This window comes from Lemur catta, chromosome 4 (genome assembly GCF_020740605.2).
Source record: "Lemur catta isolate mLemCat1 chromosome 4, mLemCat1.pri, whole genome shotgun sequence".
NCBI classification, from domain to species: domain Eukaryota; kingdom Metazoa; phylum Chordata; class Mammalia; order Primates; family Lemuridae; genus Lemur; species Lemur catta.
The window spans coordinates 35,458,092-35,529,471 of record NC_059131.1 but is presented as its reverse complement, the minus strand read 5'-3'; the positions used below and the strand labels follow the sequence as shown (position 1 = coordinate 35,529,471).

Sequence of the window (71,380 nt, the reverse complement as noted above, 5' to 3'; positions counted from 1 at the left end):
AACAATTGAATCTCAATTAGGTCACACTAGGATAAGGGGACAAGGGGGCAAATATACCAGTAGCTTATCCAGGCCTAGGAAAGCTAAGGAACAAGCAAGGGGGCATGGGTGCCCTCAAGCCAATGCTGCCCCTGGGGTGTGTACCCCACACAGCTCCTTACACCCATGCTGACCACAGTGAGGCATGGTCTGAAAGCTGCCTGGGTGGGCTGAAGTCTGCACTTTACATGTGCACAGAGTCATGTGGGTATGGATACGAGCTTCAGATGCAGAAACTCTGCAACTAGATCAGGCCTGCAAGCTGTGTCTCCCACATGGGAAAAGGCCTGCATAAACCCATTCCTACCAAGGGGCAGTGGTGGCGCTGGAGTGTCTATCTAGAAAGGATTTAGGGACGGTCATTGGTTGGAAGGAGGAAGCTGGAAGACTTGGGTAGACACTGTGCTAGCATATCAAGTACAGTGTTTTTATTCTGACGTGGAGATTATAGCTGACCCCCCCCTCCTAGCTACCCCTTGGCGCTGCCTCTAGTAGGCAAGAGAGGCACACAGAGAGGGCAGAGCTGTGCTCCCCAAAAAGGACTCTCTAATGGTGGGTTTCAGGCACCAGAGCCAGGAACAGGAAATTAGTCTTGATGGGGGAGGCCCTTGAGAGCAGAAGACAGTGTGCAAATCCCTCGCAACAAAGGGTGTTCTCTGGCTTAGTGAGACAGGCAGGTTGGCAAGAGTGGTTGGGAATTGCTTTCCAGGTAGGAAAGCTGAGAAGACAATGATGCCTGGGCAGGCAGTGCTTTCTAGAAGGCCTGAGGGCTTGTCCTCTGCTCCTCCAGTTGCTGAGTCAGCAGAGCACCCAGGTGGTCATTTCATTCTGTCCCTAGCCAGCCATGTCTATAACAGTACCTGCACCAGACTTAGAATCATCAGCCTTCACATCTATGTGTAATGCTTATTGCTGGGAAGTTGAGAGCAAACGAGAGAACAGGAGGAAAATTCAAGAACCTAGACACAAAAGGCCACATATCATATGATTTCACTTCTTTGAAATGCCCAGAATAGGCAAAGCCATAGAGACAGAAAGCAGATTAGCAGTTATAGAGGCTGGGGGAGGAGGTAATGGGGAGTGACTTCTTCCTGGGTACAAGGTTTCCTACTGGAGTGATGAAAATGTTTTGGAACTAGATAGTGGTGATGGTTGTATAACATTAGGAGTATACTTAATTTAATGCCACCGAATTGTCCTCTTTGAAATGGTTAAAATAATAAATTTTATGTTATGTGCTGCTTTTCCACAATTTTTTAGAAATGGAAAGGTCTACTTGTTTTCCTGTGTGACCTTGAAGGCAGCAACCGCTCTGTGTTTCAGTCCCCTGTGACACAAGGCTCTCAGCCCTGCCGTGTGTGAGAGCAGGCAGGGTGCAGGCGTGAGCTCAGAGCCCACCCACAACACTCGCTCACCGTGGGACTTGGGCAAGTGACTTAGGCTCTCTGAATCTCCACATCAGCATCTACACACACAGCTGCTGGGAGTCCAGACTTTTGCTGTTTGAGTTAGAAACAATTTTTATAAGGAAATACACATTTATAAACCAAGCAAAAAATATACAAGTGTTTGTGTGTGTGTGTAGTGTCTGGCACGGATAGACTCACTAAAAGGGAACTAATAGAACTAATAAATACAACCAATAAAGAACTAATATAACTAAGAAAGGTGAAAGCAAGTTGTAAAATAAAATCTCTGATTAAACTTAAGGAACAGAAGATAGCCAAGTGGTCCATAATTGTCAGTAACGTTTCATAGGAAAATAGGATTTGAACTAACCTTTAAGGAGAGGTGAGATTTGGGCAGATGGGTATGGGAAGAGGCAGGACAGGGCATGCATGAGCAAAGGCTTAGAGGCGGGAGCATGCTGGGTCCAGTGAGAAGACTGGTCTGGCTGGAGTAGAGTATTTGGGGACACACAGGGAAGGACCAGATGTTGAGATTTCTTGAATGCAAGACAAAGGAGTTTGGACATCATCCTGAGGGCAGTGGAGAGTCATGGGTGGTTCTTGAGCAGGAGAGCAATATGATGAATATTGTGACATAAGAGAATAAATCTAGCCCACCCTATGCAGAAATGGTTTGGGGATAAGAGTCTAGAGTCAAGAAGACTGGTCTGGCATCGATGGCCGGAACCCAGCATGAGATAATGGGCCATGGTTGAAGGGAATAGACCAATCTTAGAAACACCCAGTGGAAGAATTCACAGAAGTTCTTTTGGGCTCCAGACTCACCCTGCCACCACTGCTTCTTGGCTTTTGGCATCAATAACACTGGTCTAGCTATTTCTCATCTGTGGGTGTTTTCCTGGAAAAAATTAGAGTAGTGGCCAAGAAAGTGATTCAGGGGACAGAAGCAGAGCTCAAGTGACAAGACTGTGTCAGGAAGGGTGTGCACAAAGCTGAGTGGGAGGAAGGAGCTGGCTTTCTGCAGGACAGACTTGATGGGTTTTAGGACACGTAACCCCCAAAAATGGCACTTTGGCATTTGAGAAAACAGCAGAAGCAGGAAGGTCACTCTCACCTTCCCCACTTTTCCCCTGAATCAGCTCATAAGGCTTAGGAAGGATTTTCTGACCTTACCCTAAAGCAAGTCATGCAAGAGCTGCCCTCCCTATGCCTGGAAGAAAGGAACATCCTTGTGTCTGAAGACACAGGGTGCCAGAGAGGAATCTGAACAAACAGGCCTTGCTAAGTTCCCCCAGTTTGCTACCATTAGATCATACTTTTTTGTACAATCATATTTCTCCATTGCTATTTACTTCTTCATCAAATCTAGCATAAAAATACATAGGTTTAACTGTTTCTTTGGATCTTCATTTCCCGATGAAGGCGCCCATATCATGTAAAACTTATGTTAAATAAATTTGTATGCCTTTCTTTTGTTAATCTGTCTTTTGTTATAGGGACCTCAGCTGTGAATCTAGCAACTAGCCAGTAAAAGGTATTTTTCCTTCCCTAGGCTCAACCTTGCTCTGTGGGTTTCGATGGTAGGCATGGGTTGAGCATGAAGCGCCAAGGTATTTGGGCTACTCTTGCAGATCTGTGGAATGGCAGCCAGAAAGCCTCATCAATTCCCAAGCGGCAGCCACAGGGTACTCTCTGGCAGGGAAAGTAGGCAGCTGCCGGTACCATGTGCTGATAACTGTCTCCACGTTCCCAGCAAGTGGCCCCAGGAGGGGATCCTCGCTCTATCAATCAGAATAACGATTGCAATGAGCTTCAAGCCCACCCAGTAGGTGGCTACTCCACGCTAGGATATGTGGGAGTGCAGATATCCCACGGAGAGATGCATGCTGCAAACTACAAAACGTTGTTGAAAGCACTCTTAAAAATGAACTCTCAAAACTCAATAAGAAAACAAGAAATCAAATTTTTTTAAATAGGCAGAAGATTGAAACAGCCTCTTCTTTAAAGAAGATATACAGATGGCAAATAAACATATGAAAAGATGCTCAACATCACTAGACATTGAGAAATGCAAATTAAAATTATGATGAGATATTACTACATATCTATTAGAATGGTTACAATTGAAAAGATCGACCATCCAAATGTGGAAAGGATGTGGAGCAATTGGAACTCTTATACACTGCTGGTAGGGGTGTAAAATGATAAAATCACTTTGGAAAACAGTCTGTTGGTTTCTTACAAAGTTAAACATACATTTATCATAAGGTCCAGCATGGAAATAACCCTAAAGTCCATCAACTGGGGAGTGACTAAACAAATTGTGGTGCATCCATACAATGGACTACAACTCAACAAGGAAAAGGAATGAACTATTTCATATTAATACAAGCAACAATATAGATGAACCTCAAAATAATTATGCCAAATTAAAGAAGTTACACTAAAAAGAGCACATAGCGTTCCATTCTAGAAAATGCAACTAATCTGGCCAGGCGCGGTGGCTCATGCCTGTAATCCTAGCACTCTGGGAGGCCGAAGCAGGAGGATTTCTCGAGGTCAGGAGTTCAAGACCAGCCTGAGCAAGAGCGAGACCCCATCTCTACTAAAAATAGAAAGAAATTAGCTGGACAACTAAAAATATACATAGAAAAAATTAGCTGGGCATGGTGGTGCATGCCTGTAGTTCCAGCTACTCGGGAGGCTGAGGCAGGAGAACTGCCTGAGCCTGGGGAGTTTGAGGTTGCTGTGAGCTAGGCTGACGCCACAGCACTCTAGCCCGGGCAACAGAGTGAGATTCTGTCTCAAAAAAAAAAAAAAAGAAAAGAAAGAAAGAAAGAAAATGCAGCTAATCTGTGGTTTGATCAGTGGTTGGCTGAGGATAGGTGGGGAGGGAGGAATTACAAAGGGGAACAAGAAACTTTGGGGAAGATGTTCACTGTCTTGATTGTGGTGATAGCTTCACAGATATGTACACACACATGTCAAAACTCATAAAATTGTACACGTTATACATGCACAGTTTGTTGGTTTTGTTTGTCAATTATACTTCAATAAACCTGTAGGGAAAAAACAAACCTCCAAGTTCTCTGCATTCTATTCAGGGTAAAAGCCAAAAGTCCGTGGCCAAACCACATAGCCGACTCCCCTCTGTTCACAGTGCTGTTTCTCCAGCTTCCAGAGCAGTGCCTGGATCACAAAAAGAGCTAAGCATTTGCTGAATGATTACCTAGCAGGCCCCCAGTTAATAGCGGTAGTAGTTTGCTGACTGTTGTTAAGAACAAAAATGAACCCCTCAAATGATTATACATACAGTTACCACAGGATCCAACAATTCTACTCCTATGTATGTTCCCAAGGAAAATGAAAACACGTGTCCACACAAAAACTTGTTCACAACAGCCGAAAGGTGAGAACAACCCAAATGTCCACCCACGGATGACTGGATAAACAAAATGCAGTACATCCATACCGTGGAGAAAGGAGCAGAGTACCAATGATACAGGCCAAAACATGAACCTTGAACACATTATGCTAAGTGAAAGAAGCCAGTCACAAAAGACCACGTATGATTCTATTTACATGAAATGTCCAGAACAAGTCTCTATATGGACAGAAAGTAGATTCGTTATTGTGCAGGACTGGGGGTGGCAATGGGGAGATAGAGTGGTGAGAGCTATAGGGTATAGGGTTTCTTTTTGGGGTGATGAAAATATTCTAAAATTGCGGTGATGGTGGCATATATCTGTGACTTTACTGAACACCAATTGAATCATATACTTTAAACAGGTGAATTGTATGGTGGATAAATTATATCTCAATAAAGCTGTTTAAAAATACAGAGCAAGATGGTGTGTCAGCGAAGGCACAGCTGTCGCCCAGAGTGTGAGTGGAGGGTGGTGACCCCTTTTGACTGTCAGTTCACTGGCATGGGTAGAATCCTACCGAGTGCCCCCTGAGAATGGGGGTGGCCCAATTTCTCCAGCAGAGGAGGGGCTCAGGGCCCAGAGAGGGCGCTGAGATGGAGGCAGGGCTCTTTCTCCCGGGACAAGCAGATGAAAGCAGTTGCTCTAGCTGTGCAGCCCACGGCTGGGGCCCTGGCTGCTGCCATGAGCTGTATTGAGCGACATGACGTCCATCCCCCAATTGCCTCACAATGATAATACCTTCTATTTATACCAAACACCTCTCCTCCCAGGAGAGTGCTGTGTTTTCCCAACATTGATTCAGTAAGCCAGCCAGACTGAGTTGAATTAAAATTCACAGCAGCCACTCACACAAGCCTACCCCTTCCCCTGCCTGCCCGCTCCTGCCCGCACTGCTGAGATGCTCACAGAAAAGTGGGGGAGTCAGGAACGCTGGACTTCCTGCCCCACCGGGGGACCCCACCCCACCCTGCTCCAGGCTGATGGGATGGGGGTTGTGCCACCCAGGGGGCCCTCCCCTCATGGGAGAAATATAATGCAGAAGAGAGGGTCTTCAAGTGCGGCTCCCTCCCCTTTCCAGACAGATCCACATAAAACCACAACTCAAAGTGAGAACTGCTGAGCAGTGAGTGGCTATCAGACACAAAAAAGGGCTATGTTGAGGGCAGCATTGGAGTCTTTTCTAATTGTTAATAGATACCACATAGGCAGCTCTGTCTATTTTGCCTAAACAAAAGGGCAACGTTGGCTCCAGGTGGGCAGGAACGGAGGCTTCTCCCCCGGGCAGCCCTGGCTTAGTGGAGAAGTGGTGGACTCTGCTCGTCCTCCCCTGGTATAGCCCACGACGCTCTCTGTGCCTCTGCCCTGCCCCAGCCGCCTGGCAGAATGCCTAGGGGCTGAGGGATAAGCACAGTGCCGGGGCAGGGGTCTCCTGCACACATCCCCACTCCTCACACGCCCCACAGGGTCAGCGAATCAGTTAAGAGAGAGCCCTTTTTGCGGACGCTGCACGCCTGCCTCGGGCCACCTTCAGTGGAGAAGACCGCGTCCTCCGGCCCTGGCTGGGGAAATGCAGACGGCTTGAGAGATGAGGGCCCAAGGGTGCCTCCTGGGGCAGGGTGAACCCACATGGCACAAAATCTCTGGGGTGCTGTAGTCCCAGAGCTTTACTCACAGACCCAGGATTTCGGGATGGGAACTGCTTAGGGGTCATTTAACGGTCCCCTGGCCCCTACCCATCCTCATCCATCACCTGCCTCCCCTTGCCAACATGGCCACACTGAAAGAGCAGGAGCGCCCCTGCCCGAGCCTTCTCCACCCAAGCCTTGGCCCCTCACTGCCCTGATTACCAAGGCTCCCTTGTGCTACCTGTGGTCAAGGGCCCTCACCCCCCAGTAACCATGGAAAGCCCAGCTCCTTGAGAGGACATCAAGGGCAGGGGCAGGGTGCCCCAGGGGTCACATAAAACCCATCCTTCAATAAGGAATTTACTGGCCCCACTCCCACAGACGGGGCACCCAAGCATTAGCCTCCATCATCATATTTAAAATGCCAGTTCAAAAGCATTAGATTTCCCATGTGGAAACATCTTGAAACTGCAGCTAGGAAGTTGTCATTTGTATCTCTTGGATTTATAAGAATTGACAGTAATAATAATAGCAATAGTAACAAATCACCTTACTCTATTATAGCAATTTTGGGCATACTGAGTACATTTATGTATCTTGTAAAATAGAGTAAACATTTGCTTAGAACAGTGGAACATCAGGGAGAGGCAATCTCAGTGGGTACTTAGCATGTGGAGGGCAGGCCCCTGATAAATGGTGGGGGGGGGATTGCACACGTGTGTTTAAGAAAGAGAGAGATACCCCAAAGCTGCTCAGCCCCCCAAGGCCCCTAGGAACGGGCATGGGGGGCACTTACAGGGCTGCTGGTGGTGTGGATGAAACTGGCGTCTCCAGGCTCGGCGTTTAAACAGGAAGCTGCCTCGTCCATGCAGTCCCGGGGAGCCCCAACACCACTACGGGCCAGTTGTGGGGAGTACACCTCATCGTGCGTGTCAGTAACAACTTCGCAGGAGGACGCCAGCGCTAAAGCTAATGCCCTCCAGGCGCCGCCCCCACACGCCGCGGTCAGCCCGTGAGAGCAGCACGCAGGCTCCGAGAGCAACGACCAGCACCGGAGCAGGTGGTCGGGATTATCTCTGCGGCTCCTGCCAGCTGCAAAATCCTAAACTTTTATGGAAAGCTTGGGAGCAGGGTAGGGTGACAAGGGCCCAGGAATTGAGACTGTCGGCGCAATCATTTAATAGGCCTTCTCATTTGTCACTTGAGAAACTGAGACCGGAGAGAGAAAGGGACTTGCTTAAGGTCACATACTGGGTAGGTGGCAGAGAAAGGCCAAGTGTCTTGGCCCTGGTTCATCTCTCTCCAGGGCCACCCCATGTCTCAGTCTGGGCTGCTATAACACAATACTGTAAAACAGCAGAAATTTATTGCTCACAATTCTGGAGTCTGAGAAGTTCAAGATCAAGGCACTGGCAGATTCTGTGTGAGGGGGTCACTGTCTCATAATGGCACCTTTTCTCTGTGTCTTCACATGGGGGGAAGAGGTGAGGCAGCTCTCTGGGGTCTCTTAAAGGGCACTAATCCCATTCAGGAGGGCTCCACCCTCCTAATCTCCACCCAAAGACCCCACCTTCTAATACCATCACCTTGCGGGTGAGGATTTCAACACATGAATTCTGAGGGGACCCAAACACTCAGACCATAGCACCTATTATGGTCATTCCCATGCCTGATGATGAGTGGGGTGGCTGTGACCTTAACCAACTTGGCCCCAAAGGCCTGGATCTATAGAGAAACAGACCAACCCACAGCCTTGAATCTACCGGAAATTCTGCCCAAACCAGCTGTGACCTCTCAGCAATCCTCTGGGGTGGGCTACCAAGGCAGAAGGCCCAGACAAAATGACCAGCAGACACTGGCCAGACGTGCCTCCCCCAGCAGCTGAGCAGGGGCTGTTCTAGGGCAAAGCTCCTTGGCTGGATCACTCCTGGGTTATGGATTGCACTGTCATAGTCGCCAGCCCAGGAACGACTCCAGACTAGTGAGGGACATTCTGCTGGAGGTCCTGGGTGCAGTCTTGGCATGTAGCAGATCTTGTTCAGTAAAATGAGACAATAAAAAAGGAATCTGTGTTCAGCTGCTGTGGGAAAGAGTCTTGCAGTTCTTCAAAAAGTCAAACGTAGAATTACCACGTGATCCAGCAATTCCCCTCTTAGGTATATTCCCAAAAGAATTTAAAATAGGTGTTCAGGCTGGGCATGGTGGCTCACGCCTGTAATCCTAGCGCTCTGGGAGGCTGAGGCGGGAGGATCACTTGAGGTCAAGAGTTCGAGACCAGCCTGAACAAGAGCGAGACCCTGTCTCTACTAAAAATAGAAAAAATTAGCAGGGCGTGGTGGTGTGAGTCCCAGCTACTCGGGAGGCTGAAGCAGGAGGATCACCTAAGCCCAGGAGTTTGAGGTTGCTGTGAGCTAGGCTGACACCACAGCACTCTAGTGCGGGCAGCAGAGAGACTCTGTCTCAAAAAAAAAAAAAAAAAAAAAAATTTGTTCATTTTAAAATGATTAATTTAAAATAAAAAAGGAATTTGTGGGTTTCTATACCAAAAAAATCACGGATCTCCTCAGGACCCAGTCGCTCTCTCCCTCCATCCCTCAGTCCTGCTTCCCCCTTGGCAGGCTTGGCCACATGCTGGCTTCTGGGCCCTCTGCTCAAACATTATCCCTAGAGCTAGTGGTCCCCATTGAACGAGAGCTTCATGTCACCCAGTGGAGCCATCAAAAGTCCCTGGTCTGGGTCTCCTTTGCCTAAGCCAATCCCCGAGGCCAGGCAGATGGACCACGCTTACTGGCCGGGCTGGGTCTTGATCCTCCCTGTGGCAGGGGGCGAGGCGGGGGTGAAGTGAGCATAACAGGGCCTGTCCCCCAAAGCTGAGAATGGTTTCTCTGGTTTGGGGAGGCAAGTCCTATGGAAATGCCTGTTGGAGGTGCTCCCCAAAGGCAGTGGAGTCTGGGTGGGCAGAAGTAGCCAATGTCTACTCTAGAACATGTAGCTTTTCTTTCTCCCTCCTCCTCCTCACGCTGAGACATTTCCAAAGGATACAGCACGAGGGGAACGTGGGCCTGACCACAGGTCTTGGCTTGGCCGGCACCGCTCCGATTTCCAGTCTTCTGTCCCAGTGCCATGTGTGGGTCAGACGTGTGTCCTGTTTCAGATGAGAAAACATGGTCCGACCTCTAACAGCCCCACTAACCACAGGGACCTTCCCCTCATGGAGTCCCTTCTGATCTCTAACAGCCTTTGCCACTTCTAGAGCAAGCTGATGCTCTGGAATTTTATTTTGATGATGAACAACAGATTTTGGACCAGGAGGATAGAGCTGGTGAGAGAGAGAAGACCTGCCCCTTCCCTCGTAAGGGACTCTCATTCCTCTCACTCACAGATCCTAGTCCTCCTTCCAAGACCTCCTTCTGCAACCACTGTGCCCAGCCCAGGGTCTCCCTGCCCAGCGCTCTTCCAGCACATGTGGTTAGGACCACTATGGCGCCGGTTACAGACTTGGTGATGGACTGACCAAGGGGCAGGCTCAGCTGATGGCACTCATACAGAAGGCTCTGTCCTCCAGAGTCAGGAGTGACCCAGCTCAGGGACCCCCCCCCCACATCCCCATCAGGTCCTGGCCCTGGAAGAAAGACCACTGATGTCCCCAGCTTCCCAGGAAGTGACAAGTGGGAGTGGGGGTGGGGCAGGGAGGCTGTGAGTACCAGGCCCTGGTCCAGGCCCAGGTCAGGAAAGCAACTTACATTCAGAATCTGCTGAGTCTCTCCAGTGCTCTTTTTAAAGGATTTGGGCTGACCCCCGTATCGGGAATGAAGGAAGCCCTTGCCTACTGGCTTGAAAATTTAATTAACCATCCCTGTCAAGCGCTTTGCTTAAAAAACAGGGCACTTCTCTCTGGAGGACAGGGAGGTGATGTGAGGTCTGTGTGAATGTGGAAAGGACCCACTGTGCTGAGGAAGGGGACAGAAGGCAAAGGAAGCCTCGAGAGTGCTCCGTAGGAGGTAGGGCTGGGGGCCAACTGGCCTCCTCTCTGCTCCCCCTAGCTGCACCCCCTCCGCCACCAGCCCCGGAACCCTCCTTCTGGCCCAACTGGCCTAAAGATGGTCCATGGAGACTGTTTTCTCTCTGGGGGAAAAACCCCAACTGCACAACAGAAAGCTTTTACAATCACAACTTACCCTTCTGTGGAATCCCACTAAGTACGGATTTACTCCTGTGTGCTGTGTCCTCCCCTGGGAGCACTTCAGCCCAGGTGGCACATTCACACCGACGCCTGTCTCACCACACAGCCCGGGGACTCCACTTGTTGAGTCAACTCTGGAGCCAGGCTGCCCAAGTTCAAACCTCGGCTCTGACATTTGCTAGTTGTGTAATCTCGGGCAAATGACCCAAACTCTCTGTGCCTCAATTTCCTCATACGTAAAATGGTGAGGATGGTAATCGACTTAAAGGGCTGTTGTGAGGACTAAATGGGTTAATTCATCTAAAGCACTTCCAATAGTGCTTGCAACATAGTATGTGCTATGACAAACCTTAGCTTACCACAAATACTTACATTATTTGTCTCATCTGTGGTTGAAATTCTCTTTGTGTAATACAAGCACAGGTATTCTTTATCATTCAATGGAAAATATTTACAAAAGCTTTCATAGAATAACTGATTCCCCAATTCCATGCCTGAAAAATCAGGTCTTGAGTTTCTCAGTTGAGAATTCTCTGGTCACAAGAGTGTTTGGGACATTTGGGGCAAAAGGAAGGCACTTTAATTTATATTCCACTGTGTGTGTGTGTGTGTGTGTGTGTGTGTGTGTGTGTGTGTGTGTGTGTGTGTGTGTGTGTCTTGGATCTCTGGGGGCTGAAGATGAGAACTTGAGTCAGCTGTCTGAAGTGGAGCTGCCGTAACCAATTTCATTAATCAGGGCTTGTGGTTGCCATTCTCTCCTGAAGTGGCCACAGTGGTGTCTTCAAAGCCTGCACCTTCTAGTGCTTTCCAGTGTTCCAGGGAGGCTGGGCTCTGCTCAGGAAATACGACAGTAGCAAGTACAATCCACAGGCAGAGAACGTCCAGCACATTCTCTCTCCTTCACCAGCAGAGGTGACCAACACGTTGGAGGAGCCAAGCTCGCCCCTTCAGGCCACTCATGAGTAAGGACAGGTCAGAAGTTTTTGTCTCCATCAAAAGGCTCCCACCGCCAACCCAGGGTTTTCATGATGAACAAATAAGCCTGTGTGTGAAGGGCTTTGAAAAGTTATTTTTGCTGCAGTCTAACTGCAATCCTAATAATGCTTTTTCTCCCAGCTGGTTTCTGTTTTGCAGCTATTTGTCCTAGCTTGGTCCCTAGCAAGGTAGATAGATGGATGCATTAGAGTTGACAAATACCAGGTCTAGAAGCTTCTCCTTCTTAAGCCTCTGCTTGAGCAAGAAAAAGACAAACAGCAAAAGAAACAAATCTCATCAATCCAAGACTACTAATTGGTGCTTGGTTATAATTCAGATGTGGTCTGTAGTTATAAATACTGCCATTTAAATTATAATGGTTGCCAATGGGGGAGTGGCTGAACAAGAGGAAGAGAATTTGGGATAAAAGCAAATTAGAAAATAAGAAAAAGGGGGCCGAGTGCGGTAATCACACCTGTAATCCCAGAACTTTGGGAGGCTGAGGTGGGAGGCTCTCTTGAGACTAGGAGTTCAAGACCGGACTAGGAAACAGCAAGAGACCCCATCTCTACAAAAAGTTTTTTTATAGTATTTTATTATTCCTTCATAGTTTCATCATTTCTGTCAAAAGGGGAAATTATAACAAATTTAGTTAAATGATCTCATTGGCTTTTATCTGCAATTCATGAATTGGAGTAACATCTCTAAAAATGCTCCAATTGATACAGGAAAGTGGACCCTAAAATGGGGATCCAGGCTGAAGACCAAGTGGATTCTTGGTCTCCCACGGGAAAGAATTCAAGAGCAGATAGAGTAAGGCAAAAGCAAGTTCATTGAGGTAAGAAAAGAAAAAAAGGGAGGTGGCTGCCCCACAGACAGAGCAGCAGCTAACAAAGAATAGCACCTTGTGGGGTTCTGGGGTCCTATTTTATTTTATTTTTTTATTTTTATTTATTTATTTATTTTTGAGACAGAGTGTCACTTTGTTGCCTGGGCTGGAGTGAGTGCTGTGGCGTCAGCCTAGCTCACAGCAACCTCAAACTCCTGGGCTTAAGCGATCCTACTGCCTCAGCCTCCCGAGTAGCTGGGACTACAGGCATGCGCCACCATGCCCGGCTAATTTTTTCTATATAGATTTTTTTTTTTAGCTGTCCAAATCATTTCTCTCTATTTTTGGTAGAGACGGGGGTCTCACTCTTGCTCAGGCTGGTCTCGAACTCATGACCTCAAGCGATCCACCCGCCTCGGCCTCCCGGAGTGCTAGGATTACTGGCGTGAGCCACCACGCCCGGCCTGGGGTCCTATTTTATAATTTTTTATTTAATTTTATGTTAAGCAGAGGGAGGATTATTCATTAGATTCTGGGAAAGGGGTGGGGAGTTTCCGGAACTAAGGGTTCCTCCTCTTTTTAAACCGTACAGGGTAACTTCCAGGAGTTGCTATGGCATTTGTAACTGTCATGGCACGGGGGTTATTTCATTTAGTAAGCTGACACATTACAGCCGGATGTCACGAGCGGTGAGGGTAGCTGACGTCCTTTTTTGCAGCCATCTTGGTTCGAGCTGGTTTCAGCCTGCTCTCCACCACCTCCTGAATTATCAGAGACCCTGGGTCAGGTCTTATGACCCCTTATGGAACAGGGCCCGCTGGTTCCCTGTCTCAGGATGAGCTGAGCAGAGGAGGTTGGCTTTATAGGCAGAAAGACTGAAGAAAGCAGAAACAGGAAACAAAAAGAGGATTGGTCAGCATCAGATTACTTCAGTTCCTTTCCTTATAAGGGTTAAAGCAGAGGGGACTTCCTCATCTTGAGGGCCAAAACCGACCTGTTGGGGATTTGCTTACTCTCTCTCTCTCTCTCTCTCTCTCTGTCTCTCTCTTTCTCCTGATTCCTTATAAGGTCAAACAACTTAGTTTCTGTTTGATGATGTGGAACTTCAGCACGAGTGACTCTGTGTTGGTTTGGTCGGTTGGGCCTAGAGCGGGGGCTCAGTCCAAACCAATGGCCTCCTATCAATTGTATTCAATGGTTCTTTTATAAAAATATCAAGATAAATTTATACAACATAAAATTCACCGTTTTAACCATTTTAAAGTGTACAATTCAGTGGGTTTTAGTATATTCACAATATTGTGTAACCATTACCACTATCTAATTCCAGAACATTTCCATAACCCCAGAAAGAAATCTTGTGCCTTCCAGTTCCCTCCTCCCCCCAGCCACTGGCAAATACGAATCTATTTTCTGTCTCTATGGATTTGCCTGCTCTGGAAATTTCATATAAATAGGAGCATATGATATGTGACCTTTCCTTTCATCTTCTCTTGAGCACCCACCCACCATGCGCCAGGCACTCTGTGAATGTCTGTCCTCCAGGGGTTCCAGCCAGCCAGGGAGAAGGAACTGCAGAGTCAATGGTGTCCTGGCATTTCTTTTGCTACGTTGACAAAGAAAAAGGAGTTTTCCAGTAAAGAAGAGGGAACAATCTTCCAGGAAGAGAGAACAGCAAAGAGGTGTTGTGCTGTTTGGGGAAGGCTGACAAGTTCCTTGGGGCTGTTGCATCAGATGTATGGAGGGTGGGGACAGATTGAGGAGGAAGGAGATAAGGCAGCAGGTAAGTCAGGTCAGCAGGAGCCTCTGGGGCTCCTCTAGGCTCTGGGGAGCCACCAGAGGCCAAGTGTGTGTTTTAGGAAGGAAAGCAGCCATGGAGGGTGGATCACAAAGAGAAGAAGCTCAAATGGAACAGGAGGATGCAACACTCCCACTCTGGCAGTGGCTCTGGGCTCAGGCAGCAGGCAAAGTCCATCTCAAAGGAATTTCTAAGGCCAAATGAATGGTAGCTGGGTGTCTACCTAGGAAGGGGCAGGTGCAAGAGAGAGGGAGATAGGGCTCTGGACCAGGCTACTCCAGATGCACAATGAGACTTTGGGAGAGGCAGAGGCAGCCTGTGAATCTAGTACCCTCTGCTGAGAACACCACAGCTTCCCCTTCTTCTTAGGAATTTGTATGGGGCTTCCAAAGCCCTGCAGGGTCAGGCCTCTGCCCGGCCCCTCACACTCCCACAGTGGTCTTCTGCAGTTCCCTCCTCCCGCCGACAGCCTAGGTACGCCGTCCCCTGTGTGGGGCTGCCCTTCGGCATTCACACACCCTCCCCCTGGTCAGTGCCTGCCCGTCTCAGCCCTGTCTAGGTCAGACCCTCCTATGTGCATCTTCCAGAAGCAGGCAGTCTTCCTCCACAGCTATTGTCACCATGGTCACTTTTCATTTACTTGTGTAATTTTTGAACCTGAAGTTCCATGAAGGCGGGAACCAAGCCAATTTTGGCCCTTATATCCAGCACCTAGGCACATATCTGGCAGATAGTTGGTGTCCCATAATACTGGTTGGAAAAGGCAATGAGCAAACCAAACTGGGATCTTTCCAATGAACCTGGGGCCCTTTGAGGTGTAGTTTCCGTTAAGGGTAGTGGGAAGAGAGGAGAAAGTCACTGCAATCCTGGCATTTTCACTAGGGGCCTCCTCCACCCTAGCCTGGGCCTTTCTCCTGATAAAGTCTGCTTACCAGGAATGCCGGGGGCAGTGATAGCTCCCAGGGCGATCCAGCTGGTGCTTCAGCTGGTTTATTACCCTCAGGTTAAAGTATATTTTGCTTTTTACATATAACATAATGAGGACTCATATAATGACCCAACCCCTCCCAGACTGTAACCAATGTCCAAGAGTGCATTGATTCAGCACTTTCCCTCCTGCTCAATACGCTTGGAGAGACTTGAACTTCCCCAGCAAACCTTTCCCGAGCAGGTCCCTCCTGTCTCCTTTTTCATTCTCCCTCATCTCTCCACCTGGCAATTCTCCTCCAGTCATTCTACTACGCGGTGTGAGTTGCTGAGTGTACTGAATGGAAGGATCTGCGTGTTCACTGAGAGTCCAAGGGAACATGGATGCAGCAGGGTCAGGACCACAGGGAGGGAGAACACAGCCAATTTCACGCCCAGCCAGTCCAGGGGACTGTTAGCTTGATGGAGATCGCAAACGCGCTGCTGGGTGAGCACCTCCCACCACCCTCCTGCGCCTTAGTTTCCTTATCTGAGATTCCAACTACCCTCAATGGCACTCCCAGCCCTTCTCCTACAAAGTTGTTAAAATAAAGGCAATTTTTAATGAGTTAGAATCTCTAATAGCATAGTGCCTGGCACAGAGCAGAGGTTTGGAAATATTTGTTGATAGGTAGCAGAAAAGAAGGGGGTCGGGGAGTGAGGGAGAAAGGAAGGGAGGGAGAGAAGGAGGGAGGCAGGCTGACCACACTCACGTGCTCAGATTGAGAGAAGACCTTCTATCCACAAGGAACTTTCCTTCCCCCAGAAGTCCTGTTGACTTTTGTGATACCTGGAAAGGCATCCCCAAGTCTCTTCTCTCAACCCCATCCTCACATCCACTCCCACCAATCCTACCCCTCCAAACACCAGCCCCCACTCCACACCCCTCCTCTGACTTCCCCAGGGCTCATTTCTGGGCTACTAGAAATGAAGACAGCCCCATTTCCCCCCTCAGTTCTTTAAGTCGAGCATGATGTTCTGCGCTGTGATCCATCCTCAGCATGGGAGTTTTAATTAATGTGTAATGAACAAATCTCTTGTCTTTGCACGTTTCACAACTCGCAGCCAAGTTAAGAAATGAAGAATGATTTGGTTATAAGAACAATCGCTGCCATAAACTCTGCCCACTCTCCAGCTCTGACTTCTTTTCCTTTCTCTTTGGGGCCTCGCCCCTCTTTTGAAAGTTGCCCAGCTAACACAAGTGTTCTAACTCTCTAAAAAGATCAGTTCAATATTCTTAGACCTCTGACTCATTCAAACAATGAGATATTAGCTATGGCAATCCCGAAGCAGCTTTCTCCTTTTGCCTTCCTCCCCTGCTTTTTTTTCCACTCTTGGTTCTGACAGCCTAGTGCTTTGGAATTAGAAAAGTTACTGAGACTTCATCTCTCCCAACTGCGAGAATATGGAGGAATCAAGTGGAGGGAAAGTCAACCATAATGAGACCACAGGGTACAAATACCTGAGAGAAGAGGGGAGACTGGGGGAAAATTGAAGCAAATGCAGGAGTCAGGCCCATTGATTGTCTCACCACATTTGAATGTCTAAATTCCTATCTCAGACTCATTTCAAGCAGAAACATTTGAATATTCAAGAACACTCAGCAAAAGAGATTGGGCAACAGTGGGCCAAATGCATAAAGGTTAAATCTCTCCTATTAAAGAAGATTAGAGATAAGTTAGGCATTTCTCTGTTATGCAAGCTCATTTCATCATCTTTCTCCTTTGCACTGTGGCTTCCATCCTCAGAGTCACTTCCTGATTCAAGGTGGCAGCTGGAGCTCCAGCCATTACATCCACATTCTAGGAAGCATGACTGAGGAAGGAGAAATGGTGAAAGGGCAAAAAGGACCTCTTCCCCATGCAATTAGCTTCCTTTATGCAGCCTTCTTGAAGTCCCACATAATATTTTGCTAGAACTTAAAAACAGTCTCACCTTACTACAAGGGAGCCTGGAAAATAGGGATATTTAATTGGGCACATTAACACTTCAAATAAAATAGGTGCTCTGTTGCTGAAAAAGAGGTAGAACATGGATTTGGGTGGTAACTAGCAGTCTCACTGAGAAGCCAAATCCAAACATTTACTGATATTTTAACGAGGAAATAAAGAGTGATGAACAAAAGACAGAGGAGAGGGCAGAGGGGAAAATCTAAGAAATCCAGCAACACCTGCCAATGTGAAATTCAGCTAAAACTTTATTTTGGGCAACACTATGCCAGTAAATGATACCTTATATATATTTATTAACATGAAAGTAATGTAAGTTCCACATTCATTGATCGATCCCAGGTACCTTAAACAGTGCTTGGCACATAGTAGGTGCTCAACAAATATGTTTGAATTGAAATATTTTTTGAATTACATATGATGTTAAATTTAAAAAGTAAGTTTAAAGCAGTATGCAAAGCAACCCATAATTTTAATAAAATCAAATATGTGTGTAAATGTGTAGATAGATAGATAGATACACAGACACATAGACAGAGCCAGGCAGGCAGGCAGGGCAGTCATTAAAATGATTGATAACAGTAATTCTCTCTTGATAATGGGATAGAATTTGGGGTAATTTTTATTTTCTTATTTTTTGGTCTTCCAAATTTTCTAATTATTCTAAGTTAATTATGCATTACTTTATAGAGTTTTTAAAAGTTATATCAAAATTTAATTATGTATTACTTACATAGTTGTAAAAGTTATATCAAAATCCATTTGAGACAAAATCAATACATGTATGGCTTTACCTACAGAAAAAAATCTGGATCAGATTTTAAGACAATAAAAAATTGATTGCTTAGTGTGCTGGCTCATGCCTATTATCCTAGCACTTTGGGAAGCCGAAGCAGGGGGATCACTTGAGGCCAGGAGTTCAAGACAAATGTGAGCAATGATAGCGAGACCCTGTCTCACCAAAAAAATTAGGTGGGTGTGGTAGTGCATGTCTGGAGCCCCAGCTACTTGGGAGGCTGAGGCAGGAGGATGGCTTGAGCCCAGTAGTTTGAGGTTGCTGTGAGCTGTGATGATGTCATTGCACTCCAGATTGGGTGACAGAGTGAGATTCTGTCTCAAATTTTAAAAATAAAAAAATTGAAATATATATTTTAAAATAAGTTCTTTAAAAAAAAGCACTTCTTAATAAAGAGCGAGTCAGTGTTGGCAGAGAGGACTCCATGGAGATATTCAGACAAGGAACCCACAGCTTTTTGGACAAGAGGATCAGGAAATAAGGAGTCTCCCCAAGGCTTTAGGGCTCCTCTTTGCCCTGGGATTCTGGTCTTCATTTCCAGACTCCTTACAAACAGGCCACGATCAGCAGCTTCATTAATCCTCAAATATCATGATGACATAGAAATGACACAGTACATTCTTCCCAAAGACAGATGTGGCCCAGAGGTTTTAACACTGCAGCCCCTAACTCTGCACCCAATATGTTCCTCATTGTCCTCCTTTTCCTCTGCAGACATAGCTTATGCCTCTCAGTATGGCAGTGTTTGTGTGGAAACTAAAAGTTTGCCATGAAATTGGTTCCATCAAACCCAAGCCCATGTACTTTAGATATCTGACTCTCACTCTGGAGTGAATAAAAACTTACCTTTGGGTTTCACAAGGTCAGTTATTGCATACACTGCAGCTGTACTGAGAGGCTGAGAAGCTAGCCGGTGGGGTATGGATTATGAGAGACTCTTCCCTCTTACCCATCCTTCAGGCCCAGCCTACATTCTGCCTGCTATCCAAAGCTTCCTCAGCCTCCTGAAGCCCTCACTGCAGGCTCCCTTCTCTGACCTCCCACGATCAGCACCATGCAGTCAGCTCCTAACTGCATCTGCTGTGTCTTAGTCCTTACTACTTCAGACGTGCGCATCTTGTCTCCCCAACAAACTCTAAGCTCTCGCAGGGAGAGCAGGGCTCATCACATACACAGTTCATAGTACACTGTTTTGTACCTGGTATATTCTCAATAAATATATGTTCATTGATTATTTGGAAATACACCCCAAGACCACTGAATAATTACAGTAATTTTTAACAAGTGGAGTCATAAGACACATACTCTCACAACCCAACTATCTGCTGTCATCTATAAGAGACTTACTTAAGGCCTAAAGACATAAATAGGTTGAAAACGAAACAGTGGAAAAAGATATTCCATCCAAACAATTACCAAAGGAGAACTGGGGTGGCTATACTAATACCAAACAAAGTAGACTTTAAGTCAAAAATTATTAGAAGAGACAAAAAAAACCCAAGACATTATATACAGATGCTCCTCAATTTATGATGGAGTTATGTTCTAATAAACCCATTGTAAGTAGAAAATATTATAAGTCAAAAAGTACACTTAATACACCTAACCTACCAAACATCATAGCTTAGCCTAGCCTACCTCAAACATGCTCAGAACACTTACAGTAGCCTACAGTGGGGCAAAATCATCTAACACAAAATCTATTTTATTTTATTTATTTATTTTTTTTGGAGACAGAGTCTAGCTCTGTTGCCCAAGCTAGAGTGCCATCATGGCATTAGCCTAGCTCACAGCAACCTCAAACTTTTGGGCTTAAGCAATCCTTCTGCCTCATCTTCCCGAGTGGCTGGGACTACAGGTATGTGCCACCATGCCCGGCTAATTGTTTGTATATATTTTTAGTTGTCCAGCTAATTTCTTTCTATTTTTAGTAGAGACGGGGTCTCACTCTTGCTCAGGCTGGTCTCGAACTCCTGACCTTGAGATATCCTCCTGCCTCGGCCTCCCAGAGTGCTAGGATTACAGGTGTGAGCCACCACGCCCGGCCACACAAACCCTATTTTATAACAAAGTGTGGAATATCTCATGTACCCAAGAAGCTATATCAATTATAAACATATATGCACCAAACAACAGAGCCCCAAAGTATATGACACAAACATTGATAGAGTTGAAGGAGTTTTACAATAATAGTTGGAGACTTCAATATCTCACTTTCAATAATGGATAGAACTTCTAGACACAGATCAATAAGGAAATAGAGGCTTATTTGCCATAAGTTTTTTTCCAACCAAAAAAAACCTCCCTCCTCCATATACCAGTTGGAAAACAAAGGAGCAAGGTATTGTATATGCTATTACAAGTGCTATTGTAAAAGCTGCTATACCATTTGCGACATTGCTTGTTTGTCACCACTCAGATGCACTTTATCATGAGGTACCACCTTGGGCATCAAGGTTGCTTTCTTTTTAGGTCACCAGTCCAGGCGCAACCCTTGTCTTCAAATCCCACACAGTTCCAGGGAGATTGACCTACAAAGCATCCAGCATCAGTAATGCCCTGTGCCACCAAAGCACTTAAACCCTTGTCTGAGCCTGAGCCTGAGCCTCAAGTCAGACTCCTCCTTCCTCAGAATAATTTCATTTCAAGAGGCCTTTCTCCCATTTCCTGGGTTGTGGCCAGACACCTTCCTCCCTTTTCTCAACAGACTCCTTGACCTTAAATTCAGGGAAGACAGATCAGATGTCTTTCCCTTCCATCTCAGAAGGCTCTGGACAAAATTTGTTCCCTCCTTCCCAGCCACCAGCTCTGTGAAACATGATGTGAGAAAGCATTTGCCAAATCACTTAAAACATAAAAGATTTTATGAAACCCTAATTCCAGGAGAATAACGAGAAGAGGGTTGCTGCATCTACACAACTAAAAGTCAACTCAAGTGACCCTTTACAGGATAGAGATAATTTAGCTTCTCCAGATTAAAAAAAAAAGTATCCTGTTACACAGCTAACTGCCAATGAGTAATGCAGACAGTGAGTATTAGAGGAGTTCTGAGAACAGGGAAATCAAAGAGGTTTGGAAGCACCCAGGACATTTTGCATCTGCTACTTGGTATGCAGACTTTTTCATCAAAATTTTACCATCACAGATTACTTTTTAAGAGAAAGTATTTTCTGGAGCAAAGTTCTTTATTCAAATTTAATTTCAAAATTTTCTTTATAGCTAACAGCTAAACTGTTTCCCATTTTCCCATTTTTAAAAAGATGACTGTCTTTGATTTTCCTAAACCATTTTTTCAAAATTTTTATTTTTTTATCTTTTAAGAGACAGAGTCTCACTCTGTCACCCAGGCTAGAGTGCAGTGGTGTTATCATAGCTCACTGCAACTTCAAACTCTTGGGCTCAAGTGATCCTCCTGCCTCAGCCTCCTGAGTAGCTGGGACTATAGGAGCATATCACCATGCCTGGCTTGTTTTTCTATTTCTTGTAGAAATGGGGTCTTGCTCTGGCTCAGGCTGGTCTCAAACTCCTGGCCTCAAGCAATCCTCCTGCTTTGGCTCTTAAAGTGCTAGGATAACAAGTGTGAACCACTGTATTTTTTTATTTTAAAGAAATTGTTTTCCTTGGGATAAATTCTCTTCTATTTCCATTTTTTAATGAGTATTTATTCAATTGATTGTATTATATTTGTTTTTTCATGGCTTTATTTAGATATAATTCACATACCATACAATTCATCCATTTAAAGTGTACAATTTAATGCTTTCAGTATATTCAGTATATTTAGAACATTTTCTTCACCCCCAAAAGAAACTCCATACCCATTAGCAGTCACTCCCATTACCCCTGGACCCCCAACCCTAAGCAACCACTCAGTTGCTCTATCTTTATGGATTTGCCTATTCTGGACATTCTATACAAATGAAATCATAAAATATGTGGTCTTTTGTGACTGGCTTCTTTCACTTAGTGTGTTATCAGATTCATGCATGTTGTAGCACATATTAACTCTTCATTCCTTTTTGTTGCCAAATATTTCATTGTGTGCATATACTATATTTTATTTATCCATTCATCAGTTGATGGACATATGGGTCATTTCTACTTTTTGGCTATTAAGAATAATGAACGTTGCTATGAATATCCATGTACAAATTTTTGTGAATGTATATTTTTATCTTGGGTATATACCTAGGAGTGGATTTGCCAATTGGTTGCATTTGACCTTACCTAATTTTCCTGGCTAACACTTCTGCACCGTGTATTCTTTTATAAAAAACAGAAAGACACACAGAGAGGGATAGAAAGAGAGAAAGACAGAGAGAGGCGGTACCTGTTCAGGTGTCTTCTCTGAAATTCTTGAGTACATGGCAGATTCAATAATCATGGGTTTGCAATGATGGCATCAAAGTGATTGGGTGACAATATCCTACAAAGGAAAAGTTTTCTGGAAAAAAAAATTTCTAACCTGAGGTGAGCTGTCTTTTTGAAAGAGCTGGAGAGTAGGAAAAAAGAAGGTGGCACTCCATTAGGGGCCACCGCACAAGCAAAAGCCTGGTTACTGGGTTGAGTATGGAGTACTTGGAGAGAGAGTAAAAGGTAGTAGGAGGTGAGGCTGGAATAATTTGTTGGGAATCACATCATCAAGGGCTTTGAATGGCAACCTCAAGGGTTTAAAGACTAAATTCCTATAGCTTTGGAGGAGCCATTGGAGACTGTGGTTTAGAGACATAAGTCATGTGATCAGATCAGATGGGCATGATCACAGCAATGACTGGCAGGTGCAGGCAGGATGGACCTAAGCAGGGAAACATCTGACATAGCATGCCCTCATCCTTAGGAGGCTGCTGCAGCAATTCAGGGCTGAAGTAAAGGCGTTGAGCATAGCCAGCTGGAAGTCAGTAGCTTAAATATTGATTCAGTGGGCAAAAGCCGCATTCATCATAGGGCTGGTTCCTTAAAGGACTCGTGCTTATGTGCAGGGAACTCATCATTTCTCTATTACATAAATTGATTAGGTCATCAGAGTCAAAATTGATGCCAGAGATTTGCTGCTAATCAGGCTAGAATAACAAGTTGGAGAACAAGGCAGGCTCTCTGCCAAATGGGCAAGGAGCTGGTCCCAGAGGCACAGAACACTGCAGCAAAGCACCCTGTCCCTGCTCAAAAAGTCTGGGCAAAGACGTCCTCTGAGAGGCCTGGCAATGCCCTTCAGCTGCATCTGGAGTCTCCAGGGCCAACTCCTGGAACGACAATTCTCAAGGCTTCCGTCAGAGCTGACCAGCCAAGTGGAATCCAGCCCCAGAGGTCCAAGGCTGGGCTGTCCTCACTGCCCACAGAAGCTTGTAAGGGTGGGGATACTGGGGAAACAGAGCCTAGGGCAGCATCTGTGGAGAGCCCAGGGGAAGCAAAGACTTGGAGAAAGAACAATTGACTTCATTTTGACAATAACAACAATAGTCTGCAATGACAATAATTTGTATTTGTATAAGCCTCCCACTGTGCTCCAGAAAAGGAGGTGGCTCAGCTTTCTGGGTGGATGAGATATTCTTCCCCTCACACAAAGCCTCCCCTGCCCCATTCTAAGAAGAACCCTGTGAAACTAGCCATCTGCCATCCAGTGCTAGGAAGCCTAGTTCTGAATATGGTGGTGGTGGCATCTCTCCTCTTCTGTCCCCTCCCTAACACAGAGAGGAGTGCAGTTAGCTCCATCTATAAACTGGAGCAGCATTTTTGAGGAGCCCCAAGTCTCCAACACACCCTCATTTGGGCAAATCGACGTCCTAAGTCAGATGCCTTTCAGCTTTCTGCAGCTCTCCTGTCCCCAGCCCATCCCTCAGTCTGTGTGGGGCTGGGGTCAGAGGAACCTGGTTTCAGAGTGGTCAAACACTCAACGAGTGGTGGAGGGAACATTTTGAGCACCCTGACCCAGTTGACTGATGCTACTGCCACCCACACTTTGGGTTGAACTTAGCTCGGAGTGCTTCCTATTTCTGGCGGCCAGAGAGCCCGGATTGGGGCTGGATAGGGCCGGCTGTGGGGGTCGCTCTGCATTTTGCTACAGTTCACCCCCCTGGGGTATCTAAGCACAGTCACCATCTTTATCTTTATTTTCTGCCATCTATATCATACCATCATCATCAGGGTCCTCCTCCCCGCAGCCTGTAGAAGTGAGGAGGACAGACAAGGAGCTATCTGCCCAAAAAAGATGGTTTTCTGGCTGTACAGAGAGTGTTCCTTGCCACAGAATTTTGTGGCCCCAGCAAAACCGGCTTGTGTCCAGCAGAGAAGCGCCCGTGGCAGCACAGAGCACCTGCCGTCTTTTCCTGCCGTAGTGGGGCGGAGGGGCCACCATTTCGCCGAGGCGCTCCAGAGCACACCCTTCCCCGCGCCCGGGGGAGCGGCTAGTGAGCTTCCCCTACACCTCCTCTATTCCTCTACCCTCTACCGCAGCGAAGGTCTTACCCCGTCTCCCCTACCCCGGACTGGAGGGGTCGGTGAGCTGGGGTAGCGAGAGGAGAGCCGGCAGCCCGCCGAGCTTGGGAGCTTTCTCCTCCGATGGCACCTCGGTCCCCCACCAGCTCTTGACTCCTCCCCTGTCTCTGTTCCGCAGAGTCCCCGCCCTGTCAGCACCCTGCTTCAGCGATTGCACCTGCCTCGGGTTGGGGAGGGGCACGGGGGAGGTAGAAAGGAAAACAAGGAGGGTTTGGGGAGCACGGTGCAGTGGGGTGAGCGGACTCGCCGCGTGCCTCCAGCCCCCGCAGCCCCAACGCCACCCGCCCCGGGGCTGCGGCACCGCTGCGCTGTCCGCGGTGCTGACGCCGGCCGCCCGCTCGGTCGGGAGGGGGAGCAAACGCCCTGGTTCCCGGGTCGCCGGAGCCCAGTGGCCGCCTCTCCCCACTTCCCAACCGGTATCATTTTCCCAAAGGAAGCCTCTGAGTCCTGGCGCTGCAGTTGGATCCAGGACAAAGGAATAAGCGAAGGGAATTTAAACTTCGGATAGAGCCCGACAACCCAGTGTCAGGGATTCGCGTCCTGCGGCCCCCCAGCCCTTGAGACCGCAGAGCACCATCAAGTTGAGCAAAGTTTCACCGCGGTTTGAGATGCGGGAGGGATGCCGGAGGCGAAGCGCAGAGAGGGGTAGGACGGGGTTCCCAGGCGGGGTAGTAGCCAGCGCCGCAGTCGGACAACCTGCTTCGGTGCCCCGCATCTGTGCCGCCAGAACCACCGGGAGGCGTCGCAGCAGCCCAACTCTCCACCCCCTCCCTCCCTTCCTTACTCACCCCTCCCCAACACCCCGCCCCGGGCGCCGATGACTCCGCCTCTCGGTGCCGGGCGGCTCTTCGGCTGGAGCTGGGAAGGGAGCGCTTCCCCGGACTCGGCTCAGCTCTGAGGCTCCGAAGCCGACGCCGCCAGCTCAGCCCCGGGGGCGGGAGCAGGACTGTCCGCTCAGCCTGCACCTGCGAGCTGCCGAGCCCGGAACGCCTTATGGGACGCCCCCGGGGGCTCTCTCTGCGCCCTGCCGCCGCGTCCCTGTCCTAGGCGCCCGGGCTCCACGGCCCGCCCCGCCCGCAGCCCGCGGCCTGTCTGGAGAGGAGTATGAGGCCCGGGGCCCCGCGGACGCCGGCCACAGGGCGGCAGGGGCCTAGCTGCGGAGCCCCGCGCCCGAGGGCGGCGGGTAAGGAGTCGCGGGAGCCGGCGAGGCGTCGGGGCGCGCAGAGGAGCGCCCCAGCCCTGGCGCCCGCTGGGCCGCGGGACTCGTGTGTGGCCTGAGCGCCGGGGAGCAGGCGGAGGCGCCCCTCCGTCCGGGTTCTGGGGGAGGCGGCGAGGGGCTCCACGGCGGCCCCTGACCCCTGGCCACCATCCTCACGCTCCTGCTCCCGCGGGGGGGATGTCGCGGCCCGGGCCTCGAGCGCCGCCCCGGCCCCGGGGCTGAGCTCCGGACCATGTCCTCACGCAGCCCCCGGCCCCCGCCCCGCCGCTGCCGCCGCCGCCTGCCGCGCCCCTCCTGCTGCTGCTGCTGCTGCCGCCGCTCGCACCTCAACGAGGACACCGGCCGCTTCGTGCTGCTGGCAGCGCTCATCGGCCTCTACCTGGTGGCGGGTGCCACGGTCTTCTCGGCGCTCGAGAGCCCGGGCGAGGCGGAGGCGCGGGCGCGCTGGGGCGCCACGCTGCGCAACTTCAGCGCGGCGCACGGCGTGGCCGAGCCGGAGCTGCGCGCCTTCCTCCGGCACTACGAGGCCGCGCTGGCCGCCGGCGTCCGCGCCGACGCGCTGCGCCCGCGCTGGGACTTCCCTGGCGCCTTCTACTTCGTGGGCACCGTGGTGTCAACCATAGGTGAGCGGCGCGCCCCGCGCGCGTCTTTCCTCTCTGCGCCTTTCACCGGCCGCGTTTGCCACTGCTCGGCGGCTCGGTCCGCGTCCCTCGGTTCCTCCCTTCCCTTCTGATGTCCCTTTGCGGACTTTTGTCTCGCCCTCTCCCCTCCGCCCGTCCCCCTCCTGCTGCCTCTTCTCTCTTCCCCGGCTTGCGCCGCCGGAGGAAAGCCCAGCTCTGGCGCGCGCTCAGCAGTGACTCGCCTGGCAGTGTGGCCGAATGGGGAGAACCTCACCCGGGCGCCGGGCAGCGCGGGGCTGCCTGCGCTCCAGCACTTCTTGCAGACTCCATGACGTGACCTTGGCGCGCCTCAGTTTTCTCCTCTAAACGAGGAGAAAATGTGAGGATATGTGTCAAGGGCCGCTGTTTTTTTTTTTTCCCCCTATTCTCCGCCACCCTCCACCCCGGGCCTCAGTTTCCTCACACAGATGATTTCGAAAGCCCTTTCTCCGTCCACTCTCAGCATGTTTATTTCCTCCTCTTTCACACCGTTTTCCTTTCTTTACCCTGCGTTTTCCCCTCAGCGGCCTCTAACCTTTTTACCCTGGGGAGGGCGACCACTTGCCCCAGAAGCATTTTCCCTAGATCTCCTTCCCACCCGCTTCTCCTACAGTCTACACTGCCCCCCTCCAAAGTAAAGCCTGTTAGTCGGAGGCCCGGACTTATGCTCCCTCCCTTGGTAACCCCCCACTCCCCAGCCTCTTCTCCAATTTCGTGACCTCTTTCTTTGTTCCCTCGCCACTTTTTCCAATCAGTGGTAGTGCCAAGGGATAGCTGGGAACAGGGATACTTTCCCTATACTTTCCATCATCCCTTTTCCCTATTTTTGTCGTAAACAGTTCATGTTTTTTCAATTTGACAAAAAATGCTGTGTAAATACTCCTCAGCCCCCCCCCCACTCCTCCCTCTTTGGCCAGATTGCTGCCCTTGAGCTCCTGTGGGGAGATTCTGGAGCCACCACTGCTGTCCGCCCCACCACTTCCCTCCTCTCTTCTCTCACTCGCTTTCCCATGTCCCCCTTTCCCTGGGCCCTGGGTGCCATGTGAAACACAGCTCTCCTCCCCCACCTCAGTTACTCACCTGTGTAGAGTGCAGAAGAAATACAAGCTTCTCACTTTGGCAAGACTGTGTGTGTCCCCCACTCCTGCTTGGACTCCCAGGGTGGGAGAAGGCACTTGGCTGGTCACACCTCTAGTCATCCCGAGGCACTGTCCCTGGTGGTGCAGTTTTGGAGGAGGGGGCTGGATTTGCTGGGCTGAGAAGTGAGGGATGTCATAGACACGCCTTCCGTGGGTGGGTTCTGGGGTGGTTTGGTATGCCAGCTCAGAGACAGGGCAGGGACTGTAACTGACCAGTGTAAGCCACCGCAGATGGCTGTTGGAGGCAGGGAGAAAGGCTGCATCCATGTGCAGAATATGAGCAGCTAGAGATGTCTTTCTGAGTGTATATGTATAGTCTATGAAAGGGCTTCCTTGCCTTCTATGATTTTTCATGTGTCATGCTTGATATGATTATTTTAAATAGAAAAGGCAAATATGGCCCAAGTCCAAGGCACACACAAATTGGATAAAAATACCCTTTAAAAGCTATATCATGTTGTTATGGTGATAGAAGATATAAAATGACCCCCTCAAAAAATCCCCTTTTAAGAGCTGCATCAAGTTGCTATAGCAACTAGAGTTTTTTTTAAGTGCTTTAAAAGTACTAAGGATGCTTAGTCCTAGAGGATGACATCATGCGTTCGTAGCTTGCAATTGATTTGCGCTCTTCCTCTTGTAAACACACCCTTTTGCTGTCTTCCACCTAGAGGGACCTGTGTACATATTGGGTGGTCACAACATTTTTTTCCCAGTGGCATGCTCTGGCTTCCTAATGGAACCCACAGGGTAAAGGGGAAGCTGTTTGCAGTATCCTCTTCCCCTTCAGGCCATGAGTCCATCCAAATAGGGCCTCATTCCAGTGACCTGTGGTCTCTATGCCTCTCTGATGAGCTCCATCAATCTTTTATTCACTGCCCTTTTGGATGCAGAGATTCTGAGGCCAGGCATGGCTTCTAAAGCTTCTCTCTCTCAGCTCTTTGCACAAAATTAAGTCAGCATGTTGGGAAATTGTTCTATTCCTCAACCTTTAATCTACTGGCAGGATTGGCTCTTTAGTCAAGCAGAAAGAAACTATGTTCTCTTTCTTGATTTGTGTTTTCAGATATAGGCAAGCAGTGTGGGAAGGCTACACTGAAGCATGTGGCCGTGTTACGAATGACCCAGCATGTTGCTTCCAAAATCTGCAAGGAAACATTCGAACCAGCCTGTGGACAGCTCAGGGTTGAACTAGCCCTCTGCAGGGGTGCCAAGATAGCCATACAAGTAGCAGGGGCTCTACTGGTTAGCCACCTGCTGGGGCATTCTGGGGCAGTGGTTCAAATTGGTCACTTCTGTCAGTCAGGGAAGTTCTGCTGAATCCACAAGTAGCATGATTGGCATTTCAGCCTTCCCTTTGCAAAATACACTTGGATGAGATTTAAGGAAAGACCTGCATAGGTCCATTTCTCTTCTGCTTACATAGTTTCTTTGCCTTAAATTCCCTGAGTCTTCAGAGACAATTATTATTACTGATGCTTTTTTGGGTTCAACAGCTCAGGGAGCCAGAGCTCATATCCAAATGGGCAGTCAGGATTCTTTATCTGCCACCTCATCGAGTGAAGAGGAAAATTAGCATATACTCATTTTTATTTGATGAGTGAATATCACAGTGTGTTTGGTTCATACAGTAGTTTGAAATTCAGGGGACCAAAATGATTTGGTTCAGCTATTTATACTGCCTAATCAAACAGGACATTTATGTATATGTGTGTGTATGTGTGTGTGTTGTGTAGACCCAGCTAAATGATTCATCTAGACTTTAGTATAGAAAAATCCTTCCTTTATTCATTCCATAAATATGATGTATTGTATATATCAGGCCCAGTGCTATATTTTGAAAGGTTAAAGCTTATTCTACGTGGCAAAGGTTAAAGCATATTCTAACATGAGCAGCTGGATTGTAGCATTTATGAGCAGCATGTCATGGCCATCCTCACTAAGGGTTATTAAAAGGAGACCTTTGGTATAATCTCATATGGCACAGTGTTAAGGGACTTGTCCAAGGTCACACAGTTAATGAGGGGTTCAGCTAGGTCTAGAAACCAAGTATGCAGAGTGTGTTCCCCCAATTTCATGCATATAATTGGTGGAAACAGTCTTGTTCGAGACTGAAGAGTTTGATAAAGGTTGTGTGTGTGTCTGTCCATCTGAATGAACGTGTGTGTGTTCTGACACCAGGGCAGGGACTGCTCTGATGGTCAGGCTATCAAATCATTAAGCCCAGGGAAAACTTGAAGAATCAGACACATCTTGTAGGTCATACAGGTTAGAAGCATCTGGCAGGTTTTAGCTGGGCAGGCAAGAGCCAAGATAAAGAAGGTCAGAGATAGGGGCACTAGCAAGGAGATATTCTGGTAAACTCTGGTCCAAGGACAGAAGCCACTTATTTTCTGCCTTTTTCTACACTGTGTGTGTGTGTGTGTGTGTGTGTGTGTGTGTGTACATGCTCACTTGTGCATTCACAGCTCTATAGGCTCTTAAGAGTGCCTATAGAGGAGGAGAACAAGGGGCAGAAATAGGCCTTCAATGAGTGGAATACATAAAGAAAGTTCAGGTGTGGCTGTGTGTACTCAAGGGTAGTGGAACACCACAATGAGATCAAATATTTATCCTGGCATTTGGTTTGAACAGGGCCCCATGTCTAGAGCTGGACAGTTTGCAGCTGTATAGACACACATGTGTCCATACAACACAGACCCGGTGGGAAAATTTTACCTGTGATTATTCAGCAGTGGTTGAGACAATTTGAGTAGCGCAAGCAAAATAAAAATCTACTTTGTGGTCTAAATTATTTATACTGATTACTTACACTGAACTGAAATCCTGGGTAATTATTATTTCTCCCATTTATGCTATGTGACATAGTCCCTAGGGGTTGAAATCAAGTTTGTTTTAATGTGAATGCATCCATTTATTCATGCCTCCATTTAACAGACATCCAAGACAAGCATAACTCATCATAGGGGTATGAGTGGCCTTTGGCACATCAGTATCTGTGTCTCCTGTGATTACATGAACTCCTAAAGATAAAGATGGTGGCTTGTGGTCTTTTAGTACTAAATAATATTCCTGGAGGCAGTACTCCAGCTCAGAGATATTCAAAACCATCCAAAGCGTATTAACCTATCATTTCACATCCTAAAGGATGTTTTATTGGTTTACTTTGAAAAGATTAAAAGGAAACTCTCCACTGGGGTTTTAATTATGCATCTGCTGTCAGATTTACACATAGGAAAGAACATATTTAAAAGTCTTTCTCAAATGGCAGCTTGATATAAACAGAAATATTTTTGCTTCCTTTTATTAGGTTTTCTGGCAGCGTTTTTTAGCTATAAAACTAAAATCATGCCGCTGTAGACGGGATGGTGTAGGTATAAGAGCTGTCACTTTTGGCACTGCATAATTTAGCTTGCTACTTTCAGAATTAGGCACACTTAATTATTCAGCCATGAGATTAGTAACAAGTCCTAACTTTTTCCCCCTTTTTCAACATAGATTTTTAAAAAAATGTTTTTGCTACAAAGGAAACTAAGACATTATAAGCTCAGAATGTCACTACCACATTTACATTGGGCTTTCTTCTAACATGTATGTAATGCAGCTGGAGGTGGTTTTGATATGAGATACATTATCCAGAAGGAAAGGATTACCTTTCCTCACTTTTTTCTCTCACCAACTATTTTTTATTGAAAGATGATGCTATGGCAGCTTCGAAGGACATTTAGAGAAAAAATATCTCGTTAGATTTGAAGCTCTGGGTGGAAGGCAGAAAATTCACTTCCATTCACTACTCCATTCTTGCACCCAGCCCATAGTAAACCCTCAATAATTATTTATTAAATGAATAAAAGAACAAGTCACTCGTAATATCACTGCCCCAACATAACTCTCTTCATTTTTGCAGGTTCCCCTGCAGTTCCTTGTCTATATTTTTTGTAGGAAAAAGAGAAGGAACTAACTGATATGTGCTGAGCTGTTTTCCTTTTGTTAATGTTTTATCATCAATGCTGTTCCTATGTTCTCACATAGCTTTTACAGGCTGATTTCAGTGGGTGCATAATATTCCATCTAGTTGATGTTCTGTAATTCATTACCCCTATTGCTAGGTAGCTGGGTGTTTCCCAGTGTGGGGCTATTTTGAGTAATGCCACAGTGATCATCTTTATGCATGTGGCCTTTTCTTTAATATCTCCTTGGGATGACTTCCCAGTGGTGAAATTGCTGAGTCAGCGGGTATTGCTGTCTTCTGGTGCTTGTGGCCAGCCTCGCTGGAGTGAGAGACTGGTTTCTCCCTAGCTGAGCCTACGCCTCTACAAAGCCTAGCAGAGATTCGACAGCTATCCAGCTAATCGCTCCATGGAAACAAGCCACACATCCACTTGGTTTTCTCTAGGATCACACTCAGTTCCAGGAGCTCAGCTGCCTCCTGAAAAAGGCTGTGGCTTTAGTGTCTTCAGCCTTCCTTGCTTTAAAGAGAGCTGCTTCCTTTGCGAAATTTTGGGTAAGTGGAGAAGGGCAAGATGGAGAAACAGATGTGGGCAGCTGCCAGGCCATCAAAGACTAAGACAAGAAGGGCACCTGGACCCTCTTTCTCCTGTGCCCTGGGCTCCTGGGAATGGTCCGCCACTATTCCTGGATCCAGCCAGCCAAGAGGGAGCATTCTTCCACTTAGCCCTGACCATGCCCAAGGGCCCCAGCCTTGAACAGCCCAGAATTGTGCCAAATGGAGCAAAGATACACCCTAGAGTATTCCAGCTGAAAGCACCATAAAAATCCTCCAGAACTTTCCAAGCATTTAAACCATTTTGTCAACAAAAGCTAACAAGCAGCCCATTATAGAAAATAGGCAGCAGCAGAGCTGCTCTAATTGGGGGTGGGGGCTGGAGCCCTGACCACTGGGCCTCTCCTCAGTACCCGCCACTCCCCGCAGTCTTCTCTGAGAGCCCTAGAGGACCTTGAAATTACAGGAGCATAGCACTTGCCATGGAGTTAGGGGGTGCTGGTAGAGAGTAAAGAGGGGTACTGAAGCCCCAAGTCACCCCAAGCCAGCTGTTGGCTGCCACCACTGCTTTGAGATTCAGTCCCCAGGAAGTTCTACCCTAAACCCTGCCATTCCCTAGCCAACTTCTGGGTCTAGTTCTTCCTCAGGGGGATCTAGGCCCTCTCCAGACAGGCAGCCAGTCCTGTGGTGGGGAATACTCTGGACTTTGTGAGTGTCACCTCCTCCCTGGGCTTGGCTGACTCCCAGCTCAGGGCTAAGCTCCTGGCTCATTAGGAGGTCAGTGATAACTGGTGTGCCTGGGCTCATTGAAGGATCAAGCTCTGGGAGACCTGCTCCATCTGCTTCTTCCAAATCCCAGAGGACTTGTTCTGAAGTGACCCCAGGATGGAGCATCTTGTAATTTCAAGTTTTACAATGTCTGGATACAATGTGGTTATACTCACAGTAACAGATGTTGCAGACCAAAAAGGCAGGGTAGCATGGAGCAGCACTTCTCACGCTGCAATGGGCATGTGAGCCCCCTGGGCATCTGGGTTCCATGAAGGTTTCTGTTCGGAAGGTCCAGGGTGGAACCTGAGATTCTGCACTCCTCACCACTCCCCACAGTGCCATGCTACTGGTCCCTAGACTGCACATGGGGGAGCCAGATTGTAGAGAAGCAGCGGTGAGTCAGGCACTGGGAGCCTAGACCCAACTCTGCCACTCACCAGCTGCGTGGCTTTGACCAGGACGCATCACCATCTGGTGCCTCAGTTTCTCCATTCCTAAAAGAAGGAAGTGCCTGAGATCACCGAGCCCCTCCCAGCTCTGATGTTCTCATGTCCAGGAGACCTATTCACTCATATCCTCCCAGTGTAGTTCAGTGCAGACCCACCACGCCAGCTCTGTAGCCTGCCTGCCTGAGTTCCAGTCCCAGCTCTGCCACTTACGAGCTGTGTGTTCCTGGAGAGCGGCTGTACTTCTCCTTGCCTCGGTTTCCTCCTCTGTAAAGTGAAGCTCATGATGATTCTTGCTGACAGGGTTACTTTAAAGATTGAAGGCACTAACCTATGTATGCAGTGCCTGGTGACCCTGAGTGGCATTAGCTCCCCAGAGCTGGGCAACCCTGCTAGTGCAGGAGGGAGACCGAGGCACTTCTTATCCCCTGAGGCTCACCTGGCCACACCACCCTGTGCATGGCCCTCTGGTCTCAGCCACCCTGCAGTGTGGCATCTGCCACACTCTAGTTGGCCACTCCCTCTTGGGCATGTTGCTGTCCTATGCTGTTACATAATTGGCCTAGAAGGGTGCTTTTCAAGGTGCTTTTTCTTTGGGTCCTCAAAAGAAATCATTAATCATTCCTCATGTGTGTGGTGCTCTTTTAATTGTCGTAAAGAACATGCATGGTGAATAACTGGGTGCTTCTGCCCCCACCCCAGAGCAGCGCCCTGGGCAGCCACACCTCGGCCCACCCTCCTTGTTTCCCAAGTGTGCTAGGGCCTCTTGGCAGTGCTCAGGCTCAGGAGGATGTCATGGAGCTGAGAGCAGCAGGGAGGCTGGCCGGCTGAGGCCAGGCCCGGCCACGCTTCTCTGAGATGTACCCCGTGTCCAGGACTGCCGGGTGGAAGCCACTGGAGGACGGTCCTGGCACTGCAGCAAACCACCCCACATGGGTGGGAGCCAGGCCGCTGCACCCTGCACCCACTACAGCTCCCTGGGGTGGGTGGAGAAAGCACCAGGGCCCCATTCCCAGGCATAGCACCCTGGGGTAGGATGGGAGCTGGGGCCAGGGAGGCTGCAGAGCCTGCCAGCATGTCCCCTCTCCAGGCTTCATCATGCCAGCAGCCAGGGCCTTTGTTCTGGGGAGTGAAGGGGATGACCAGGGCACCATCGGTCTCATCGATTGGCTCCCCTTCCTGCCACGTGTCATGCTTGCCAATGTACTGTGTTTTTATCTATGTTTACTCAGGAACCAATCTTCCCAAAACCCTAGGAAAGCAAAGATGATATCCCATTTCACAGATGAAGAGGCAGGCTCAGAGAGGTTAAGTGACTTTCTTGCCATCACACAGCAAGTCAATCAGTGGCAGAATAGAGGATCCAGGGCTCCTAGCTTCCCAGGATCTTCTCTGCCAGCCTTGAACCATGCAGTTCCACAGAGGGGGAAGAATCCCAGTCCAGTCTGGAGTCTGCTGGTTTGTTGCAGTGGAGGAGGATCAGGAGGTATCAGCAAGGACTAAAGCACAGCTTAGAGACTCTGGGGTCTGGCTGTGCTGTGCTGCTTGCTGTCTCATGGCTACACTGAAGCGAGGGCTGCCTGCCTTCCATCCCCCACCCAGCCTCTCCATGAAGGAGGCTGCTGTGCAGAGGGGAGCAGGGAGACAGCACGTGCTTCCTGCAGAGCTCACTAGAACTCTGGGAGTTTGTGTTGAAGGGAACTTTGGAGGCCCATTGCACCAAGCTCCTGCCCAGACCTGAGGTCCCTCAGCCTTGCACCTGAAACAGCAGCAGTGGATGGGAAGGGGCGGGACAGAAAACCAAATGCTCAGAAGGTCCTCATTTTCCAGCAGAGAAAGTCTGGGGACATGGCCAGCTCAGGACTCAGCCCCTCAGGGGCTGGTTGTTTTGAGGGAGACTGCCTAAGCTCATGTCCTAGGGACAGACCCTGCCCAGACCTTGGGAGAACACATGACACCAAGCACCTCACAGCGCCACCCCCTCTCTAGCCATCCTTGACTTCTGGCCACCCTCCACCCCATCCCCTCCCACCCTTCCCGCAGCCCTCAGGCCCACGCTTTAAGCCTCTAGGTCATTGCTCATGCTGTTCCCTCCACCTGGAATGCCCTTCCATCTCTTCCCATTTTCTACTGGGTGAACTTCATCTTCAAGGCTCAGCTCAAATGGTGCCACTAGAGAAGGACCCTCTGTGAAATCCCTCTTACTGCCCCTAGACATGTGCTAATTATTTGTTTCTCTGCCAGCTTTTCCAGCTATGATGTAAGCCTCTGTTTAGTGGGATAAGATGTGTCCAAAACTGGCACAGGACCTAGCACATAGTAGGTGTACAGAAAAATTAGTTTCTTTTCTTCTTCTTTCAGATCAGCAGCTATGTCTTAGTAGTGCTTGTCACTGATACAATCAATAAAACAGTAATAACCATAATGGTAACAGCTATGCATTGAATGACTGCTTTGAAGAGGAGCAAGGCTGTAGATTCTGTCAATCATGGAGCATAATGCTTGGCACAAAGTAGGTGATTAATCAACATATGTTGAGTGGATGGAATGAATGAATGAGTAACTGAAAACTTTGGACTGCTAGAAATTAACAACAACAGAAAACTGAGCAAGCTGGGTCCAGGCTGTGCTCCAGGAACCTCCCAGCGCCTCCTCCCACCCCTCCCCGCCCCTGCAGCAGGAGGGGCTGGCTGCACACTGGCCTCTCCGCTGGACCATGGCTTTAACGATCTCTCAGCAGCTGGCAGGTGTGCAGCGGGACAGCCAGCTCACTCTGTCTGGGGCTCCCCTGCCTGACAATGCTGTCTGTGTGGCTCTCTGAGTCAGCTGGGTCCTTGCCCTGACCCTGCCAGGTGCCCAGCAGAATAAGGGTGCCTGGCTGAGCCAGAATCCCTGGAGTGAAACCAAACTAGACAGTCCCAAGCCTCGCTCTTGTCACCCCCGAGGAGTGATAGGCAAAGTTCAGTCCTGAACAAGGGAGCTCTGGTCCCAGTTCTCCCATTGGCTCAGCTTCCCCATCTGTCCCTGGCCATGGCCACATCTCTCTGCTCTATGGAGGCCCCGCTGAATTCTGCCCCTCAGCCCAGGGGTGCCACCTTCTCCCTTCACCTGCCCAAGACACACCCCTTAGAAACTGAATGTTGGCTCACAAATCTGATGGAAGTTTTATCAGTAATGAAATGCAATTCCACAAACCAGGAAAAGCCACCCCCACCTACACAGCCCAGCACCATCACAGTGCCTCCAAAAATACTTGGGGAAGCTTTTGTCAGAATTGGTTGTCCCAGCTTTCTGGAAAGTTTCAGTTGAGATAAACGCAAACCCTAAATCACACGCCGCGTGACTTCTCCATAATCCTTTCCAAATGGCCATGATCTCCTTCCCTGCTGCCAAGTGTTCTGAATTCTGAGCGCCTCGTGTAAGCCTGTTTAGCTGCTAACACCAGGACCTGCCAGAAATGCTGCAGGGACAGCCGAGGCTCGAGAAGGAAAGGAAAACACAAACCTCTGCCCATGCTGAGTTTGTTGGCATTTCCTATAGGGCCAAGATGCATTTTGGAGGCCATGCAGTTTTTGATTGTTGGGTTCTTGTCTAAAACGGAAGGCCAGGAAAGAAAGCTGAGATCACATGTGAGCCAATTGTGAAGGAGGTCTGGCAGGGCCGGTGGCAGGCAGGCAAGAGGTCCCTGCCTGTGTCAGCGTGGAAGGAAGTGAGGCTGCAGGGCCTGGCCCTGCCAGCGCCTTCTCCCCGTCACTCCCCACACTTCCCACTGGAACAGCCTGGAATCATCTGTGTGACTGTTCAGCATCTGCCTCCCTTGCCAGACTCTGGATTCCTGGAAGACGAGCACCCCGTCTCCTCTGTCCCCCCGCCCCGTATCTCCCATTGCCTGACGCAGGCTGTGGCACATGGGAGGGACTGCAGAAATATTTTTGGAATAAATGTACATTTGAATGAATGGCTGTTTCTAAATTCTCAACTCTACCTAGGCACCTGTTTTTAAAAAAGTAAAATAAGAAATCCCCCACTTGCAAACCAGATGATGATTCACTTTGTAAAAGAAAGCTTCAGTTTTTGAAGGGATTCACTCCAGGGCTTCTGTAAGGAGCCAGCTATAGCAGAGCATTTAGAGCGAGATGTGACTTGCAAGCAGTGGGTCAGGAACCCAGCAGCTGCACAAAGTCCACTTTGCTGCCAATTCTACCTTCCCTCGAGCTCCAAGTCCCTAAGGCAGCCCAGTCCCTAATGTCACATTAGTAAGCAGTACACATGACCAGAAGATGATTCGGAAGAGTGCATGACAAGAGCTGAAGTGGGTTGCATGCCCTGTATTAACCAGAGCTGTTTGGGCCTCCTGAGCAGTCAAGCAGAGATTGGATTGTGGGCCTAACATACGGAAATTGCCTTGCAGAGCTCCTTGACCGGCGAGGATGCATTATTCATGTCTCCATTTTAAGAATGGAGAAATCTGCATTGCCAGGAAACAATTTGCAGTGCGATATAGCGGTTAGGGAAAGAGTGCTGAGGGCCCTGGTCCTGGGTTTGAATTTTAGCTCTTAGTCTGTTTGCTGCTGTATCGCAGAATACCATAGACTGGGTAATTCACAGAAACAGAAGTTTATTTGGCTCATGGTTCTGGAGGCTGGGAAGTCCAAGACTGAGGGTGCTGTCCTCTGGAGAAGGGCATCCCATGGCAGAAGGCATCACATGGTAAGTGGGAGACAGAGAATCAGCTCAAACTCATCCTTTTATCACTAGCCCACTCCCAGGGTAACCAACCCACTCCTGGGATAACAACATCAATCCTTTAATGACAGCAGAGCCCTCATGACCTAATCACCTCTTAAAGGTTCCACATCTTAATACGGATACAATAGCAATTCCATTTCAACATGTATTTCGAAGGGGACATTCAGACCATAGAGAGCTCTGTCGTTGGGGTTGCCAGCACATGTCTCCTGCCCATTCATTGAAGTCCACCTCATCAAGTTCCTCTCCAGTCCTCTCCAGTCTCCCACAAGTGACCCATCCAAGACTCGGGCTCCTTGACAGTCTCATCCACAACAGTGCTTTTCTCTGCCCTGTGCTAGCAGGTCACATGGTTCTGTGCTGTTGCTATTACCAGTAACCATGCTGCCTTCAAAGTGTTTGACTCTAAGCATTTCACCTTGGACCATCACCTCCCATGCTTCTGGCTTCCATCCTCTGTTGTCCCCAGTTCAATAATCCTTCAGCTGCAGGACCTACAGGTCATTAACACCCCCACTCCTATGTTTCTACCATCTTTGGGCCCCCATTTCTTTTTTAACCCAGCTTAGATTTACTGTCTCTGCAGGGACCCCTAACTGCCTTGCCCCTGCCTCCCTCTGTTGTACCCCTGTCCCCACTCTGCCACCATGAAAATGTCAACTTCCCACCTGTTCTTCACCCGCCCCCAAGCAGCTGAATATGGCTAGAGAAAACCACGCACTGATGCCAACTGGCCCAACTTTAACTTAGTGACCCTGAGTACCAAGACACACCACACTGGCAGCCCCCCAACACTTCCTACTAGTCAATTCCCCACTGATCCCCCATCTTCCCACCTTCAGCCTCCCATAACCCTCACTCTCTGCTAATGACCTTTCCTCACACCACACTGAGAAAGTAAAAGTAATCAGACAGGGACTCCCTCATCTTTACACCCCCAAATCCACCCACCATGTGGCACTGCTTTCTCTCCCATGGCAGTGGAGGAATTGTCCACTCCCAAATGTCTGCTTCACTGGGTCCCACTGCCTTTCTCAAGGACTTAGTTCCTGCCATTACCCGCTCCCCTGTGCATCATGAGTTCACACTCCATCAGCATGCAAATGTATATTTTCCTCCTACTTGATAGACCCCACCCTTGACCCCTGCACTTCCCTCCAGCTATGTCCCCATTTCTCTGATCCTGGAAAATCTCTCAAAAGAGTAGCTAACATTTTCCCTTCCTCACCCCCCTCTCTCCTGGGTCCACATCAAGCTGAGTCCAGCACCCCCTTTCCAGTGAGTGTGTTGTGAGGCCCCCAGTGGCCTCCTTCCTGGAAATCCATGATGACTTCCCTGTCCTCATCGTAGCATCTCAGTGACATTTGGCGTGGCTGACCATCTCCCCTCAGAATCCTCTCCTTGACCCCCCACTGCTGCTTTCCTCAGTGTCCTTTGCTGGGTCCTCTCCTCTCTGTGACTTCTCATTGTTGAAAGGCCCCATGCTCAGTCCTCAGACCCTGCTCTCTGGACAATCTCATCTCACCTGTAGGGAAGGAAAAACTTTTTTCCTCCACTTCCTTAGTTTCAATGACTGTGGCCCTAACTTAAACTGACAAAAGACAGATTAACAGAAGAAAAAGTTTATTGCAAATACATAGGGAGGCCTTCGTAGAAAAGAAGTGAAGACCCAAAGAAGTTGTTAGACCCAGAGGCTTATATACCATTTTAACAAAGAGTGGTAAATAGTGAAGAAATGGAGATGAAGGAAGAGGACTGTGGGCTTCTAAGAGTTGTAAATTGTGGGAAGGTAAATATGGGGGGAAATTAATGGAGGATAAGAGCTATTTTAGTGAGGTTTGTTAAGCACACTCAATCTCAAGCTATCTCTCCAGCGATTAAGAGTATGGGAGAGGGGATGGGACACCTTCACAAAGGGAGATTTATACCCTGTCTTTAGGTAGGAGGGTATAAATACCCTCCTTAGGAGGGTAAGGAGCTTTTCCTGCATCTGCTGCTTCTTGATTGCATACAACTCAAAGTAATCCTTATGCCAAAGTGGCATATTTGGGGATGGTGTACTCTGATCCTCTTCACACCCCACTGCTTTAAACCCCATCTATTTTGTGGATGAGTAACCCTAGTCCTCCACACTAAGCTTCAGAACCACAGGTCCAGCTGCCTACTTGACATCTCCACATGGATATCTAATACGTGTCGAAACTTTAAAAAGCTCACAATAGAACTCTTGATTCCTGCCCTATCCCATTCATGACTGTTTCCCTCCCCGGTCTTCATCACCTCAATAAATGTCACTCACACAAGGCATTTTCCTGATTCCTCTTTCTTCCTGACCTTCTGTGTCCAATTCATTATCAAATCTTACCAGCTCAATCTGCAAAATGCATTCTGATTCTATCCACTTGTCTCCCTGCCCATCACTATCCAACCATCACCGTCATTTCTCACTGGGGCAACATCAGTGTTCTAACCAACCCCCAGCTTTCTCTCTGGTCCTTGACAACCTGTTCTCCACACATGGCCAAAGAGATCTTTAAAAGCATAAGTCAGGTCAAGTCCTTCCCTTGCTTGAAACTCTTCAATGACTTCCCATTGCACAAAGTCTGACTCTTCATCGTGACCAGAAGGCCCTGCATGATCTGTTCCCTCCCCCTCAGCCTCACTGGCACTCCTTTTCCCTTGGCTCAGCTCACTCCAGCCACACTGGACTTTTTGGACCCTGGGCATTTGCACTTGCTGTTCCAGCTCCTGGGAGTGCTTCCCCATGAGTCGTAGCATGGCTGACTTCTTTTCAATCACATTCAAGCCTCAATGTCTAAAGCCAAAATGTTACCCTTGAGGAGCCTTCCCTGGTCCCTGAGTGCAGCAGTCCCCCCTACTGCCCCCACTCGCTGTCTCTTGCACCATCTGTCTTAATTATCCTTGGAGCATATGCTACCTTCACAAATCATCGTGTTCAAGTATTTTCTTGTTTGTCACCTGGCCTCTGCTTACTCCCTGCCGCATGAGAACAGGGTTCTTGTCTCTCTTGTCCACTATTATATTCCCACTGCCTAGCACAGCACCTTGTGTTTGTTCAATAAATGAATGAAATTCCCAAATTTCCATTTTAACATCTGTAAAATAGGAATAATAATGGCACCTACATTACATCTTATTGGGAGATTTATATGAGACAGTGAATGTCAGTACTTAGTCTGGCCCTGGTATTTAATAAGCACTCTAATGTGGGCTCATGTTTTTATTAACATTAATAGACAATTTGGCTGAGGTCACACAGTGAGTGGCAAAGCTAAACCCTGAGCTGAGTTCTCTGACCCCAAATCTTTTGCTGTTTCCAGCATGTCTGATGCCACCCCTAAGGTTGCAGGGTAGGTGGGCCTGGGGGAGAAAAGTGAGAGGGAGGTCAGGACCAGCCTGCCTTACTCCTGTTAAGGAACAATGATTGGTAAAACTGCTTCCAGAGGTTAAGATCATACTGGAGGACATTGAAAACCAGGCAGAAACGTTTAGGCTTGGAATGGAGCAATAGGGAGCCATTGTGGCTCTTGAGTAGGGGTGTAGTGTGAGGATGAGTGTTTTAGAAGAAGAATCTGGCTGTTTAGTAGCTATGTAGTTATGCCATTAAGTCAGTCAATCTCATTAGTCTAAATTGTTGGTCTCTAGACTGCCAGGGAATGACCAGACAATTGTGAAGTCCCTTGTTCGGCTGTTCACTCAAGCATTTAAGTCAGCCCACTGTCGGATGTCCCCTCACTTTGTCAAGAGCTTGCACGTCTCTGTGGGTGGTCAGTCCTTGAGGAATACATACTTGGTTTGTATATTCAGCTCTGTACTGCTACGTGATCCCAGACTCACTCAAGCGGTTGCCAACATGCATTGTTCCTCACGAGCTCTAAGTGGCTCACGATCTGCAGTAGTTATAATTTCACAGCTATTAGTGTATGCACTTTAAACAAAGAGTGAGCAGATTCTGGCATATTAGACTTAGGAGCTGTATATAAGTATTTTTAACAATAACGTCTACCTCCCAGGATTGTGGGGAGGACCCTTGCGTATTGTAATAGCCTGAAAGCCAGTAAATGTTTGTTCATTTGCTTATGGGGCAGCCCAGGATGTTGGATATTTGTGTGCAGAGTGAATTGGGTAGAGGGGAGTAGGGATGGGCTGGGGATCACGTGGCCTTTGGAAAGGAGCAGAAGAAAAGGAGTGAGAGATATGTTTTCAGGGGCTGAATGGCAGGGCTCAGTGACTGGCACTCACCACGAATCAACATGACCTCTGCTAACCTTGGGTCTTCTTGCTCTCTGTTCCTCTTCCATTTCTTGGCATCAAGTCCACCCGTGAATATCCAGGGAAAGGGCCTGACTGTGGGCCTGGAGATTCGTGTATGTGTCTCATAATGGGAGGAAGGCAGTTGAGGATGCTGCAGCCGCATAGAAGCTGGGGAGGGAAGCAGGCTGAGGCTGGAGGAAGCTGCTCCTCCAACTCTGGGCTTAGCAGGGCAGTCCTGATCGCCCTCCCTGCTCAGAGATCGCCCAGGGCATCCTCCTATGCCCTGCAGGGGCGAAAGGCACTGGCAGGTGGGAAAGGCAGCAAAGGTAGGTGTGTAGTGATGACCTTAAATCATGGCGTATTTGTCCCTAGAATCTCCTTCACTTCCATCTGAATTCCTGCTTTATTTCTTTTTTAATGTTTTTCCATTAAAAACTTATTTTATAGCTGTTCATGACTGCAGGGCACGCTAACTGCAGACTTGGAGCCAGTACAGCACTCTGATTAATTCTAACCCAGTTCCTGACCTTTTCCTCCTCCCCAGGGCTGGGCAGGGAAGAAGGAGAAGATGTAGACCCAGCAGAAAGAGGCCCAACTTGCCTAAGTTACAGGATTGGATCTGCAAGGCCCTGACCTCTTCTCCCTTGTAATGTTTCCATGCTTTTCCTGTAATGCTGCTGTAGTGAGACACACGTCATTCAGAGCTCCTTGCAGCTCCTTGGAGCTGTGCACAGGGCATCCTGTGCCTGGAGCTGAAGCTTAAACCAATAGCTGGCCTTCTCCAGAACTAGCACCAAAATGTTTTTATGTATCAAGGAGTCTAGAACTGGAGAGCACCAGAAAAACTTGAGGTATGGACACAGCGGCGGCGGGGGGGGCAGTGGTAATACTGAGTTTGCATTCCATATTTTCTAGAACACTTAGTAGGCCCTGTATTCCAATTTGGAATCCAGAAAACATGATCCCCATTCATCTATTTTTTGAGCAAATATTGAGCACCTCATTGTGCCAGAAACTGTTAAAATCCATGGGGATACAGTAGTGAACAAGTAGACGAAGTCTCTACCAAATGGAGCTAACATACTAGTTGGGGGAGACAGTAAATAAACAAATGTCAGATTACAAAATGCTACAAAGAGGAAAAATCAGGATAAGAGAATAGTGATGGAAGTGGGGTGCTATTTTTGATAAGGTGGTCAGAAAGGGTTTCTCTGATGATGTGACCCTTGAGTGAAGGGTCTACTTAGAGGAAGCATGTTCCAAGTTTCCAAGCATGTGACCCTAGCTTGTGAACCTCCTGGTTATACAGGAGCTCACGTGGTTTGCCGGAAGAGCGGCAAAGAGGCCAGTGTGGCTGGAATAGTGTTTGGAGGAGGAGCAAGTGGGAGAGTGTTGGAATGTGAGGTCAAACTGGGCATGGTGGCATGTGCCTGTAGTACAAGTTACTCAGGAGGCTGGAGGTGGGAGAATCCCTTGAGCCCAGGAGTTCAAGATCAGCCTGGGCAACACAGTGAGACCCCTGTCACTAAAAAAGAAAAGAAAAGAAAAGAAAGAAAGAATGTGAGGTCAGAGCAATAACCAGACACTAGATCATGCAGGGTTCCCAGGCCATGGCAAGGCCTTTGGATTTTACTGTGAGTGAAATGGGGAACCACTGGAGGATTTTGGAAAGAGGTGTGAGATGATCTGACTTGTAAGTTAAGATCACTCTGGCTACTGTTCCAATAAAGAACTATTGTCTATGGCTCTACCACCCTGAACACACCCAATCTCATCCAATAAAGAACTATTAATATAAGTGGCAAGTGTAGAAACATAGGAACCAGTTAGCAAGCTTTTCAAAAATATTCCAGGTGAGAGATGATGGTGACTTGGACCAGTGATGATTGGTAGAGCCAGGGAGAAGTGATTAAATCTTTCAGAAAAGAAAGGTATATTCACATTCACTGGGTATGGAATTCTAGGTTGAATGGTGAGGGTTTTTTTTTTTCTTTCAGCACCTTAAAGATTGTTTTCTGGCTTGCACGGTTTCTGATAAAAAGTCTGTGAATATTTTTAATCTCTGTTTACCTATAACTAATGTGACTCTTTTCTCTGGCTGCTTTTAAGATTTTCTCTTCATCCCTGACTTTCAGCAAGTTGATTTTGATGTGCTGTTGTGTAGTTTCCTTTGTATTTATCCTATCTAGGGGCTATTGAGCTTCTTGGACCTGTTTTTGTTTTAGCAAATTTGGAAAAATTTTGACCATTATTTCTTCAAATAGTCTTTTTGCTACCCCCACCCTCTCTCTTTTTTCTTTGAGACAAGGTCTCACTCTGTCACCCAGGCTGGAGTGCAATGGTACAATCATAGCTCACAGCAGCCTCAAACTCCTGGGCTCAAGTGATCCTCCTGCCTCAGCCTCCCAAGTAGCTGGGACTACAGATGCATACACCACACCCAGCCCATCCTCTCTTTGTGAACTCCAATTACACATATGTTAGTATAATTTATATTGTCCCACAGGTAGCTGAGGCTCTTATGCTTCCTTTTTGTTCCAGTCTTTTTTTTCCTTACTGTGCTTTATTTTGGATAGTGCTATTGCTGTCTTCAAGTTCCATCTTTTTTTTTAGCAGTCTCTAATCTGCTGTTAATCCTATCCAGTGAAATTTTCATTTCAGACACTATATTTTTCATATCTAGATATTCTACTTGGTTCTTTATTTTTTCCACTTTTCTACTCATTATGTTTATCTTGTCTTTTGACTCTTGAGCATATTTAACATTTTTATAACAGCTATTTCAATGTCTTTGCTAATTCCCTAATCTCTGGTATTTCTGGGTCTGTTTCTATTGACTAATATTTCTCTTATTTGTGGGTCACTTCTTCCCGCTTCTTTGCATGTCTGATAACTTTTCATTAGAGATCAGAACATTATGAATTTTACATTGTTGATACTTGATTGTGTTGTACTCTTTTAAGGACTTTGTTACGCCAGATACTTGAATTACCCATAGATCTGTTTGATCTTTTCCAGGCTTGTTTTAAGCTTTTTAAAGGCAGATCTAAAAGAGCATTTTCTCTGGGACTAGTTTAGCCATGTAATTAAGGCATAAATTTTCCAGAGTCTCTACTGAATGTCTTCTGTATTCAGCAAAGCCTTCCCACCCTGAGTGGTTGGGACTCAGGTGATTCCTGGCTCCAAGAGTGCTCTGGGAACTGTGTAGTTTGTAGCTCCTGACAATTGTTCTTTCCTGGAAGTTGTTTTTTAGCTTGATCTTGTTTTTTACTAGGTTTTACCCTATACCTGCACAGATTATTATTCAGCCCCATGCAGATTCCTGGAGTTCTGATTCCGGGTAGTTCCTTCCTCTCCAGGACTCTCCCCTACAGTAGTTATAGCAATTGTAGCAGTTATAGTAGTTAAGCAGTGATAGCTGCCTTATCTTTGTTGAACTCAATCTCTCTCCTCAATTCAGCAAGAGTGCTGGGCTCTGTTTGGATGCCCCCTCCCACTATTGCTGTCTGAAAACTGCCACTAGGCAGAAAACCAGGGCATTTGAAGGGTTCTTCTTGTTTATTCTGCTTCTCTCAAGGACCACAGTCCTGAACTAGCTGTTTTCCAATGTCTTTAAATAATTGTCTCATAGATTTTCCTGGTTGATTATGGTGGGAGGGAGGACTGGCTGCAGCTACTCCCTCATGGCCTGAAGCAAAAGTCAGTGGTTAGATTCTGGGTAGGTTTTGAAAGTACAGTGGCAAGAGTTGTTAGTGGATCAAATATAGGGTGTGAGAGAGAGAAAAAGAATCAAAAAGGACTCTAAGACTTTTGACCTTAGCAACTGAAGGGATGGAGTTGCCATTTCCTGAGATAGAGAAGGCTGAAGTTGAATGAAGCAGAGGATGGTTGGGAGGGAGCTGAGAACCAAGAACTCAGTTTTGGAAATGTTAGTTTTGAGATGACTCAGACATCCAAGCTGGATGCCAGTTCGATGGTTGGATATGCAAGTCCAGAGCTCAAGGCACAGGTTGGGTTTGAGATAGTAATGTGGAATTTGCCAACCTATAGACCACTGGCTATAGCAATATAATCACTCAAGAAATATTTTTTTTAAAAAAATCAGCATTCAGATCTGATCCTAGCCCAATTCAGTCAGAATCTCTGGGAGTCAGGGCTGGGAAATGATATTTTTAAAAGCTCTCCAGATGATTCTAATGTGCAGCCAGGGGTGTTATTTATTCAAGTGTTATTTAAAGCCCAGCCAAAGATCAGCTAGGGCTCTCACCACTGGCTGCATGTTAAAATTACCTGGGGAGTTTTTAAAAGTCTTGCTGCCCAGCTTATACCCTGTCCCCTGCAACCAATTGCATCATCCTCTCTGGGGTGAGGACTTAGCAATTAGTATTTTTTAAAAACTCCTCCTGCGGGTAATTCCCACTGTAGCCAGGGTTGGAACCTGGAGTCCTAGGGAGTAACCGTGGGAGCCAGAAGAGAAGAGATCTGAAGCTGAGCAGCAGTGCCCTTGAAGATGAAGGAGGCTGAGCCAGGAGGAGATCTGAGAGAGAGAGAGAGAGAGAGAGAGAGAGAGATGAGAGAGAGAGAGAGAGAGAGATAGGATGCAGGCTTGCCTCAAATGTCTGAACTGTGGCTGTCCACTCACATTGAAGAATCAAAAATAGCAAATCTGACTGAAGCTCAGCGCGTAGGCAGGGCGTGTGGACGGCCAGCTTTGCCTCTGGGTCGGGGGCGGGCAGCCAGCCTTTATCAACATGGCCTTTCCCAGTCTCTCCAGGACTCTTCGGGGCATGTCACCTCCCTCCCCTCCTCAGCAGTGCCCTCTCTGAGCTACGGCTTCCTGGGCCCACCTTCATTAGTCACCACTCTCTCCAGCTGTCCATCTTCCAGAAGTATGTGGAAGTTTCTCATCTACTGGAAACCCTCTGCCCGTTCTCTGTGTTGCTGCGGGTTTACGCCTTCATATGCTTTTACCATCATTTGAACAGGGTGAGCAGATGATCATCTTGAACCAGACGTCTCCCAAGCTTTTGAAATGTGAGGGTCATTTGAAATGCTAGAAATATTTTCACAGCACTGATATGATAGAATTCATATATACTTCCAGTATCCATTAATTAATAGGGAAAATACGTATTGACACACAAAGTCCTCTGAATTAATTCAATAGCGCTTTTTTTTTTTTTTTGAAGTGTGTCTTTTCCTCATCAGAAAACCATTTACAGGTTTTTGGAAAATAATAGCAGAAGCATGTAGGAGAAAGTTCAGGTTGTGAACAATGCTCGATGAAAAAATAGATTCATACTCCTTTGCGATAAGGGCAGAGTTGCTGTAGGATTCCAGACCAGATCACCAGGACCCGCAGCGCTGGGCCCTGCTCCCCCAGCAGAAAGCTGGTGCTGCAGGAATGACAAGGAATTTGGAGACATACAAACTGCTTCTAAATGACTAATCTGGGAGAAGACATCGATCCATGCCCAGGCCTCCCAAACGGTCCGTCCCCTGGCGGCAGCCTCCCTGGTTTCCCCCGGGAGAGGTGACTGCATTTCAGGCTTCTGCTAACCATCCCCAGCCTCTCCAAACTGCAGCCTCACTTCTAGAGAAACCAGTCAGTAAAACCTTGGACCGTCCACCTCCAGGCCGTCTCACAGCTTTCACTCTGCCTGGAGTGCCCATGCCTGTCCTCTGCCCTTCACTTGTCCAAAATCCACATGGCACTGCAGGTCCACTCCCTCTGCAGAGCCTCCCAGACCATCCAGGCGTCACTGCGCCTCCTTCCCCTGGCTCCTGCCAGTGGTGGCCTGACCCCCCGCCACCTTGCTGTCTCCTCACTCATGTGTGACTGCCTGGCCCACCCAACTGTCAGACACTGCCTTTAAAAAATATTGACAGAATGAGTTTTCTTCGTTTTTTTTTTGTTTGTTTGTTTGTTTAGCTTCACATCTGAGCGATGAGTTTTCTTTAATTCACTAATGTGTGCTTATTTTAGAACACTTGCAAAAGAAAGAAGCACAAAGAAGTGAGAGGGAAAAAAAATCCCCATAGTTTCACCACTAAAACAGTATTACAGAGATTTATTTGCCTTTGAGCCTTTTTTCTGGATGAAAGTTTGGGGTCTTGCTTGTTGTGTATTGGTATGTGACACTGAGATAAACTTACGAAGCATCCCTGTTGCTGGATGCGTAGTACTCCTTGGAGAGGTTGTGCCATAGTTAGTCATAAGCATGACTGCGTCCCCCACGGAACCTGCCCGGGGACTCACCCGGGAGGGCCCTGGTGAAGACTGAGTGAGTAATTGACTTGTCTTGGGGGTGGAAGGAGGGTGGATTATGTTTGGTGCGTGGTATGTGTTAGCTACAGGGAGGCCATGAGGAGGCTGGAAAATTACAGAGTGCTCAGACTGAGCCCACGTCTGCCAACAAAGGGCACTTAAAACAAATCCCTTGAAATTATAGCTTTTGCAATCTACGTGTTACTCACACAGGACTGATGTGTTTTAGTGGGAACATTGATGTTAGAACAATGATGTTAGCCATCACTAGGGCCTGGGAAGGAAGAGTTTAAAAGAAAAAGGTTTTCCCAAATGTTGTTCTCAGTAAACAATCCCTGTAATTCAGAGCTAGTATGGTTTATGCCCCGTGCAGAGATGCCAGGGGTTCCCTGAGTCAAGAGGCCTTGCCAAAGGGACAGTTCTTCCAAAGGGAAGCTTTACAGGCTGAGGTTATACTAAGAATTGCTGCAAGAAATCCTTTGAGGTAGCTTTATACCTGAGACACCACTGGTGTGTTGAGGGGGAAGTAGGGACCCCAGGGCAGTGCAAGACGTGAGTGCATGCGTGTCTGCGTGCCTGATGTTGGAGTGGAGGTCTAAGGCAGCAAAGTCAGTCCAATAGAAAGAGAGATGAAATGGGTGTTGATGTTTCTAGAATGTTGTTGGTCTTTCGCTGCCACCAAGAGGTGAGGGAGGGTAACCCTGGCCACTCAGCAGCACATCTGGGAGCCCCCAGGAGCAGGGATGGGCGTCCTCCTGGCCCGCGGGTGGGAAGAACCTCTGCCCTCCTCCCATCAGTGGCAGGAGTAGCTATGAGAATTGAAGCTGGGTAGGCGATGCCTCACTCCTTGGCAGAGGGATGGGAAACAGAGCCTTTAAAAATGTTAAACATCCTTTTACAGATCTCCAGAGTCATAGTGACAGCAGAAGGAGGGGGAATGACCCAGCCCCCTACCCCCAGCTGGCTAGACCAGCTTCCAGACCAGCCCCTTGGCAGCGTCCGGGGCCACATGACCATCCTGATCCCGTACTCTGTCCTTTCTCCCAAAGAGCACATGTCCTGGGGAATATACTCTGTTGCCTTCTGGGAGTTTCAGGAACAGAACAGGAACACCCAGCAGTACGTCTGAGCTTCCAATGAGTTTCTGCTCTGATAGTCCCAGACAGCGTTGCCAGAGATCTGCAAGGAAGGGTCAGCCACTATGGAGCCTCTGACCTGAATTCTGACACCACCTCTATCACCTACTCACTGAGTGACCTTAGAGCATCACTTCCTGAGCCTCAGATTGTGCATCTAAAAACTGAGGATAAAAACTGTCTGACTAGGTGGTTGTGGAGCAAGGTAAATAAACTATGTGTGCAAATGATCACTAAACCCCACCTAAGCCTTAGTGAGGAAAGAGACACAGCATAGTCATCAGAGCTGAAAGAAAAAGTTGTCCTTTGTGCTCATTTTAGTGGTGGCTGTTGCTATTTGTTGTGATGGCAGTGGTTGTGTCAGGGTCTGCAGTATAAGATTCTGGCAGCTCTTTTTTCACAGTTACATTGACACATGTGCTTAAGTTAAAGTTCCCACCTCAAATAATTCCTTTAAAAAGAATACATTTGCTAGGCACAGTGGCATGTACCTGTGGCAGGGGGATCACTTAAGCCCACAAGTTCAAGGCTATAGTGTACAATGATCATGACTGTGAATAGCCACTGTACTCCAGCCTGGACTGCATAGCAAGACCCCAGCTCTAAAAAATTAAAAATAAAAAGAATGCATCCACATGTCAATGTGTGCACTGACCCACCATGTACTTGTTCACCCAGAAGTGTAAAGTGTGTTCCCACTAGCCAGTGCTGAAAACCTGCAAGCTTTCCTGTGTCTTTTCTTGCTTGTTGCTCTAGCATGTGTTGGCGTCCCACATACTCTATGGCAGAAGCAGCCTGGGCACCTCCACCTGGCTTTGGTACTCTCACCTCACGCCATCCTTGCTGAGGACCTAAGAGTCACAGTGTGGCAGTGATTTCTCTGATAAAACAAAACTCTGTGCATTGTGGCCAGGGCCCAGCTGAAATCTACTGGGCTCCTGAAAGCCCAGCCTGGCTCCAACACCCCAGAGCAAGCCTAGGGTTGCTGGAACCCACCCCAGGAGACCCTCCCTCAGAGTTCCCAGAAAGAGGAGCAAGAAGGGAAGGTAGGTAGCAGAGGCATTTTACATTTTATCAAGGTATGACTAATTTTTTTATAACCAAAAAGCCCCTTGTTATTCTGTTTATTGAGCACCTACTAAGTGCCCAGTGTTGCACTGAATCTGAGAGAGACTAGAACTGTGACCCGTTTGCAGAGGCACCAGTCGCTGAGCTGTGCCCCTGGACCCGAGCCGGAGTGGGGTGAGGAGAGCCCAGAGGGAGGTGGCATTGCGAGGACCTGGAGGAAGCAGCTGGTTCCTTGGCTGCCCTTATCCCACCTGGGAGGTTATTTCTCTGGGTATAAACAGTCTCCTGCAGTTAGCGGGATAAATATAAACACAGCCTCCTGATCAGGGCTCAGAAACTACGCTTTGCATGTGGGGCTCCCTGCCGCAGCACAAAAAGAGCCAGGGCGCAGCAACGCGGGGCCTAGTCAAGCAAACACTGTCTTGGTCGGCTGCGGCTGCCGAGACAAAGCATCAGACACTGGGGGCTTAAATGACAGAAATCTATTTTCTCACAATTCGGGAGACCAAGGTGCCAACAGAGTTGGTTTCTTCTGAATCCTGTCTCCTGGGCTAGTGCACGGCCATCTCCTCCCCGGTCCACACGTGATCTTCCCTGTGTGTGTGCGTGCGTGTGTGTGTGTGTCCTAATCTCTTCTTATGAGGACACCAGTCATGTTGGATTGGGGTCCCCCCAATGGCCTTTTACCTTAATGACCTCTTTAAAGGACATATCTACCGAAACAGTCACATTCCGAGGTACTGGAGTATTAGGACCTCAACATGTGAGTTTGGGGGGAACACACTTCAGCCCCCCAGGGACCCAGGAGGTCACTGAGACCATCCCTCCTGCCTTCAGACTGAAACTCACCTGAACCTTCCGGGGTGAAGGAGATCGCCTTAGAGAAAGGGATTCCATATATTTTATGGCACTACTGTGACCTGGAGGTTTTTGGAAATTGCTGTTGCTGATTATATACAACTAAGAGGCAGCTTGTTTCCTCAAAGGGTTTGAACAAATTAAAGTGCTAAAACCGGAATAAGCTGAACCGCAAGCTCTAAGGGGGCAAGACTGTGTCCTAGCACAGCACTTGCACACAGCACGTGCTCAAGAGACCTTGCAGACAGGATGGAGAGGACAAGGGGTGAAGGAAGATAGAAAATAACCGAGACGAGGTGAGAGATGTATCCCGTGCTGGGAAGCAGCACTGCGGCGATGGCTGCCACGTTGGCTCTGAGCTCCCCATCGGAACGGTCAGACCGGACACCAGGGCACTCAGTTCAATAAATTGAACAAGCGCCTCTAGGAAACCGGCACTCCAGGTACCGGATTCTAGGAGGAAGGAATCTCACAGATCTTTAAATAAGGGACACGGGCAGTGATGGTTTTTCTTTGGTTTTACACAAGACACGGGAATGGATTTCAAATGGATGTTTCTATTAATATTTTCTGATGACCTGTCTGCATATGGAGATGGCATGTGGAGTTCCCACAGAAGGGGACTTACTGCTCACAGTTGCCTGTGCCCTGTGACATCCCAGCCGGGCACTGAGCCCCGTGACACAGTGACCACACCTCACGACTGGCATAGACTCAGCTCTTCATGTTAGGAAAGTGAGTAACTAGCTGAGTGTGCGCTGAGAGGGAGTTGATGGACTGCTGTGAAATTTTAGGACCGTTGTCTGTATCTTCTCCAAGGTGGAGGCCTGCCCTGCGAGACCTTCTGCTCCCTGCTCTGCCCTCTGCAGGGGCCCTCACCCTAAGGAGGAGCTTACGAACTACATTGCTGAGTGTTCACTCTGTGCCAAGCTCTCTGCTAAGTCCACAAACCGTCCCATCTAATCCTCACAAGCCCCCGGTGAGGTAGTGCTGTCTCTATTTGATAGCTGGGGAAACTGAGGCATAGCGAGTAGTTTGCTGAAGGCCACCAGTGAGTGGTAGGGGATGGACAGACATGAATGTTTGACTCTACGGCCTGTGATCTAGCCACTGTGCCCTGATACATGGGCAAGTCACTCGGCCTCTCTGAAATAAAGACAGTGAAGTGTCTGTCCTGGTCCTGAGCTGTTCCAGGCATGGGTGTCCTTGGCCTCCCCAGGAAGTGGCTTCAGTGACAGCCTCACTTACTCGTGACCATTTCTTCCCCTTCGGGCACCTTCTGCAGTCTGGCATCCACGAGTCTGTGCCCTTCCTCTCCTGCCTAGAGCTGCTTCCTCCCAATTGCCAAATCCCAGGGGAACTGTTAGGTTTCCACTTACTAGACCCTTCTAGAATTTTCTGGTCCCCTGCCCCTTCATTCCTTCCTTCTTGAACTGCTTGCCTCCTCCAGTTTTGGTAATCTCATTCTCTCCTGCTTTTGTGGCCTTTGTCCTCCCTTCCTTTGTCCCCTTGTAGCTACTTCCCTGGTCTGGGCCATCCCCACTTGCTTGGTCCACAGCCTCTGAACTGGACTTGCTGATCCTGTCCTGCCATCTGTCCTCAACACAGCAGCCAGAGACACACTTTGTTTTTCATTACTGCCACATAAAAAATTGTAATAGATAAACTTTGATTGAGAGTACATAGCTAACAGCCACAAAGTACAAACTGATAGACCTTCACATATTTCCCTTGTTATAATTGAAAGACTATGGGCTTGAGAGATGAAGCTGAGAAGAAATTCTGGCTCAGACTTGAGGAAGTTAGATGTCATGTAAGCCACATTATTTCCCAGGGATTCAATTTCCCCATCTACAAAACGGGGACAATGATGACATTGTCTTTACTGGGTTATGGTGATGACCAAATTAGGTAGGACATAAAAATCTGCTCCATGCTGTTCAGAGCTATTAAAAATGTTGATGGTTGTTCTTTTAATCTAATTTCCTTCTACAGTAACATGAGATTCTGCTGGCAGAGAAACAAAAGTCAGTTATCAAATATATTCAGCATCTCTGCTGTTGCTTGAAATGTACTTGAATATATATTTCGCCTGCTTTTTGTAAAACTGTTGGTTTACATCATGCCACAATAAAATGAGAGTGGTAGGGTTTCTTACCTTCTAGGGCATTTGAGTCACCTAAACATTGCCCTGATGATTCACATGAGGGATTTGCTGGCTAATCTTTTTGTCCAGCGTTTTCTTTCTTTGTCCCTCTTCCCCCGTGTCCACCTCTAGCCCCCTGCCTCAGAGCCTTTGCTCTGGCTACTGACTGGCCTGGAGCACTCTTATCCCAGATCTCACCTCCTTCCTGGCCAGGCTCTGTGGCTCACTCCTGTAATCCTAGCACTGTGGGAGGCTGAGGCGGGAGGATCCCTTGAGATCAGGAGTTCGAGACCAGCATGAGCAAGAGTGAGACCCCCCGTCTCTACAAAAAATAGAAAAGTTGGCCGGGTACGGTGGCACATGCCTGTAGTCCTGGCTGCTCGGAAGGGAAGGCTGAGGCGGGAGGATTACTGCATTCTGCCTGGGGTGACACAGCAAGGGTCTGTCTCAGGAAAAATTTAAAGGCCACTTCCTTAATGAGGCCTCCCTGGCCCACCCTACTTCGCACCACACCTGCCTCCTCCCATGCCCCACTCCCTTAGCCAGCCCTTTTAATTTTTCCATAGCATTTGCCACTTTCTAACGTACCATATAATTTGCTTGCATATTATGTTTACAGTTTATTATCCATCTCCCACACAAAAACATAAGCTTCACAAGGGCAGGGAACTTTGTGTGGATCACTGATGAATCCTGGCACATAGTAGGCCCTCAGTAAATATTTGTTGAATGAACGAAACCTCCTTCAGAGGCTCCTCATCTGCCCTTTAAATCTTGGGGTCCCCATTTGCATACTGTGTGTGCTCCCTGGGAAATCTTATCCATATGACCTCTGAACCCCTGAATGCCAACCTGGACCTCCCAAGCCCTGACCCCCACTTCCTGCACCTGCTTGGCTAAGGCATCTTAACTACTCAGCTTCAGTGGCACCTTCTCTGGGAAGCCCTTCCAGGCCTCTTCTCTTGTCTTCTGGCATCTCCTGGTATCTCCTTTGCTGTCATTTTCCTAGGGTATTATGGTCATTGTTTGTCTTGAGGGCAGAAACCATATCTTATTCATTTTTATTATAAACTTAAAAAATTAACAATGAACCAGGCACGGTGGCTCATGCCGGTAATCCTAGCACTCTGGGAGGCCAAGGCGAGCAGATTGTTTGAGCTCAGGAGTTCGAGACCAGCCTGAGCAAGAGCAAGACCCCGTCTCTACTAAAAATAGAAAGAAATTAGCTGGACAACTAAAAATATATAGAAAAAATTATCCGGGGATGGTGGCGCATGCCTGTAGTCCCAGCTACTCGGGAGGCTGAGGCAGAAGGATTGCTTGAGCCCAGGAGTTTGAGGTTGCTGTGAGCTAGGCTGACACCTGGCTCACAGTGAGATTGGGCAACAGGGTGAGACTCTGTCTCAAAAATAAAATAAAATAACAGTGATTGTTGGAGGTAAAATTTTGGTTTCAAAAGTAGTAACTACCCCATTTGCACCATAGAAGATGTGAAATATTTATAAAAGCATATAGAAGAAACTTAAAATAAAAATGACCCATATTTCTACAACCTAGAGGTGTGTTCCATATATGGAACCAAGTATGTGTGCATGCACACACATGCACATACATAGCCACGTAAATTGGAAGGCTGGAAAGAATTTCTTTTATAAAAAATAATGAATAGGCTGGGCACGGTGGCTCACACCTGTAATCCTAGCACTCTGGGAGGCTGAGGCGGGTGGATTGTTTGAGCTCAGGAGTTCGAGACCAGCCTGAGCAAGAACAAGACCTCATCTCTACTAGAAAGAAATTAGCTGGACAACTAAAAATATATATAGAAAAAATTAGCCAGACATGGTGGCACATGCCTGTAGTCCCAGCTACTCAGGAGGCTGAGGCAGGAGGATTGCTTGAGCCCAGGAGTTTGAGGTTGCTGTGAGCTAGACTGGTGCCACGGGACTCTAGCCCGGGCAACAGAGCGAGACTCTGTCTCAAAAAAAAAAAAAAAAATGAATAGCATCTAATAAAATGCTGTTAGGAGCCACTGTGTGCAGAAGCACTTTGAGAAAGATAAAAGCAGCCCCTGAGTGCCAGGAGCTGGCCTGGCACCCACGGCAGGGCTGGGGGTTCTCCTGTGGAGCACAAGCATTTCCTGGAGCCCCTGCAGCAGATAAGGCCACCTTATGACCACAACGGAGTGAGAGAAAAGCAAGACTATTCACCCCACTGTCATGACCAGACACAGACCAAACATCGCCCATCTGGTTAACAGGAGCAGCTGCTGCTTCTTGACCAATCACAGCTTTAGCTTCGCTCTATTGTTCCCATGTACTAGCTAAGAATGATTAAGATGCCCAATCCCAGAACCATCCCTGCTCCCTGGCAGCATCCCATCCAAAGCAAAATCTTGCTTGCGGCCGGGCGCGGTGGCTCACGCCTGTAATCCTAGCTCTGGGAGGCCGAGGCGGGTGGATTGCTCAAGGTCAGGAGTTCGAGACCAGCCTGAGCAAGAGTGAGACCCCGTCTCTACTAAAGATAGAAAGAAATTATCTGGCCAACTAAAAAATATATATACAAAAAAATTAGCCGGGCATGGTGGCTCATGCCTGTAGTCCCAGCTACTCGGGAGGCTGAGGCAGTAGGATGGCTTAAGCCCAGGAGTCTGAGGTTGCTGTGAGCCAGGCTGATGCCACGGCACTCACTCTAGCCCGGGCAACAGAGCGAGACTCTGTCTCAAAAAAAAAAAAAAAAAAAAAAAAAAAAAAAAAAATCTTGCTTGCTGGAGCTCTCCCCAAATCACCTAACTCTAGCCCACATGCTAGAACTAGTCCCCTCTGATACTCCCCATGGTGCCAGTCTCCCTTGTTGCAATGAGTCAGTAAACCCAGTTGTGTTCGGCTGCTGGTGTGTTCCTGGGGTCACTGGCTGCAGGCCATAGACAGTATTACTCATCACAGTATTCCTCCCCCTGCCCTCATGCCTGGCACACAGCAGGTCTCAAAAACATGTGAAATGAATTAACTAAAACATGATAAAATGAAAATATGTTTCTGGTGTAGGGCCTGCTGGTGATCACTAGACAAACTGCCAGTTCTGTCAGGAACTTAGCAGCTGTGCCCTGAGCACCTGCGTGATAGAGGGTGGGAGAAAGCCTGACACATGGCAGTGTCCCACTGGCAAGGCAACACAGAAAAACACAAAGGGTTAAGCACTACTTTGGGACAACAGCCGATGGGACAGCGCTGTCACAGGCAGCACAGAACTCAATGCCTGGTGAGCTGAAAGCGCACCAGATGATGGAGAGCATCCAGACAGGTGAAGAGAAAAGGAAATAAGTCATTCCTGACCGTGAAAGGTGGGGTCAAGGGAGCTCAGAGTGGCTTGAGCAGGAGTGTGACAGGGGCAGAGCTGCACCTCAATACCACGGATCTGGGACAGTGTGCAGAATGGACCTAAAGGAGAGAGAATGTTTCCAGAAAACCAAGGCGTCTAGGTCCCAGGTCATCAGGGCCTTGGTGCACATGAGGGAAGGAGGACAAAAGGCATGGCAATGACGTGGAAGGAGGGTGGATTCGAAGTTGGGCAAACTTTAGCTGCAGTCCTGGTTGTGGCATTTTCTGTGACCTTGACCTTCAAGGTCATTAACGTCTCTGAGCCTTAGCCTCCATCTCCTTCTGTCACACAGGATCTGGTACAAACTCACGCCACATATCCATGACATTTTGGCCACGGCAAGTCCCCCAGCACAGTACGACTGAATGCTTGTTTCAGAACAAAATCACAGTTGTGTTCTCTGAACCTAAGGCTGAGCCAGGCCTAGAGAGGCGGCAAGGAAAGGCCTGTGGGTGTGAGGTCTGGGACCTGCATTCTGTCTTGTGCCTTCACCCGTGCTGCCTTACTTCTCAGAGCCTCCTGGGTGGGGGCTCCACAGATCCAGTTCCCTCCAGCCCTCACTCCTGTGTGCCGAGAGTGGAATGTGCAGCTAGAACCAGCCCTGCCCTGCTTGGAGGAGGGGTGCTCCCCAGCCCAGCCCCGCCCAGGGCCACAGGCCAGCCCCTGGCAGAGACCCTGTGCTGAGGTGCGGTGGCAGCCCCTCTACAGGCCCATAGGGTAGGGCCATGTCACTGAGGGGCAGACACAAAAGTTCTCCGGGGCCCTATTAGGGTACTTCCCTGGCCGCAGCTGTCAATTATGGGTTTATTTTCGTCACGCTTTCTCATCTTTACCATAGCTTTGAAGCGGCGACCAGGCTGCCTTCTGTGGGAAGGCCAAGTGTGGGGCACCTCAGTGGGACAGAGCCAGGGCCTTGGGGACTGGCCTCTGCATCGTGCTAGTGCTAGTAAGTCGTGCTAGTGCTACATCCCGGGCTCAGTGTCTGGCTCCTCAGGGGCTCTGCCCTTTCCCTGCATGCCCCTCAGCCTGGGCACAGAGGCCCTCAGACGTGCCTTGTAGCTACGTGGACGGGGATGAGGAATGCTTCTCCAGATATATAAAAACTGAATTGACTCAAGGGGTGGGAACTGTCCACTTGAGAGCAGGATTCTTTGCTTTACAAAACCAGATTTCCTTTGAAAATCTGCTCCTCTATCACAGAGGACTTGAAGTTAAGTGTGACTGAGTTGACATTGCATTGACACACCATGTTGGGGTTGATGGTCTGTCTCCCTCCCGAGAGGTGATGTGACCTCAGAGCTCTTCCCTGGGCAAGCCATCGGCTGTAACCACAGCCCTGTGTGGGCACCCTGAGGTGGGGGCAGCAGGGCCTCCTCGTCTTGCTTCCCCTAACTCCAGGTACTTGTTGACCAGGCTTTGTCCCTCCCATCCAAGGCCTTCCCTGGTTTTGGATTCAGTCTTCTCCTAAACTTCTGGGCTGAGCTTAGGGCTCTGCCCTTTTTGTCGGAGGCAGGAGGGGTGGTGATCTCATCCCTGAAGAGGATTAGTCATCAGAGCGACAGGGACAGATCTGGGGGCCAGGATGGAGCCGGGCTCTATGTAAATGAGTCATCTTCCCGCCAGCTCCCGGGCCTGAGCATGACAGCTGCTCCCCAGGAGAGGTTGTTAAGCACTAGCTACCCGGAGGCAGGAGTAGTTAACCAGCTTTTAATAACTCATTTTGCTGAATGATTTCTGGTGAGGAGAGCAAACCTTAATCCCAGAGATAAAGTACAGAACGGGGGGTGGAAGTCGGCCCCACTGGCAAGGAAAGACAAGCTGAACTGCTCCAAAGCCGATTCTAGGGAGTCACTTGCTGTCTGCTCGTAGTTTACCAAAACTGTTTAAATCACCGTTCAGACCTGTTTTCCTAGCTCTCCTGTCCCCAACCTGCCTCCTGCTGTCACCAAGAAAATCATCCCAAAGGCCCCCAAAGAACAAGCCAAGAGCAAGCAGGAGGACAGGGAGGAGGACCCCTTGCTCCAGGTGTCTCGCTGTCCCAGGTCCCTGAGCAGCCAGCCTGTTACGGACACTCCTACCCCACACCCAGCCACGGAGGGAGGGAAACTGAGGGCTTCTGCTCTCAGGGACCTGACTATGCAGGTCTGCAAACTAGACAAATCCACAAGCACCAACAAATGCAACAGCCCACAGTCTCAGCTTTACCCCAACAGTCCCATTTTTGAATCTGCCCCCTACACACACACACACTCAAGGTGGTAACTAGGAAAGACGGTACCTACCTCCAGCTGGGCCTCCAACCGAGCACGGGTCCAGAGCTGGAAGTGAGCCCAGAGGTGAGGAAACTGAGGCCCAGTGAAGTGAAAGAACAGAACGTCCGTGCAGCGCCAGGCTTGAATGTACACACAGGCACGTTTCCTTGCCGCCAGAATTCCTCCGATCTGTCGTGATCTGCCCATCCTTGCGTGCTCCACCTGGGGCACCTCAGCTGTAAGGGCCATGCCTCTCCCGTGGCATTTCCCAGTTGAGGCTGGTGCTTTGGGGGCAGTCACTGTGCCTGGGCACTGTGGGAAGCACGTGGGAAGCACGTGGGAAGCACGTGGGAAGCACGTGGGAAGCACGTGGGAAGCACGTGGGAAGCACGTGGGAAGCACGTCTTCATTTAACCCTCACCATGACACTCAGAGGTGGGCACAGGCATTGGGCCGTTTCTGGAGGGAGAAGCCAAGGGTTAGAGAGGGTAAGTCATGTGTCCAGCCCTGAGCAACTGGAGGTGCCACAGCCCCTGCTCCTAACGCTGCTCCCAACTCTCCGAGGAAGGTGGTGTTGGCCCTTCCCAAGCCCGTGGAGTGGAGACTCGCTGAGTTTATCTTCTGAGTGTGAGGCTTCCAGAGCTTAGAAGTTTCTACAAAGCAGGGCCCACTACCAGGCGCCAGGCTCAGATGCTGAAGAAGCCACTAGTGGTGCCAGGCAACACTCATTCCATAAGGCTCGCGTAGGGTATGAGGTGGCTGAGAGGTGCTCCCGGCTTCTTCCCTTCCCTTCTTCCATAGATTCCTGAACACTTTCCACCCCCAGGCATGGCGTGACACCAGTGGGCTGAATCCTTCACCCCACTGGCCAGCCCTGTGCACAGCACTCTGCCACGGGGGACGCCTTTCTTAAATCCAGGCCTCTGCGCCCTCACTCTTGAAATCCCATCTTTAAAACTGAACACATGCCTTGCTCCATAAACCTCTCCTCATCATTCCACCAGGCGGACCTCAGCCCTGATTCGCATCTCAGCTGAACCGAATGCAGCTGGGGATTGGGACCTGTTTTTAAGTTCCCCAAGTGATTCTATTGTTCAGCCAGAGGTGAGAATTGCTGCTCTAGCCAAAAGCAACCTACTCTTTCTTCCAAATTCCCTTATCCCACTGCAAGCTCCTTTGTCTAGTTGCAAATCCCGACTCTGCCACTCGCTTGCTCTGTGATCTTGGGCAAGTTACTTACCTTCAACATCTTTATCTATTAAATGTGACTCAGTATACTCATTTCACAAATGAGGATGATAATCATTCCCACGACAGTTCATCAAATCTAAGACACCATCGATTATAAATGCACCATTGCTGCACGTACCATTAAGAATTTTAAATGCTGCCAAAAAAATTGTCAGGCCATTGACTGTAAGATGTATTCTGATTTCAGAGATGTTAAAATGTGAAGGAAAAAAGCTGTGACTTGGAATCAATGAAATTCAGTGCCTCATAGAGTTGTGAGGATTAAATGAATTGATGTGCACGAAGCACCTGGCACGGTGCCTGGAAATAGTGAGGGCTCGATACATGGCAGCTGTTATTATCCCCCCCACGTTTTCCTTAGCCTGTAAATGCTTTAATGACTTTTCCAGTCATTCTTTCAGTACCAGCACTCCCAGAAGGTTCAGGGCTTGTCTGAACCTTGTCCTTTTGGGGCCTGCCTCCACAATGAGACTGGGAACCCCTTGTAAGCAGGGGCCACATCAAATTGGCTATTTGGAACGAGGTTGCCCAGGTTCGAATCCTAGCTCCACCACTCCCTGGCTGTATCTTTGAGCAAATTAATCAACTTCTCTGTGCCTCAGTTTCCTCATCTGTAAAATGGAGATGATGAAACAATACCTACCTCAATGATTTTTTTTGTGAGTATTGAGTTAATATACATAAAACACTTAAGACAGTGCCTAGTACATCCATTACCCCTTAGTAAAGGTTTTTATTATTATTAATCCTTCTACTCTCTACAATGAACAGGGGAATCTTGTACAAAGTAGGCAGTAATAGTTATTTGTTGACTGGAAGTAGAAATTTCAAGAACTCCAAGAGTGAGAAATATCAGAGAGAGTGAGAAGGCTGAGGTGTGGGCTCAGTGGGCAGAGGATGGGAAACGACTCAAGAACTGGGCATGGCCCATGGCTCATTAGGGTTGCCAAGTAAAATACAGGACACCAGTTAGATATGACTTTTAGGTAAATGAGAAGTCATTTTTTTAGTATAAGTATGTACCGAATGATGCGTGGGACAGACTTACACTAAAAATGGTTGATTGTCTGAAATTGAAATTTAACCGGGCATGTTGTATTTTTATTTGCTAAACCTGACAACCCTACACATGACCTCGCCTGTCAGCTCAGCACAGCAGGTCATGAGTAGAGTTGCCAGGTTTAGCAAATAAAAATACAACATGCCCGGTTAAATTTCAATTTCAGACAATCAACCATTTTTAGTGTAAGTCTGTCCCACGCATCATTCGGTACATACTTACACTAAAAAAATGATTTCTCATTTACCTAAAAGTCATACCTAATTGGGTGTTCTGTATTTTATCCCCATCTCATTTGATCTTTCCTGACTGGCTAGCATTGGGATTAAAAGCCTCACTTTGCTAATCAAGGATTCCAAGGCTCACCCAAGGCCAGGTCCTCCCATGTCCCTCCCTCTCCAAACAGGGGAGAGCGGGAGGTGTGGGGTGGGCTGCAGGGTGGGCTGCAGGGTGGAGGGTGTGACTGACTCTCTGGGAGTGGGAGAGAGGCTCCTGGCTGTGCTCCGTTGAAGAGGACGGGACACTAAGAGGGCACTGGGCAAAACCTTCCTGGCATCTCAGGGCTGCACTGACCAGCTCAGACAAGCTCTCTGAAACACTCAAGTCAAGTGAGTTGGTCAAATGTATTCTGTGGTCACAATAGCTTGGGGAACCAGAATAATGCTAGGATTCATAAATCACATTAGCACAGTAAAGCATTCAGCAAAGTCCTTATGTAAATAAATTTTTCTCATGTTATTTGACTTATCTTTTTAAAAAAAAATCATGGGAATTCTCCCCACCCCACCCCCATTACATCTCTTATCCCAAGAAACCCACTTTGGCATAGTGGATTACAGTTTGCAAAGAGGGTCATGTTGGGAGGTTTACATTTTCTAGCTGAAGAAATCAAGGCTCAGGGAACTTAGTGATCGTGACTTGCTTCAATCACTTGGCTGATAGAGGCCACAACAGAGTTCAAGACTGATACCATTTCCTTGTCACTGGGCTGCTTAATCAGGTCTCTTAACCACTGGCCCCAGTTGGAGTGTGTTTCGTTGCAGGTCACAGAAGGCCCAAGCAGGACAGGGGTTCATGGGCTCCTGCAGGTGCAAGTCTGGAGGTAAAGCAGGCAGCATGGCTGGCTTGATCTGACGGCTCATTAGGGTAACCCAGATCTCCTTCCTTCCATTCAGCCTGTGTAGTATCAGCTTCATCCTAGAGCCGGCTCTCCGTGTGGCTGCAGATGGCTGCCAACCACTCCTGGGACCACCTCCTGCTCCCTGCGTGCCCAGGGCAGCTCTTATGAGAGTGAGAAGCTTTTAATCCAGAAATGCTCAGAAAAACTATTCTCTCATCTCATTGGCCTGAATGGCGTCACAGGCCCATTCCTGAGCCAACCTCTGTAGCCATGGGAATGCCCTGCACTGACTAGCTTAGGCTGCCGGTCATGGTGAGGAACTGGATTATCCTGACTAGACGAGCCCAACAGAGCCCATTCCTGGAGCTGGGTCAGTTGTCCCAGTGGCCTGGCTGCTACACGGTACAGGGTGGGGGCAATGACTGTTAAGGTGACAGCTACAACATCCACCACAAGGGTTTTAGGTTGATGGGAACTTAAATAAAAATATTTGCAATGGGACAGATTCCAACCAGGAGGGTCATCTGGGACACCTTATTAACGCTGTTTCTTAAAGGGATGGCTTTAGCCCATTTACATCTGATTCATCTGGGGATATTTTTTAAATTGCAGATTGCTAGGGACCTTTTCTGACCCACTAAATAAACCTCTCAGTGAAACTAACCTTGGAATCTGCATGTCCATCATGCATCCCAGTTGCTTGGAACATGCCTGGTTTATACATGCTGTCCTGGAGTAGTTATTCGTAGTGCCACTTTTACTCTCAAAAGTATCCCGGATTGGACAATACAGTAAATCATACTTCCCTCCCTCAGAGTTGACAGCGCAGAGCCCAGCAGGAAAAGATCCCAGAGGGTAATGAGCCAAGACTTCCCATCTGTCTGGCACAGTGGAAAGCGCACGGGCTTCAGGGTCAGCCCTGCCACTTACAAACTAAGTCGATGAGTCCCTTTATCTCCCTCTGCCCACTTGAGTGCCTGTGTAGCTGGGTGTAACACTGCCTCCCTCACAGGGCGGTTGAGGGACTGGTGGGGGTGGTATTGAGGGTCTAACAGAGGCTGCCACCCAGGGTGCGCAGCACAGATTGGTGCTGGCCTCTGCATCTCGCTTCCCTGCTCTTTGAGCTGAACTCCAAAGGCCCTGTCACCAGGGCCCCATTTGCGAAGGCGGCACCAGACAGGCTGTGGGAATGAGCTTCACAGCTTTTGTCAAAGTGGCATAATAAAGCCCCCAAGTGTCTGCTCTTTGCAAACTGGGATGGCAGATCAATTGTGGCATAAACAAAATAGCAGGCTTGGTGTGAAACCGGGGACAGATTACGCCTCTTCAGGGTGTGACTGGGGGAGGAGGAGATTCTCAGGGTGGCTTGGTTTGCCTTTTCTCTGGCTGAAGCTTTGAAGCCCCTCTCCAGAGCCAGCCTGGCTCCCACTCTGAGGAGCAACTGGCTAGGCAGTGACAGTAGGCACGGATCCCACTGCCCTCAGCAAGAAACCGGTCCCCAGGGTCTCAGTGTCTCCCAGACCTCAGATCCTATTGATGTTGATAGGGAAGAGAGTGGACTGTGCCCCCCCAACCTTGCCTCCCAAGCTGAGCTGACTGTGGTCTGCAGGAAAGCAAAGGGCAGCAAAGCAGGCCCAGGGAGTCAGATCTCAGGAACCAGAGCATACGAAGGGCACTGGCTTCTTGACTGCCCTCTGCACTGTCAGAGAACCTCCTGCCCTGCCAGCCTCTTCATTCTGAGTGGAGAGTCCCATACAGCCAGTCCAATAACCAGCGTCATTTAGGGCCTACAGTGACCTCCTGGCTAAGTGGTTATGCTGAGCGTAAGCTAACCAGGGCCACAAGATGACCCCAGGACAAGTTCTGGTCCAGATTCTATGTTGGGACAGCAGGTAAGAGCTGTGCCCTGCCCAGGAGTGAGCCTGCTGGCAGCAGAGGGGCAGGGTCTGTGTAAAACCCTTAAGAGACAGTGTGAGGGGACTCTAAGCAGGCAGCCCAGGTGCTCTGTGGCTCAGGAGCTGCACCGTCTGGTTTCCCACTATATCTCTGAGCTGAGCACGAGGCTGCCGAGCTAGGTCCTCAGTAAATGTCTGTTGATGTTGGTCTTAACAGCTGCAGATCCGGTGTTGGTTGCCTTGTTGAGGCCCTAGCATAAGGCCACACCCCTGTGGGTAGGAGGTATGAGGGGTCAGGATGCAGGCCTCATTCTAGATCCTAAACTGCAATGGGTGGGGGGGGGTCTTGGGCAGAAGCCAGGAGTCCAGACTTGGAGGAGTTCAGAGGAACCTGAGGATGTTCCCAGAGGGTGGAGGAGATGGCCTTGGAGACATGGAAGTAGGTCAGGCAAGGCAGTCCTGTGGGGACCCCAAAGGGCAGATGTTAGCCAGAAGCAGCAGTCCTCTCTGCATCTTGTGCTTGTGCTGTCCCCACGCCCCGGGTCAAGCCTCATCTAAATAGCCCAGCTTGTCTTAGCTGTGCCACGGGAAGGTGAGGAGTCAGCCTTGGCTGGAACATCAAGGGAAGAGCGGTGGCCCCTCTCCCCTGTCCGGGAGGCAGCAGTAATGGCCACAGAGGACACAGGACTCTTGGGAACAGGAATCACAATTGAGGAGTAGCCTCTCCCCCATGAAGATGCTTTCCTGGCTGCTACTCAGGACTGCAATTTGGTTTTTAAGAGTGTGGAGTGTCCTGTGGCGCCCTCAGAAGGCAGTCTGGTGTGGTGGAAACAGCACGAACTCCAGACACCTGCAGACTGGCTCTCAGGCTCAGCCTCCCAATTCTAAGCTGCGGGACCTGGCAGCTGCTTCACCCTGTCCCCCATGGTGTCCTCATCTGCTGACCTGGTGCCTCCTCCACAGGCTGAGGCGGAGATGAAGTGAGATGAGATGCGCAGGGCTGGCACCGTTTGGTGGCGGCCTTCACCACAGTAGAAAGTAAATCCTGGTGGACCCAGTTTATTAAATGGGCTGACACAGGAAATGGCTTTGTCTCATCTATGGTCTTTAAGAACTCCCTTTTGGATCTCTGAACATCTTGGGTAGATGCTAGAGTTTTCCAAATAGTTCTTTTGTTTTGTCTCTTAGCACCAATTTCAAGACTGACATTCATTCTCAGATGTTAAATCAAATCTTCAAATTCACTTCCTTTTTTGCTTTTTTTTTTTTTTTGAGACAGAGTCTGGCTCTGTTGCCTGGGCTAGAGTGCCGGGCACAAGCCTAGCTCACAGCAACCTCAAACTCCTGGGCTCAAGCAATGCTCCCACCGGGGCCTCCCAGAGTGTTAGGATTACAGGCATGAGCCCCCGCGCCCGGCCCAAATTCACTTCTAATCAAAGCCCCCCCCCGACCCCCCCTCTGGCCTGACATGTGGCTCAGGGATCTGAGAGGGGTTTGGGGGAGGGTGGTAATGTTTGCTCTCAGTCTTACATCACTGGAGCCACTACCATTCTTTCTTAGCTTTTGCTGGTGGGGCTGTAGTGCCCACTGTTAGAACAGGCATGCGCGCTTCCGTGGAGCCCATTTATGGGTCATTGCGCCGCCACCCCCCCTCCCCCGGCCCCGGGACCACTGTCCTGCCCCATTCCCTGAGTGGGCACTGCCTTCTCCACCCTCCCTCCTGTGACTACCCCTCCTGCCGTCTCCAGCCCTCTGCCCTGGGTCTCTTCCTGCTAGGGCCCCCTCCCCAGCAGGCAGCCCTCTTGGGCAGTCCCTTTTGGCCCTTCCCTTCAGTGTCCACTGGTCCCCCTCCAGTGAGCTGCGGCACCCTCAGCCATCCTGGCACAGCAAGTCCTAGCAGTGCAAACTGCTCCCATGACCACCCTCTTCCTCCCCTGCCAGTGTGGGCTGCCGCGGTCGGCCTGCCACCCAGAGAACGCTCCAGCACAGCTTTGGACTCCAGGGGACACTGGCTGGCTGGCTGGTTCTCCCAAAATTCTCACCATGTGTCTGCAGCTCAGCTGGCCTCCAGCTGAGACGTGAGCTGCACAGGAGGGGGAGGATGCCACAGCACTCCCCCCACAGCACTGCCCCGACAGCACTTCCCCCACAGCATTCCCCCCACGGCACTCCCCCCACAGCACTCCCCCCACGGCACTCCCCCCCACGGCATTCCCCCCACAGCACTCCTCCCCACGGCACTCCCCCCACAGCACTCCCCCCACGGCACTCCTCCCCACAGCACTCCCCCCACAGCACTCCCCCCACAGCATTCCCCCCACGGCACTCCCCCCCACGGCACTCCCCGCCACGGCACTGCCCCCCCACGGCACTCCCCCACAGCACTCCCCCCATGGCACTCCCCCCCACGGCACTCCCCCCACGGCACTCCCCCCCACAGCACCCCCCCACAGCACTCCCCCCACAGCACTCCTCCCCACAGCACTCCTCCCCCCACGGCACTCCCCCCACGGCACTCCTCCCCACGGCACTCCCCCCCACGGCACTCCCCCCCACGGCACTCCCCCCACGGCATTCCCCCCCACGGCACTCCCCCCCACGGCACTCCCCCCACGGCATTCCCCCCCACGGCACTCCCCCCACGGCATTCCCCCCCACGGCACTCCCCCCCACGGCACTCCCCCCATGGCATTCCCCCCCACGGCACTCCCCCCACGGCACTCCCCCCCCACGGCACTGCCCCCCACGGCACTCCCCCCCACGGCACTCCCCCCACGGCACTGCCCACCACGGCACTCCCCCCACGGCACTCCTCCCACGGCACTGCCCCCCACAGCACTCCCCCCACAGCACTGCCCACCACAGCATTCCCCCACCACAGAATGGCCGCCACAGTATTGCCCCCCCAGAACTCCCCCAACCAAGGTACTCCCCCAACCATGGCACTCCCCTCACCACAACATTCCCCCCCATCATCCTTGGATTGGGGCTAGCATTTTAGTACAGCCTGGGTGGGAGGGGGCTGCCAGACCTGTTTTGCTGTTTTACTAAGTCCAGCATGGATATGTCTAGAACTTCTCTTTATAATGGGGAGTAACGTGGCATGTATTGCCCTCAGCTTTGAGACTGTAGCTGAAAATCCTAAAGAACAGGAGAATCTAACTCAACGTTCTCTTAGTTAGACAAAGTATTACTTTTCCAGGCTCAGGGGTTTCAATTTCCTTAGGAATTTATTAATAGCAAAGTGATTCCTCCATAAGAGATTTTGTTTTTCCTCCACTAATAGAAGCAGTGTTGTGTATACTGGTCTAAGCACCAGGCTTGAAGCCAGAACAAACAATGGCAGCCTGTCCCCAGCTGTAGGTCATGTCCCCTCAGCCCCTACTCCCTTAATGAGGGGTACATCAGAATCAAGGTCCGTTACGCTTCTAATAGTCTAGGAATTGTTAAAAATTTTTATAACTGCAAAAAAACCTCATAAAACATACAATTTAATAAATTATACAGCTAACACCCATGTCACTACCACCAAGGTCAACAAAACATTTTAGAACCCCAGAGGTTCCCTGTGTCCCCTCCCAGTCACTATGCCCCCTGCCATCCCTCAGCAGAAACCCCAATTTTGACTTTTACCCAGATCACTTCCTCACTTTCCCTTATCATTTTTCCAGCCAAGTATGCATCCCTAAAAAATATTTCGGTTTGGTTTCACCTGGTTTTGAATTTTATATTCATGGAATAATGTAATGCAGAATGTATTCTTTTGTTCAACATTCTTTTTGTGAAATTCATCCATGTTGTTGCAAGTAGCTGTGGTTCATGTTTTTTCATTGCTGTATAGTATTTCCTTGCATAAACAGACAATTGTTTAATAGTGTTACTGGACATTTGGGTTATTGATCTAGGATATTTTATAAATACACACACTGCCATTCCATATATAGCCATATAAATTTAGAGCTGATTTCTTTATGAACTCATGAACTTGAGTTTGGCTTTAAAGTGTAGCAAAATCCCTCTGTCAAGTTCCTGGTTACACTGCTACTTTGTTTGTTTTTTTTCACTCTTCTTGTGGCCAAATTCTAAATCTAGGGACATAATCCATCTTCCTCAAAGCAGGTAATGTCAAAAGATTTTCCCCTAACTTGAGTCATTAAAAATAAAATCAACCCTATGCTCAGGCAATTGGGCATTTCCTCCAGTGAAGGTTGAAAATTAGCACACAGGTTTAAGGAATTTATTCTGAAAGCATTACAAGAAATATATCCTATAGTCTGTTTAGGCAAATAGCCAAATGTGCCAAATCCTTCTCCACCCCTTTCCCAGGGCTGACTCCACCCCGCTGGCATCACACAGGTAGCCCTCCTGCCATAAGGCATGGATTAAACAGGGATGCCCCTCACTGCCAGAGGGGTTGACAGGTGCCTTGGTGCTGCTCAGACAAATGATACATTTTCAGCTCAGACTGCAAGCAGCAAGTGAATCTCCCCATCAAGAGATTAAACCCCCTCCCATAACCGGAGTCAGGCAACCAGGGGTCCCACAGAGAGATCACAGCCAGCAGCAGGCAGAGAGCTCAGGATGGAAGGGCAGAGCTGCTACTCTGCACTGCCCCGGATGGCAGGGCGAGCATACTGGTGGGCAGCCAAGTCTCCTGCTGAAATCAACTGATAAAGACTCCCTTAGAGCCTGTGCTTTGAACAAGTGGGTAAGTTACGAATTGTATATAAGGGTCCATAGCAATAAGCTGCGGTGCAGGGACAAAAGCAACCCCAGACACACACCAGGAGCACAGGACCCTTGGCCACAGATGTGAGCACGGGTGATCAACGGTGGTCCTTGGGTAAGAAGCAGCTGACACCGAAGGGCAGAGCCATACTCTCAAAAAATCCGTTTGTCAGCTTCATAAAGCTCTTTTCACAGACCATTAACTATAGCTACCTGATCACACTCTACCTGGTTCCCGAGTGAACCATCCCAATTAAGGCAAGGCCTTAAGGAATTCTGTCCTAACAAGGCTGTCTCCCAGGTGTGCCACAGGTTACATAAAAAAACCAATTTAGGGGTGGGAACGAGGGTGCCACCTGTTGGCTTTGCGGGCATCTGTTCTGTGAGGTTTCTGTGTTGCGTGTCCTGAGGGTCCTTCCTGGTGACTTTCCTGCCCCACTTCGATGTATAGATCCCCATCATGAAGGGCCGTGTCTCCTCCAGCCGCTCAGGGGTTGCCAAGATCAGGAACCATTTCTGGGGCCACCAAGGGAGGGAAATGTCTAAGAACGGTTTCCCTCTCCCGGAGTGGTGCCACTCAGGATAGGAGCCACGCCAGCACCTGCATACGCTGTTCCCCGCCCCCCGCCTGGTAGGGACCGCCTGCCCAGCCAGGACCGCTGACCCTGTCCTGTCTCCGCAGGTTTCGGCATGACCACCCCCGCGACGGTGGGCGGGAAGGCCTTCCTCATCGCCTACGGGCTGTTCGGCTGCGCCGGGACCATCCTGTTCTTCAACCTCTTCCTGGAGCGCATCATCTCGCTGCTGGCCTTCATCATGCGCGCCTGCCGGGAGCGCCAGCTGCGCCGCAGCGGCCTGCTGCCCGCCACCTTCCGCCGAGGCTCGGCGCTGTCGGAGGCCGACAGCCTGGCGGGCTGGAAGCCCTCGGTGTACCACGTGCTGCTCATCCTGGGCCTGTTCGCCGTGCTGCTGTCGTGCTGCGCCTCGGCCATGTACACCAGCGTGGAGGGCTGGGACTACGTGGACTCCCTCTACTTCTGCTTCGTTACCTTCAGCACCATCGGCTTCGGGGACCTGGTGAGCAGCCAGCACGCCGCCTACCGGAACCAGGGGCTCTACCGCCTGGGCAACTTCCTCTTCATCCTGCTCGGCGTGTGCTGCATCTACTCGCTCTTCAACGTCATCTCCATCCTCATCAAGCAGGTGCTCAACTGGATGCTGCGCAAGCTGAGCTGCCGCTGCTGCGCGCGCTGCTGCCCGGCGCCCGGCGCGCCCCTGGCCCGGCGCAACGCCATCACCCCGGGCTCCCGGCTGCGCCGCCGCCTGGCCGCGCTCGGCGCCGACCCCGCGGCCCGCGACAGCGACGCCGAGGGCCGCCGCCTGTCGGGCGAGCTCATCTCCATGCGCGACCTCACCGCCTCCAACAAGGTGTCGCTGGCGCTGCTGCAGAAGCAGCTGTCCGAGACGGCCAACGGCTACCCGCGCAGCGTGTGCGTCAACACGCGCCAGAACGGCTTCTCGGGCGGCGTGGGCGCGCTGGGCATCATGAACAACCGGCTGGCGGAGACCAGCGCCTCCAGGTAGACCGCCCGCCCGCGCGCCGGGACCCGCGCCGGGCTGCGGGGCCGCCAGGCGTGGTTAGCTTCACCTCTCTCAGACGCTGGCGCTTTCTTAATCTTTATCCAATAAAATGAAACCAAAAAAAAAAGGTTTTTTAAAGAAATACTATTTGGCCAGGCTTGATGTTATCAAGGGCAGGTTTTGGGGGAGCCTGTTTTCCCTTGTGAGCCCCCTCTTGGAGAACCGTGGCCCCCAGCAGATTCTCCTCCAGAAAGAGAAAAAGTGGCACCCCAAACCCCCACCCGGTGCATACCGCAGCGGAAAGAGTGCGGTCCCCGGGCTTTGCAGACTGGCACTGAACCCCGTCCCCATGCACACAAGCAGCCGGCAACCCCAAAGCATATGGTGCAAC

At 49.2% G+C, this 71,380-nt stretch overlaps 1 protein-coding gene across 1 annotated transcript; it reads left to right on the top strand.

Annotated features, from left to right (window-relative positions):
- The first annotated feature begins 25,918 nt into the window (after positions 1 to 25,918).
- KCNK12 (potassium two pore domain channel subfamily K member 12) lies at positions 25,919 to 71,124 on the top strand. Its single transcript, XM_045549555.1, has 2 exons — positions 25,919 to 26,331; positions 70,091 to 71,124. Exons 1-2 carry the CDS (start codon positions 25,941 to 25,943, stop codon positions 70,990 to 70,992), a joined length of 1,293 nt encoding a protein of 430 aa, XP_045405511.1. The 5' UTR covers positions 25,919 to 25,940; the 3' UTR covers positions 70,993 to 71,124.
- The last annotated feature ends 256 nt before the right edge of the window (positions 71,125 to 71,380 follow it).

What these genes read in the sequence shown, in the direction of transcription:
- KCNK12 (XM_045549555.1), top strand. Translation starts at nt 25,941, where the DNA reads ATGTCCTCACGCAGCCCCCGGCCCCCGCCCCGCCGCTGCCGCCGCCGC. An exon ending in CACCGTGGTGTCAACCATAG is followed by an intron (nt 26,332 to 70,090) that starts GTGAGCGGCGCG and finishes CTGTCTCCGCAG; the next exon opens with GTTTCGGCATGACCACCCCC.